Source organism: Heterodontus francisci, chromosome 35 (genome assembly GCF_036365525.1).
Source record: "Heterodontus francisci isolate sHetFra1 chromosome 35, sHetFra1.hap1, whole genome shotgun sequence".
NCBI lineage: Eukaryota > Metazoa > Chordata > Chondrichthyes > Heterodontiformes > Heterodontidae > Heterodontus > Heterodontus francisci.
Genome location: NC_090405.1, coordinates 23,385,849 through 23,457,937, shown reverse-complemented (window position 1 = coordinate 23,457,937; position 72,089 = coordinate 23,385,849). Strand labels below are relative to the sequence as shown.

The 72,089-nt window shown below is 44.8% G+C and overlaps 1 long non-coding RNA gene and 3 other non-coding genes across 4 annotated transcripts; 1 reads left to right on the top strand and 3 right to left on the bottom strand.

Moving 5' to 3' along the window:
• Nucleotides 1-2,671: 2,671 nt before the first annotated feature.
• trnaf-gaa (transfer RNA phenylalanine (anticodon GAA)) lies at nucleotides 2,672-2,744 on the bottom strand. The gene has a single exon. It is a non-coding gene; the product is annotated as a tRNA-Phe (tRNA).
• Nucleotides 2,745-8,130: 5,386 nt separating this feature from the next.
• On the bottom strand, nucleotides 8,131-8,203 carry trnaf-gaa (transfer RNA phenylalanine (anticodon GAA)). The gene has a single exon. It is a non-coding gene; the product is annotated as a tRNA-Phe (tRNA).
• A 6,388-nt stretch (nucleotides 8,204-14,591) lies between these two features.
• On the bottom strand, nucleotides 14,592-59,723 carry LOC137350449 (uncharacterized). Its single transcript, XR_010969424.1, has 3 exons — nucleotides 59,637-59,723; nucleotides 40,787-40,927; nucleotides 14,592-15,467 (listed from the first exon to the last, which is right to left on the bottom strand). It is a non-coding gene; the product is annotated as an uncharacterized lncRNA (long non-coding RNA).
• On the top strand, nucleotides 39,999-40,087 carry trnap-ugg (transfer RNA proline (anticodon UGG)). The gene is given in 2 exon segments: nucleotides 39,999-40,034; nucleotides 40,052-40,087. It is a non-coding gene; the product is annotated as a tRNA-Pro (tRNA).
• Nucleotides 59,724-72,089: the final 12,366 nt, after the last annotated feature.

Here is a 72,089-nt window from a genome sequence, read left to right as displayed (position 1 = left end):
AGAGGACACAGATTTAAAATAATTGGCCAAAAATGTCAAGGGGAGGTGAGGAGAGATCTTTTTACCCAGTAACTGATTCGGATTTGGAATGAATTGTCTGACAGGGTGGTGGAAACAGATTCAATTATAACTTTCATAAAGGAATTGGACAAATATTTCAAAGTGAAACTCTCCAGGATTATGGGGAAATAGGCAGGGGGTTGGACTAATTGCATCTTTTTGTCAGGGAGTCAGCAGAGGCACAATGGGGCCGAATGGCCTCCTTCTGTGCTGTATGATTCTATGAACATAAGAACGAGGAGCCGGAGTCGGCAAGTCAGCCACTCGAGCCTGCTCTGCCATTCAATACAATCATGGCTGATCTCATCACGGCAGTTCTTGTTTCTTGCCAGTAGATGTCACTTCACTCCAATACAGTGAAGTTTACAAATCTGACAGAGAAACAACAGGAAAGAATTGTCCCCATTATAGTGAATGTGTTGGATTTAGAAATACTAGGAGTGGAGACGAGTTATTACTTGTCTGCTCGATCCCCATAGCCCTGTAAAATTATTTCCTTCAAGTGCCCATTCAAATTCCTTTTGTAATCCTCGATTGTCTCCATTTCCACCGCCCTCGTGGGCAGCGAGTTACAGATCATCACCAATCAGTGTAAAAAAGTTCTTGCGCACATTCCCCCTGTACCTCCTGAACAAAACCTTCAATCTGTGTCCCCTAGTCCTTGTACTAATAGTTAACGGGAACAATGTTTCCTTGCCAACTTATTTAAAACTGTCAGAGCCGAAAACACATCTATCAATTCTCCCCTCACTCTCCTCTGATACAGGCAGAACAACCCTAGCTTTTCCAACCTAACCTTGTAACTAAAATCCTCCATCCCTGGATCCATTCTGGTGAATTTCCTCTGCATCCTCTCAAGGACGCTCACATTCTTTCTTCAGTGTGGTAAGCAAAACTGGAAGCAACACTCCAACTGGGGCCGAACCAGAGCTTTATAATGGTTCAGCATAACTTCCCTGCTTTGTCCTCAATGCCTCTATTTATAAAGCCCAAGATCCCATATGCTTTGCTAACCACTCTCGCAATATGTCTTGCCACCTTCAAAGGTTGATGCACATGAACCCCAAGTCCCTCTGTTCCAGCACACACTTTAGAACTGTGCCATTAAGTAAATATTGCCTCTCCCTATTCCTGATGCCAAAATACATCACCTCACACTTGTCACTATTAAAATCCATCTGCCACCTGTCTGCCCATTCTGCTAGCCTATCATTGTCCTGTTGCAGGCAGTTCATATCATCCTCACTGTTTGCCACTCCTCCAAGTTTGTTGTCATCGGGATATTTTGAAATTCTACTCAATATTCCAAGATCCAAGTCATTTATCTTTAGCAAAAAAAGCAGTGGTTCCAGCACTGACCCTTGGGAAACACCACTGTCGACTATCCTCCAGTCTGACAAAGAATAATTTCATAAGACTTGCTGTTTTCTATCCTTAAACCAATTTTCTATCCAATTGGACACTGACCCTCCTATACCACGAAACTCAATTTTGTAAACCCCCCTTTTATGTGGTACCTTGTCAAACGCTTCCTTAAAATCCATATAAACAACATCCACTGCATTCCCTTCATCAAGCTGCTCTGTTAGTTCATCAAAAAATGCAGTTAGATTAGTCAAGCATGAACTCCCATTTATAAATCCATGCTCACTCTACTTAATTAACTCAAACCTCTCCAAGTGACTGTTGATTTTTTACCCTGATTATTCTTTCTCAAACCTTACCCACCGCTGCTGTTCATCTAACTAGCCTGTAGTTACCCGGACTGTCCTTACACCCTTTCTTGAATAAGGGCGTCGCATTTGCCACTGTTTACTCCTGGCACCTCCCCCGTATCCAGGGAAGATTGGAAGATTATGGCAAACTCTTCCATTATCTGCATCCGCATTTCCTTTCGCAACCTGGGATGCCAGCCATCCAGACCAGGTGATTTATCTACCCTAAGCACAGCCAGCCTTTTCAGTACCTCCCTCTCTCAATTTGTACCCTCTCCATTGACACTACTCTCTTCACTTCGACTGATATTTTGTCAAATTCCACTTCCTTAGTGATCACTGATACAAAGTACTCATTAAGTAGATTAACATTGCCCTGCACCTCTAAGCTTATATTATCCTTTTTGTCCCTAATAGGCCCGACTCAACCTCTTACTACCCACTTATCATTTACATGCTGCTCGAAGATTTTTGGGTTTCCTTTCATGTTGATTGCCAGTCTATTCTCATAGAAATAGAGAATAAGCAAATATAGAAGATGTAAGTATTTCCCATCCTTGATGAGGTGGAACTTTCTTATGTTGTGGGTGGTAATGACTTGGCCCACGAGTGTGGTGGAAGCAGAGACAATCAATGATTTGAAAAGGAAATTAGATGGATACTTGAAGGAAAGAAACTTGCAGGAGGAAAGGGACTGAGCTGGTGAGTGGAACTGACTAGATTGCTCCGGGGAGAGCCAGCATGGACGTGATAGGCCAAACGACCACCTTCTATGCTGTAAATGACTCTGTGTTGTTTCTCAAATTCAATCCACTGGTGTTTGGTAAATAATTTCAAAGTAAATTGTGCAACTGGAAAATCAGAACCAAGACAAGGGACGCATAAGGAAGCGAAATTGCTGAAACCCGGGATTGAACCAGGGACCTTTAGATCTTCAGTCTAACGCTCTCCCAACTGAGCTATTTGAGCCCTACATCAACAGTGGCTTGGTGTCCTTGTTTTGGAAGAAAATACATACATTGAAGTTTTCCAAAAAATTAAAGAACACAACATGTGAGTAATATTCCCCATTGCTTTCTCAGTACTGATGGATTGTGAAGCGGGAGACAGCCAGAAGTGCCACTGAGCCGCACAGACCCTGAGCTGAGAATGAAATGAGATCAAATTCAATCTTTCATGGAGAGATGCTGCTGAGAGGTAAGAGTCCTGAATCAAAGCGAGACTTGCTCATTTCAAACACTCCCTGTACTCTCTGCTCATGAAGCCTTAAAAAAGGGAAAAACAGAATGGCACTCAAACTCACAACCCTGCCATTAAAAGTCTCATATTCGACTGACAGAACTGTCACTTCTACTCGGTCTCTTATTGGATGGATGCAACTCCAACGCAGGGGTGGCATTCCACTCCTCCCATGGGTCCACATGTCAGACTGAGTTCCATGTTGTCGACTCAAGCAAAGGAAATCTGCTCACTTCCAAAACTATCAGCGAATTGAAGCTGATTACGATCAACATCATCAGAGGTCAGAACTACCTGGTGAAAGAAGACACCCTGAAGAAGGATCCACAATTATTCAAAGGCATCGACAAAGTGAAAAACAAGAAAATCGATGAGTCAATGCAAGCCAAACAACAGAAACACTGAAGAATTCCATTCCATTCCAGTCCAGAACCCAGTCCTGTTGTTTTTGGAGTCAGGTCACAATTACAACAACAACTTTATATTCCCACTTGGCTCTCTGTACATTTAGTTAATTACAATTTTGTCAACAAGCTCTTTGAATCCAGTTGTCTGGTCCTCAAGCCAGCTCTCAATGGAAGTCAATTCCACCTTCTGCAAGGCTGAAACCAATAGATAACCTTAATCTAAAAATGCCAGCAGACCAGGGCTCGTCCAGGACTTGAATCCGGGATCTCTCGCATGTTAATTAACCATACTCTCTCAGCGAGAATCATACCCCTAGACCAACGAGCCACTGGCAGGTCAGGTTTTATTAGCTGCTGTGGAATTTCACTGGAACCCCCCAGCCAATCATCCATTTTTTTTCAGATCAACGCAATATCCTGCAAATGCTGAAATAAAAACAGAAAGTGCTGGAAATGTTCAGCAGCTCTGGCAGCATCTGTGCTGTGAGAAACACAGTTAACGTTTCAGGGCACTCACCTTTTGTTTCAGCCATCCTTTCAGACTGCTTCTGTCCATCCAATCTCACTTTCTATTCTATCCACATTCTAACCATTCACTACGTTACTACATTTTTCATGAATTCCTCATTTCTTTTATTAATGACAATTTTGTATTTCTGGCCTTTGCTTCAGACACCACCACAAGTGGAATCATGTCTCCATCTACCCAATCAAACCACTTCGCTGTATCCTCACATTGCAATGTTTCTTTAACCCTGACAGACTGTGGAGTTTCTGCTGCTTGATTGCAGTTCTTGGTTCTTTTTTTTTATTTCCAAAATATACTTTTTTCATAAACATCTGTAAAAATTACATTGCCAGACAGTTTCCAAACAGCACCAAAAAATACAAACATTGCAAGGGAGATCAGTTTCCTTCAATACTGTCATGAGTTTCTTCCCAACCCTTCCGTTTCACAATTGTCATGTCAATTACAGTTTTACATTTACAGCAATTGAGAATATTAACGATACAGTTCGAGGGGATTCCCATGGATCTAGCCCCTCAGTCCAGCTTGGTGGGGGAACCTTACACTGTGGTCTTTCCCCATTGAGCCTTTGCTGCGGCTGCCCCAAGCTTTAGTGCGTCCCTCAGCACGTAGTCCTGGACCTTGGAATGTGCCAGTCTGCAACATTCGGTGGTGGACAACTCTTTGCGCTGGAAGACTAGCAAGTTTCGGGCAGACCAAAGGGCGTCTTTCACCGAATTGATAGTCCTCCAGCAGCAGTTGATGTTTGTCTCGGTGTGCGTCCCTGGGAACAGCCCGGAGAGCACAGACTCCTGTGTTACAGAGCTGCTTGGGATGAACCTTGACAAAAACCACTGTATCTCTTTCCACACCTGCTTTGCAAAGGCACATTCCAGGAGGAGGTGGGCGACCGTCTCTTCCCCACCACAGCCAACGCGGGGGCACTGTGCGGAGGGGGCGAGACTTCGGGTGTGCATGAAGTATCTGACGGGGAGGGCCCTTCTCACCACCAGCCAAGCTACGTCTTGGTGCTTGTTTGAAAGTTCTGGTGATGAGGCATTCCGCCAAATGACTTTTACGGTCTGCTCGGGGAACCATCCGACAGGATCCACCGTTTCCTTTGCAGTTCTTGCTTCCCGCCAGTAGATGTCACCTCACTCCAATACAGTGAAGTTTACAAATCTGAGAGAGACACAACAGGAAATAATTGTTCACATTATAGTGAATGTGTGGGATTTAGAAATACTAGGAGTGGAGACGAGTTATTATTGCACTCTGCTATTACATCTTTTATAATGGACTCCAGCATTTTCCCCACGACTGATGTCAGGCTAACCGGTATATAATTCGCTGTTTTCTTTCTGCCTCTTTTTTTAAATAGCGGAGTTACATTAACTACCGTCCAATCCATTGGAACTGTTCCAGAGTCGATAGAATTTTGAAAAAAGACCAGAAATGCATCTGCTATTTCAAGGGCCACTTCCTTAAGTACTCTGGGATGTAGATTATCAGGCCCTGGGGATTTATCGGCCTTCAATCCCATCAATTTCCCAAACATTCCCTACTAATACTGATTTCATACAGTTCCTCCTTCTCACTAGACCCTATGTTCTCCAACATTTCTGGGAGATAATTTGTATCCTCCTTTGTGAAGACAGATCCAAAGTATGTATTTAATTGGTCTGTCATTTCTTTGTTCCCCATTATAAATTCCCCCGTTTCTGACTGTAAGGGGCCCACATTTGTCTTCACTAATCTTTTTCTCTACACATATCTATAGAAGCTTTTACAGTCAGTTTTTATGTTCTCTGCTAGCTTACTCTCATACTCTATTTCCCCCTTCTTAATCAATCCTTTTGTCCTCCTCTGCTAAATTCCAAACTGCTCACAATCTTCAGGTTTGCTGCTTGTTCTGGCCATTTTATATTTCTCCTCCTTGCATCTAATACTTTCCTTAATTTCTTTTGTATGCCACAGTTGAGACACGCTTCCTGTTTTACTTTTGCACAGACAGGAATGAACAATTGTTGTAATTCATCCATGCGCTCTTTAAATGCTAGCCATTGCCTATCCACTGTCAACCCTTTAAGTAACGTTCCCCAATCTATCATAGCCAACTCCCGCCTCATACCTTCATAGTTTCCTTTGTTTAGATTCAGGACCCGAGTCTCGGAATCAACTCTCTCACTCTCCATCTTAATGAAGAATTTTATCATTTTATGGGCGCATTTCCCCAAGGGACCCCACACAACAAGATTGTTAACTAATCCTTTCTCATTACACAATACCCAGTCCAGGATGGCCTGTTCTCTAGAGGTGTTATACACCTCTATCAATTCCCCACTCAATCTCCTTTGATATTGGCAGAATAATCCTAGCTTTTCCAACCTAACCTTGTAACTAAAATCCCCCATCCCTGGATCCATTCTGGTAAATCGCCTCTGCGTCCTCTCAAGGACCCTCACATTCTTTCTAAAGTCTGCTGAGCAGAACTGGAAGCAACACTCCAATTGGGGCCTAACCAGAGTTTTATAATGGTTCAGCATAACTTCCCTGCTTTTCTACTCAATGCCTCTATTTATAAAGCCCAAGATCCCATATGCTTTGCTAACCACTCTCGCAATATGTCTTGCCACCTTCAAAGATTGATGCACATGAACCCCAAGTCCCTCTATTCCAGCACACTCTTTAGAACTGTGCCATTAAGTATATATTGCCTCTCCCTATTCCTTTACATCACCTCACACCTGTCACTATTAAATTCCATCTGCCACCTGTCTGCCCATTCTGCTAGCCCATCACTGTCCTGTTGCAGGCAGTTCATATCATCCTCACTGTTTGCCACTCCTCCAAGTTTGGTGTCATCGGCATATTTTGAGATTCTACTCTGTATTCCAAGATCCAAGTCACTTACCTTTAGCAAAAAAAGCAGTGGTTCTAGCACTGACCCTTGGGGAACACCACTGTCGACTATCCTCCAGTCTGACAAAGAACCATTTAATAAGACTCGCTGTTTTCTGTCCTGAAAACAATTTTCTATCCAATTGGACACTGACCCTCCTATACCACGAACCTCAGTTTTGTTAACCGCCCTTTTATGTGGTACCTTGTCAAACGCTTCCTTAAAATCCATATAAACAACATCCACTGCATTCCCTGCATCAACCTGCTCTGTTAGTGCATCAAAAAATGCAGTTAGATTAGTCAAGCATGAACTCCCATTTATAAATCCATGCTCACTCTCCTTAATTAACTCAAACCTCTCCAAGTGACTGTTGATTTTTTACCCTGATTATTCTTTCTAAAACCTTACCCACCGCTGCTGTTAATCTAACTAGCCTGTAGTTACCCAGACAGTCCTTACACCCTTTCTTGAATAAAGGTGTTGCATTTGCCACTGTTTAATCCTCTGGCACCTCCCCCGTATCCAGGGAAGATTGGAAGATTATAGCAAGCCCTTCCGTTATCTGCATCCGCATTTCCTTTCGCAACCTGGGATGTGAGCCATCCGGACCAGGTGATTTATCTACCCTAAGCACAGCCAGCCTTTTTAGTACCTCCCTCTCCTAATTTGTACTCTCTCCATTGCCTCTACTCTCTTCACTTCGACTGATATTTTGTCAAATTCCACTTCCTTAGTGATCACTGATACAAAGTACTCATTAAGTAGATTAACATTGCCCTGCACCTCTAAGCTTATATTATCCTTTTTGTCCCGAATAGGCCCGACTCAACCTCTTACTACCCACTTATCATTTACATGCTGCTCGAAGAGTTTTGGGTTCCCTTTCATGTTGACTGCCAGTCTATTCTCATAGAAATAGAGAATAAGCAAATATAGAAGATATAAGTATTTCCCATCCTTGATGAGGTGGAATTTTTTATGTTGTGGGTGGTAATGTCTTGGCCCACGAGTGTGGTGGAAGCAGAGACAATCGATGATTTGAAAAGGAAATTGGATGGATACTTGAAGGAAAGAAACTTGCAGGAGGAAAGGGATCGAGCTGGTGAGTGGAACTGACTAGATTGCTCCGGGGAGAGCCAGCATGGACGTGATAGGCCAAATGACCACCTTCTGTGCTGTAAATGACTCTGTGTTGTTTTTCAAATCCAATCCACTGGTGCTTGGGAAATAATTTCAAAGTAAATTGTGCAACTGGAAAATCAGAACCAAGGCAAGGGACACATAAGGAAGTGAAATTGTTGAAACCCGGGATTGAACCAGGGACCTTTAAATCTTCAATCTAACGCTCTCCCAACTGAGCTATTTCAACCCTACATTAACAGTGGCTTGGTGTCCTTGTTTTGGAAGAAAATACATACATTCAAGTTTTCCAAAAAATTAAAGAACACAACATGTGAGTAATATTCCCCATTGCTTTCTCAGTACTGATGGATTGTGAAGCGGGAGACAGCCAGAAGTGCCACTGAGCCGCACAGACCCCGAGCTGAGAATGAAATGAGATCAAATTCAATCTTTCATAGTGAGATGCTGCAGAGAGGTCAGAGTCCTGAATCAAAGCGAGACTCGCTCATTTCAAACACTCCCTGTACTCTCTGCTCATGAAGCCTTAAAAAAGGGAAAAACAGAATGGCACTCAAACTCACAACCCTGCCATTAAAAGTCTCATATTCGACTGACAGAACTGTCACTTCTACTCGGTCTCTTATTGGATGGATGCAACTCCAACGCAGGGGTGGCATTCAAATCCTCCCATGGGTCCACATGTCAGACTGAGTTCCATGTTGTAGACTCAAGCAAAGGAAATCTGCTCAGTTCCAAAACTATCAGCGAATTGAAGCTGATTACGATCAACATCATCAGAGGTCAGAACTACCTGGTGAAAGAAGACACTCTGAAGAAGGATCCACAATTATTCAAAGGCATCGACAAAGTGAAAAACAAGAAAAACAAGAAAATCAATAAGCAAGATGCTGGAGAGAGTTAAGAATCACAGAATCATAGAATGTTGAGCGCACAGAAAGAGGCCACTTGGCCCATCATGTCTGTGGCGGCTGAAAAATGATCCACCTGTTCTAATCCCACCTTCCAGCATTTGGTCCGTAGCCCTGCAGATTACGGCACTTGAGGTGATTATCCAGACTCCTTTTGGATGAGTTGAGGGTTTCTGTCTCAACCACCCTTTCAGGCAGTGAGTTCCACACCCACACCATCCTCTGGGTGAAAAGGTTTTTCCTCGTCTCCCCTCTAATTTTTCTACCAATCACTTTAAATCTATGCCCCCTCGTCACTGACCTCTCTGCTAAGGTGAATAGACCTTGCACTTCCACTCTATTTAGACCGCTCAAAATTTTGTACATTTCAATCAGATCTCCTCTCAGCCTTCTCTGTTCCAAGGAGAACAGCCCCAGCCTATCCAGTCTTTCCTCATAGCTGCATTTTTCCAGTCCTGGCAACATCCTTGTAAATCTCCTCTGTATCTTCTCTGGTGCAATTGCATCCTTTCTGTAATGAGGTGTCCAGAACTGCACACAGAACTCAAGTTGTAGCCTAACCCATGAGTTATACAGTTGCAGCATAAGCTCGCTGCTCTTGTATTCTATACCTCGGCTAACAAAGGAAAGGATTCCATCTGCCTTCTTAACCACCTTATCGACCTGTCCTGCCATCTTCAGGGATCTGTGGACATTCAATCCAAGGTCTCTCACTTCCTCTATACTTCTCAGTATCGTGTATTCTGTTGCCTTGTTTGACCTCCCCAAATGCATCACCTCACACTTCTCCAGGTTGAATTCCATTTGCCACTTTTCTGCCCACTTGACCAAACCATCAATATCTTCCTGCAGCCTACAGCTATCCTCCTCATTATCTACCTCATGGCCAATCTTTGTGTCGTCTGCAAAGGTCTTGATCATGCCCCCTGCTTCCAAATCGCTAATATGTACCACAAAAAGCAGGGGACCTGGTACTGAGCCCTGCAGAACACCACTGGAAACAGCCCTTCGGTCGCTAAAACACCCGTCAACAATTACCCTTTGTTTCCTGCCACTGAGCTAATTTTGTATCCACCTTACTGCATTTCCCTGTATCCCATAGGTTTTTATTTTTTTAACCAGTCTGCCATGTGGGACCTTGTCAAATGCCTTGCTAACATCCATGTGGGACACGTCAGTTGCACTACCCTCATTTATCTTCCTTGTTACTTCTTCAAAAAATTCCATCAAGTTGGTCAAACAAGATCTTCGCTTAAAAATCCATGCTGACTATCCTTGATTAACCTGTGCTTTTCGAACTGACAGTTTATTCTGTCTCTCAGAATAGGTTCCAGTTATTGGGCCATGACTGAGGTTAGTCTGACTGGCCTGTAATTACTCGGTCTTTCCTTCGCTCCCTTTTTCAACAGAGGTTCAACCTCTTTTGTAGCAGACTACTGTAAATTTCACAATTCGCATGGGAAAAAGTATTAAATACTTCACTTACAAGTTCTAATGTTACTGGCGAAATGAGGGCTTATGTATGATTTGAACCCAGGACCTCACACAAATACACAGCAGGAATTCTGCTCCTTTACCAAAAAGCCATCTCCTTTATAGAGATGTAAATATGTAATATTGGAAGAGTGGAGGACTTGGGACCAGGACAGTGACTTTGACTTTTCTGCCTCTCTTCCAAATTCTGCAAGGTTCCATACAGACAATTAATGAACTGTCAGGGTGTTACTTTATTCCATTCTTCTTCTTCTTCTTCTTCTTCTTAGGCAGTCCCTCGGGAACGAGAATGATTTTCTTCCACTTCAGGGTTCTGGGTCCTGTGACTAGATGTCTACTTAAATCGCAGAGAAATTAAACACTTTTCAATTTGTCTCACGACATAAATAGCAACATTTGCAGATATTTCACAGCTGTATGATTGGATGCTGCTAACGTTGTTTCACTCAGTACACATGGTACCTTAATGTTGCAATAAATATTATAATATCTATTCAGGTAACTGTCATCCCACAGCTGCAAAATTTCACTGGTTCAACATTCTCATCAAATACTAAAGCATTCCACAAAGCAAGGCTCACAAATTCAACACCAGTTTCTCTTTTGGAGTCTCTCTGGTGTAATCTGATCTCTGATAGATTACTGGTGATCATCCTCCACATGAGCAGTCGTCCTAATCCCATGTACCTGTCCTGTTCCCACCTCCCTTTCCTGTATACACAACAGAATTCCATACTGCTGATATATGCTGGTAAACACTTTCCTTGTTGTATGAAACTGTGATTACAGTGGAAATCCGCAAGAGAGGAAGCTATTGTTGGCACCTTTAACTCTGCAGCCAGTGACCAGAAGAATTTTCACTCCTGAACGAGGACTGTTTCAATTTCCTTTTGGAAGATCACATCATCACATGAAGGAAGTGAAGTGTTTTTGTATCACAGTGACCACAGAGGAGTTTTAAAACAAACTATTAAATTATGAATTCATATTTTATTTTGAATGCTACATTGGAGGTTAATTTCACAGACAGTCCTGCAGTTTATGATTTGTGTGAAATCAGTGAGATTGTGAGTTGGGTCGACCCCTCCCTATCAGAGTCACCAGGACAAAGGGAGTGTTTAGTCATCGACATCTTGCTCAGTTCAGCATTTTGGTGGCTGGCTCTTGAACTCACACCGTCTCCTGACAGTGACAGGAGTAAACAAGTCATCGCTGAGGATTTCAAGTGCTATTTAAAGATTAATCACCTTTTACTGTTCACTTACTGCTGGAGGTTTGAAGAGGACATTTGAAACACGTTGGGAGACTTTCTGGGAAACTTTGTCAAGACTTCACCAACACTCTGTCAGCATTTACTCGGGAAATACTCTGAGGATTTCACCTATAAAGAGTAAGTGCTGTGTTACTCCACCTTATTGGAAACTTTATAGGAATCAGCAGGAGAAAGGGAGCGTTTGGTCATTGACATCTTGCTCGGTCTGCAGGAGGAATGGGAGGAGGACACGAGGCCAGGCTGAGCAGCACCAGCCGCGGCAGGAGAGAAGGACAGGAGAGACAGGAGAGGGAGGTGGACTCCTTCTCCTCTAAGTACAGGACATTCCTCCTCCTTTGGACCTCCTCCATCAAGACCTCCAGTACTGTATCTGTGAACCTGTGCCTTCGTTCCCTCAGTCCCTGAGTGATCCTGAAACATGCTGCTGTGTGTCAGACAGCACACTTCACACCTTCAGTGGAAATGTGTGTGTGGAACCCACTTATACTGCACCAAGAACATTGCTTCAAATCAGCACTCGAATGATGAACTGCAGCTTTCTGTTTTCATGCCTCCAGGCAATTTCAAATTATGGTCATCAGAATGTTGTGTGAAAACCAGATTTCAAACAGGCGAGTCTTATTATCACAGCACCCGTATCCCAAAATCACCAGCTGGAATTTCCTTCTGAAAACCACCCACTTCTGGGAGCTGGTCTGGCAAGTGAAGTGGGACACGGCCCCTCAGCAAAACTCCACATCAGAAGTGACCACTGGGATTTCTGCCATGATTTCCCTCTCTGAGCCTCTGTAACTCTGATCATTTTGTGACAGTGCACCCACCAGAATCAAATGACTGGAGCGACGGGAGAGAAATGGCTAAATGTGAACACACAGTGGGCTAATTCTGGATCAGGGATTTACCAGGAGTTATGGCAATGATGATGAAACTGCAGTTTCTGAGCAGTCAAGGCTACGTTGTCAGAATGCCAGCTATGGAAGCAGTAACTGTTGTCACTGTAGAAGTGACCAGAGCTCTTCTACCCTCCTCCTAATGTCTGGTTGGCAGCTACATTGATCTCCCGGACGGCCAGTGCCCAGGGTCTTCCTCACTTCATGTGTTGCCTCCCTCATTGTGTTGTCGGTGTGAGTTCTGGACTCCTCCAATTGTCCCGTCATCTGCACCAGGAGAGAAGAGACTGTCTCCACAGCCTGTGTGTGAGACCAATGCTCATCAATCATTGATCTTTACCAGCCGAGGCCTCGGAGATCTTGCTCTTGGAATCCTCAGCTGAGACCTCCTGCTTCTGTCACTCCCGGGGGAGAGACAGATTTCTCCTCAATGTTATCCCCAGTTCCTCCTGCTCACTGCTGCTCTGTGTCAGGAATACTGCCTCCCTGAATGGGTTTGAAGATTCACCAATAGTTACAATAACACAACAGAATATTTATTTAATTACAATCCATACATTTACAAATGTGTAGGTCATGTTGAAAGAATGATCAGTTTGTTGTTCTGAAGAGGAGGAGGTGGAGGAGGATCGAGGTCTGTGTCTTTAGGTTTCATTCTGGTGGGGGACAGCAGCAGTTCATTACACAGCTCGTCCACCAGGTAACCCACCGGGCGGGTCAGACACGTTCCAGCTGCTGCAGGAGTAAAGTTGAAAAGGTCACGCGTGTTCTCGGAGCTGCTCCTGCTCATTATTGAAGAATAACTCACAATCCATGGTATAGGAATTGATCTTTCTCTGATCAATGGTTTTGTTTCTGAGAGTGAATCACAGCAGAGAGAATTCACAGCTAAATTTCAAACATCTATAAGTAGGGATTTGTGTGTCAATAGTGTGGAGACACTAAAGATCCCTTTGAATCAGACAATTATAGAGACGGAGCTGAATACATGGAAAGAAATGGAGGATGGGAACAGATGATGAACCTCTGCAAATTCAACAAGGGGGTTGTTCTGCTGCCAGAGCAATGGTGGAATATGCTGGTCCCAGTCTGCCTGGTATTGTGGAGCAGCTGGCTTCTCACATCCTTAAGATCCAACACTGTCAGGCAGTCACTGTGACTGTCTTCCTTGGAGAAGTGATAAAAGCTCCACAGGTTTCGAAGCATCTTAAACTAACTGCTGTGATAGGTATCTGAGGAAGTCCATGTAACTCCCATTGGGCTCCTCTAGATATCTATGAGGAAGCCTCGGCAGATCCAGTAAGTGGCAAGATCATCCACAGTGTTGACCTACAAGATCTGATGATCTCCTCACTCTTTCCATCCAAGTGCAACAATAAGTGAACCAGTTTGGAATGGACCTGTTGGTAGAAGAAAGATCTTCACCCTCAGATTCCACTTGGTCAAGTTTCCCAACACATTGGAACATTTCCACCTGTACTTTCTCACACCTTCCCTCAAAGAGTGACTGAATTCTGCTGCGGAATGTATCGACAAAGGGTGGATTAGTATTTTCTCTCAACTGAATCATGTATGACAGCACCTCAAGCATTAGCATCTCTTTGTTCTGCTTATTCCTCAACAGGTTAATGATTGAGTCCAGCACCCTCCAAAACCATCCAACATCTCCAAAGGTCATGTTCTCCAGGCCCCTGACACACTGCAATGAGAGAAGCAAACAGCAAATACCTCAACAATCTGCTCACCAGAGTGATTGTGAGTGGTTGCGAAGAGGATGGAAGGACAGCAAGTGACAATATTAGCTTGCCCAGCGGAGACAGAAATTGATGAAACCTGGTGGTGTTTGGTGGATCTCCCAGCTCCAAAACTTGAACAGAGACAGGGAATGAGGCCACCGTTCCCTTCTGCACCCCCTTTATCTTCTCCGACTTCGGAGCACCAAACCTACATGGTTCAAGTGGTGACTGAGGTAACTGCAGCAGCCCCGACAGTGTCTCTAGTTGAAATTAGCTAACTCAATCAAGAGTGGGAATCAAGCCTGAGATCCTCTGGTTCATATGGTTGAATGTCAGGTGAACGGCAGTGCCTTTACCACTAGACCATTGGGAGAACTTGACAAAATGCATTTCTAAATTAAAACGTGCAATTTGTTTTCAGCAGCTTAAAAAACACAGATTTAGTTTATTTTCACAATTCCCTGTCTGGTTTTTACACAAATGCACTGAGTTCCCATTGAGCCTTGAGGATAGAGTGTAATTAGTCTACAAAAGCAGACAGGTCAAATGGCTACTGATTGGGACAATCCGATTAATGTCATTTGAGAATTATAATAACTTAAATCTCTGGGAAGGAGAGGAACTTATTACACTGGGTTTTTAAAAATCCACAATATAAGTGATTATGTTTGTAAACAGTTTCAAAGCAGCTGTTTACAGAAGTTAAAGGAACTCGGTTATGAATTATAGTCATCTTTTTGATGAGGCATTATTAGAGGTCATGCTAGATTAACGCTGGTGTTTTGTAGAACCAATGCTTCTCTGGTCTCAAAATTCCTCGCGTTCGACCACAATGTTGCTCATCAACACATTTAGCCTTTAGATCCTTAACTATTTACAAACATCTCCCACTCCCCAAAAAATCTTATTCCCCGTGCTTGAATGGATCAGATTGTCGGACGGCTCTAATCTTGATTATCTCATGTTTTTTCATGCTTGTAGAGAAAGTGAATACATTTACAAAAGGTCAGGGATGAGTTCTGTTTGACTTGTGGGTTCTGGATTTCTTCGGTAAGTTGTATGGTCTGTTTAGTAGTGCAGTCTTCGGAAGGCAAGCCTGCTCTTGCTGCAGAGCCTCTGCTGGAAGCACAGCAGCTCAGTGAAGTGCTTGAAGACTCAATATCATCTGTCAAGCTGCTGTCTTCTAGATCTGGGGAGTAAAAAACACAATCACATGAATAAAAAGTTACTGTGCTGAGAATGTTTCAGGTTATTGAAGTGTTCTGGCTCAGTCTGGGTTCAACAAAATCCATAAGACAAACAAGCAGTTTCTCAATTGTATAAAATCCGTCATTCTTCAACTCAACCTAAATCGAAACAAATGTTACATTCTGTAGAAAAAAATTATTCCCTTATTGCTCAGGCTGTCAACACAGGCCAAACCCATGCATACGAGGTAGTCAATGTGACTGCATGGTGTCACAAGTGTTTCTGCCCCGACCTTTGAGGCCAGACTCCTTTTCTTAAAGATGGCCTTTTTGCACCTTCCCCATGCCCCGCACCATAATTCACTCCTCGCCAAGTGCACAAGTGACCTTACACACTACAAATTAGCAGCACTAGAACAGAACCGTGTGGGGCACTGCTCCCCACTTCCATCCCCACGGAGAAACTGCCCTTAACTCCTACTCTCCCCTCCCTCAGAACCAGTTTTTAATCCCATTTCATCCCCTTCCCCTAATTCCAAAAGTGTTAATCTTCTCCAATGGTCTCCTCTCTACTAACTTTTCCAAGGCATTCCGAATGTCCCTGTACACACGGCCACCATTATCTGTCACTTCAAAAGAACTCTATTGGGTTTTGTCGAGCACGATTTTCCTTTATGAAACCAGTGTTTCTGCTTCTAATTATTTTCTCACTTGGATATTTAGTAATTTTATCTTTAAAGATTCTAAACATTGACCTAGAAAATAAGAAATAGGAGCGGGTGTAGATTGTACGGCCCCTCGAGCCTCTCCACCATCCAATAAGATCATGGTTGATCTTCTACCTCAATCCATTTCCCACCCTATCCCCATTTCCCTTGTTTCCATTCGTGTCCAACACTCTACCAATCTCAGTCTTGAACATACTCACTCAACTAACATAGATGTTAAATTAACTGGGCTGCAATTATTCGGCTTAGTTCTGTCACCCTTTTCGAAGATGGATCTTACATTACCTCTGAATGAACACAATAAAAGTGTCAGTGCAAAGCTGAAACCACTTCACACTGATCGAAAATGCAGTCTAAATACACCCAAAATGGAAGAGGGAACTTCAGGATTTTGACCACAAGGACTTCATAATGGCTCCAGTTGATGTGAGGATTAGTGAAATAGATTCAGCAACACATTTGTGAATAAGATCTAGGGTTTTACAAAGAGGTGATGTAAAATACATACAGGTTTGACAAATCTATTTTGGAGATCTGTTAGCTGTACCTTGAGCTCACAGTTCTGTGTCCTCACCGTGCTTATCGTAACCTTGTCACTCTGCATGAGAGGGAGTCTCATGTAGGTGAGTTATCTCTTTTCCATTGGTTGTTTTGCCAATGCAAGCCACTTCACTCAGACTACAAAGCAAACAGATAACATATCCCCAGACATGTAGCTATTCAGCCTTACAGGTTATAAACATTGGGATTCTGAGGAATGCCATCTGGCCTATTCACAGGAACAAAGAACAAAGAACAGTACAGCACAGGAACAGGCCATTCGGCCCTCCAAGCCTGCGCCGATCTTGATGCCTGGCTAAACTAAAACCTTCTGCACTTCCGGGGCCCATATCCCTCTATTCCCATCCTATTCATGTATTTGTCAAGATGCCTCTTAAACGTCTCGATGGTACCTGCTTCCACCACCTCCCCTGGCAGCAAGTTCCAGGCACTCACCACCCTCGCACATCCCCTCTAAACTTTGCCCCTCTCATCTTAAACCTATGTCCCCTAGTAACTGACTCTTCCACCCTGGGAAAAAGCTTCTGACTATCCACTCTGTCCATGCCGTTTATAACTTTGTAAACCTCTATCATGTCGCCCCTCCACCTCCGTCGTTCCAGTGAAAACAATCCGAGTTTATCCAACCTCTCCTCATAGCTAATGCCCTCCAGACCAGGCAACATCCTGATAAACCTCTTCTGTACCCTCTCCAAAGCCTCCACATCCTTCTGGTAGTGTGGTGACCAGAATTGCATGCAATATTCTGTGGCCTAACTAAAGTTCTGTACAGCTGCAGCATGACTTGCCTATTTTTGTACTCTATGCCCCAACCGATGAAGGCAAGCATGCCATATGCCTTCTTGACTACCTTATCCACTTGCGTTGCCACTTTCAGTGACCTGTTGACCTGTACGCCCAGATCTCTCTGCCTGTCAATACTCCTAAGGGTTCTGCCATTTACTGTATACTTCCCACCTGCATTAGACCTTCCAAAATGCATTACCTCACATTTGTCTGAATTAAACTCCATCTGCATTTTCTCCGCCCAAGTCTCCAACCGATCTATATCCTGCTGTATCCTCTGACAATCCTCATCACTGTCCGCAGCTCCACCAATCTTTGTGTCGTCCGCAAACTTACTAATCAGACCAGCTACATTTTCCTCCAAATCATTTATATATACTGCAAACAGCAAAGGTCCCAGCACTGATCCCTGCGGAACACCACTAGTCACAGCCCTTCATTCAGAAAAGCACCCTTCCACTGCTACCGTCTGTCTTCTATGACCGAGCCAGTTCTGTATCCATCTTGCCAGCTCCCCTCTGATCCCGTGTGACTTCACCTGTTGTATCTGTCTGCCATGAGGGACCTTGTCAAAGGCTTTACTGAAGTCCATATAAATAACATCCACTGCCCTTCCTTCATCAATCATCTTTGTCACTTCCTCAAAAAACTCAATCAAATTAGTGAGACACGGCCGCCCCTTCACAAAACCATGCTGCCTCTCGCTAATAAGTTCGTTTGTTTCAAAATGGGAATAAATCTGTCCCGAAGAATCCTCTCTAATAATTTCCCTACCACTGACATAAGGCTCACCGGCCTATAATTTCCTGGATTATCCTTGCTACCCTTCTTAAACAAAGGAACAACATTGGCTATTCTCCAGTCCTCTGGGACCTCACCTGTAGCCAATGAGGATGCAAAGATTTCTGTCAAGGCCCCAGCAATTTCTTCCCTTGCCTCCCTCAGTATTCTGGGATAGATCCCATCAGGCCCTGGGGATTTATCTACCTTAATGCTTTGCAAGACACCCAACACCTCCTCCTTTTTGATAATGAGATGACTGAGACTATCTACACTCCCTTTCCTAGGCTCATCATCCACCAAGTCCTTCTCCTTGGTGAATACTGATGCAAAGTACCCATTTAGTACCTCGCCCATTTCCTCTGGCTCCACACATAGATTCCCTTCTCTGTCCTTGAATGGGCCAACCCTTTCCCTGGTTACCCTCTTGCTCTTTATATACGTGTAAAAAGCCTTGGGATTTTCCTTAATCCTGTTTGCCAATGACTTCTCATAACCCCTTTTAGCCCTCCTGACTCCTTGCTTAAGTTCCTTCCTACTGCATTTATATTCCTCAAGGGATTCGTCTGTTCCTTGCCTTCCAGCCCTTACAAATGCTTCCTTTTTCTTTTTGACGAGGCTCACAATATCCCGTGTTATCCAAGGTTCCCGAAACTTGCCAAACTTATCCTTCTTCCTCACAGGAACATGCTGGTCCTGGATTCTAATCAACTGACGTTTGAAAGACTCCCACATGTCAGATGTTGATTTACCCTCAAACAGCCGCCCCCAATCTAAATTCTTCAGTTCTTGCCTAATATTGTTATAATTAGCCTTCCCTCAATTTAGCACCTTCACCCGAGGACTACTCTTATTCTTATCCATAAGTACCTTAAAACTTATGGAATTATGGTCACTGTTCCCGAAATGCGCCCCTACTGAAACTTTGATCACCTGGCCGGGCTCATTCCCCAATACCAGGTCCAGTACGGTCCCATCCCTAGTTGGACTATCTACATATTGTTTCAAGAAGCCCTCCTGGATGCTCCTTACAAATTCTGCCCCATCCAAACCCCTAGCACTAAGTGAGTCCCAGTCAATATAGGGGAAGTTAAAATCACCCACCACGACAACCCTGTTACCTTTACATCTTTCCAAAATCTGTCTACATATCTGCTGGCTGTTGGGAGGCCTGTCGTAAACCCCCAACATCGTGACTGCACCCTTCCTATTCCTGAGCTCCACCCATATTGCCTCGCTGCATGACCCCTCCGAGGTGTCCTCCCGCAGTACAGCTGTGATATTCTCCTTAATGTAATGCAACTCCCCCACCCCTTTTACATCCCCCTCTATCCCGCCTGAAGCTTCTAAATCCTGGAACATTTAGCTGCCAATCCTGTCCTTCCCTCAACCAAGTCTCTGTAAAAGCAACAACATCATCGTTCCAAGTACTAATCCAAGCTCTAAGTTCATCTGCCTTCTGTTATACTTCTGGCATTGAAACAAATGCACTTCAGACCACCAGTCCCGCTGTTCTCCGCAACATCTCCCTGCCTGCTCTTCCTCTTAGCCTTCCTGGCCTTATATACTAGTTCCTCTTCATTTATTTCACTTGCTGTCCTACTGCTCTGGTTCCCACCCCCATGCCACACTAGTGTAAACCCTCCCGAGTGACACTAGCAAACCTCGCAGCCAGCTCATTGATGCAGAAAGAACTGCATCCCTCACTCCCACACTCTCCAACTGTTTCTTCAATGTTGCCAAGCTTTTTTATCTTCACTGCCCTATCTGGAAGTCTTTTCCACATGGCGATCACTATTTGTGTACGGAACACCTGACATCAGTCCTAATTTTGCTTTCTACCAGTTGAACCTGTGTGTCTTGGTTTGCTAAAATAACTGGCACTAGCCTTCATGTCCTAGGCTGACACTCCAATTTCACTTTCACTGAGGAGCCTCCTAGTCTGTAGATGGAGAATATTACTGCTGGGCACTTACGGGTTCAAACCCACATCATGTTGTTTTGTTGCAGCATCAACTATTGCATTATATATAACTTTACAAATAGCATTTCAATTATTTTATCCAATCATTGTTTTTTTTAACTTTTTCTCCTCCTCTGGTTGTTGAGTCCTCACTGGGATTATGATCCATGGGTTCGGTCAGCCCTCTAGAACATTCTTCATGTGTGAGCTGAGAGAGCCATTGTTGACAGGCTGCTTGGAGCTTAATCACAAGTTGAGCTTAATCTCTCCCTTGCCTCAGGTCCATCCCTGTGTAATTGACATCAAGTCACTGAATTGCTATTAGGAGGAGGAATCCTGGCTACGTTTTCCCATTCTTAAACTAAGGACACTGAGACTAAATGTGGTACATCAGCTCAGCACAAATCTGGGCAAATCTACCTTGGGGTTTCCGAGTTTCCATCATTCCATTGCCACGCCACATACACCCATTAAACCTTTAGGGGAGGTGGAACAACAAACAGCGGCAAAGAATTTTGATCCAGTTTCTCCAGTTGAATGTGTCCAGTGCATTTCTTTCTTTGTTTTAAAGAACATTTTTTCCTCAAGCCCCAAGAGAGTGGGAAAAGGAACTGGATTGTTATCTCACAACATTCTGTGCAGTTCAGTTCAGTCAAAACTCCGAATGGATGTGTTCTTTGAGATTTATGTCTTCTGGGAAAGCCATTCCCCCTCCCTCCTACCCTAAATGAAGAGGGAGCCCCTCTTATCTGTGCAGGGATAGGCACTGACATGTTGATGTTGCACCATGGACATTTGACAAAATTATTGACTCAGCCACAGACATGGAGGCAATTAATCTGTATATAAATTGTATAGCCAATCTGATGCCTTCAAAACACAGTCTGATTTAAAACATATTTCTCCCTGTAAATAAAGTAGCATACAAACATCAATGGAGAGCAGCACAAATGCATTAGCTAGCAAGCAAGCAATATAGTATGTAATGCCAATGCGAATTACTTCCATTGACAGAATAGAGCCAGCTACACCATGTCACGAGGCAGTAGATGGACCTTATCGATGACTTCTGTGGATTCACACTGTGTCAGGACTGCAAATTCATTCAATAAACCATGAAACCCAAGGAGATGATTGTTATTGTTTTTATTGAGGTGAGGCAATAGAAATATCAGCAGGAAAATGGACCATTTCTCATACTACTGATGTTCTTGTGTTCTTGTGTCTGTACAGAGTAGATAGGGAGAAACTGTTCCCATTGCTGGAAGGATCGACAACCAGAGGACACTGATTTAAGATGATTGACTAAAGAATCAATGGCAACATGAGGAAAAACTATTTTAAGCAGCGAGTAGTTAGGATCTGGAAGGCACTGCCTGAGAGTGCGGTGGAGGCAGGTTCAATCGAGGCCTTCAAAAGAGAATTGGATAATTATCTGAGGAGAAAAATTTGCAGGGCAATGGAGAAAAGGCAGGGGATTGAGACTAGGTGAGTTGCTCTTGCAGAGAGCTGGCATTGACACGATGGGCTGAATGGCCTCCTTCTGTGCTGTAACCAGTCACTGATTCGATGAGTTTATCATCTTAAAGCCCTGTTACATTTGCTCTTCCTTTTATCCATGTTAAAGACGAACATTTTTGATTTCTTTTGTTAAATACTGCTTACATGCTTACTTGCATGAATTTGTATTATTTATTCAGGTTGAATTGTCTTATTCAAAAAAATTATCTGTTTATTTATTTCTGTCTTATTTATTAATAACACCTAAGTACATTTATACACAATGATACACACAAATATATTCCAAAACCACACATACAGACACACACATTTATTCATAATGAGCCCATTGATGCACCCCCGGCTACAGTAAAATAGTGGTAATATTTACTGTACTAGTAATCCAGAGGCCTGGACTAATAATCTGGTGACAGTGATTTCAAATCCCAGCAATAATCTGGTGACAGTGATTTCAAATCCCAGTAATAATTTGGTGACAGTGATTTCAAGTCCTATCACCACATTTGCAGAATTTAAGTTCAGTTAATGAAATAAATCAGCAATAAATAGCTTGTACCAGTAATGGTGACAATGAAACAACTGGATTATTGGTTCACTGATGTTGTCAGGACAGGAAATCTGCTGTCCTCACCTGGTCTGGCCCATGTGTGACTTCAAACTCACAGCAATGTAGTTAACTTTTTACTGCTCTCTGAAATGCCTGAGCATACCGTTCATCTGTTTCAAATGAACAACAACAAGAAAAACTGCAAATCCACATGGGCTGCAGCTGTTCAGGAAGCCGGTTCAGCAGCAGCAGCTCAAGGGCAAGTCGGGATGGGCAGTAAATGTTGGCCTTGTAAACGATGTCCATATCTAATGAATGATCAATAAAACTCATCATTTACAGGATCACAGTTTCAATCACAGACATGTATAACATGATGTAGATTAGAAACATAATGAAAATACATTTACAACTGATACCGTCATAACTTCAGCACTCATTTCGTATATAAATGTGATACCCACATACACACACTGACAGTTTATATTGTCACAAGGTACTATTTGCAGTTCTAGGAAAAGTCTACACACCAGAGCTTTCCAAAGCCAAATGCTGCAGTTGTAGAAAATGTGAAATTAGGAAGGGAAATGTTCATAGAATCATAGAATAGTGAACAAAGAGACCATTTGGCCCATCGTGCCAGTGCTGTATATTTGGCAGTGTTCTCCAATTAGTCTAAGTGCGCTGCTTTTTCCTAAAAACATCTCAAAATGATACTCCCCTGTCCTGGCAATATAGCCACATGACATTCATTTTATGGAAACTTTGCATGTAAGTCAGCCAATGACCAGAAGAGGGCAGCATGAACCGCCATTGCAGCTGAACATATTGGGCTGAATTTTACCAGCCTCTCGATGTCATGGGTCACGGCAGGAGGGGGCCATAAAATTCTGCGGGAAGAGGCCCGCCTCGACCCCCGACTTCGGGAAAGGCCCGCCGCATATTACCAGCAGTGGGGGGACCTCGGTGCAGCCTCCCCCCTCCCCCCCTCCACCCACCCCCAGCCGCTTGGCAATGGGACCAAGTGTGAGATTCTGAAACCAGTTTTCAGGCTTCAAAATATGTTCAATGGGGAAGAAGAACAGTCAGAAGTCGTGGTCTATTTTGGAACCAATGACATGGGTAAGAAAAGGGTTGAGATCCTAGAATTAGAGTTTTAGGAGCTGGGAAGGAAGTTAAAGAGCAAGACCACAAAGGTTATAATATTTGGATTACTCCCATGTGTATTAGTGAGTATAGGAATAGTAGGATAATACAGGTTAATGCATGGCTGGAGAAATGGTGGATGAGGCAGGGCTACAGCTTCCAGGAACATTGTCACCACGTCTGGTGTTGATGTGACCTGCACAAGATGGACAGGACAAATGTCCTCGCAGTCACTTTAATTAATGCTTTGTGAAAGGATTTATACTAATTTGGCTGGGGGAGAGGCACAAGGATGAAGCATTAAAGAATAGATACAAGGTGCACCGAGGACTGAGAGAAACAAACAGCATTAGAATAAAGAATAGTTCAGAAACACAAGCCTCAAACAAGAGACAAATGCAAGTCAGACTGAGATAGGTTTAGAGTGCATGTTTGTAAATACTTGCAGCATGGTAAATAGGATTGGTGAGCTGCAGGTACAAGCAGTCACATGGGATTGTGATCCAGTGGCAATAACGGAGACATGGATCAAACAAGGGGAGGAATGGGAACTTAATATTCCTCACTGCGATGTATTCAAGAAAGATAGAGAAGAAAAATAGGCAGAGGATTGTGTGGGTGCAGCTGTATTGATCAAAGATACTGTTACAGCACTAGGAAGAGAAAATGTACTTGAGGGTTGAAAGGTAGAATCTATTTGTTTAGAATAATGCATCAACAGAGGAGTTATTCCACTGCTCAGTGTATATCCAGGCCACTAAATAGTAGGAAGTGGATAGAGGAGCAAATTTGTAGGCAAATTGTCGAAAGATGCAAGAACCTCTGAGTAATGCTAATGGGGATTTCAATTATCCGAATACAGGCTGGGAAAATAACTGTGTGAAGGGCAAAGAGGGAGAAGAATTCCTGGAATGTGTGTAAGAGAACTTTCTGAATCAGTATATTTCCATCCAATGGGGAAGGAGATGGTACTGGATCTAGATTTGGAGAATGAAGTCAGGTGAATGAAGTATGTTTCAGTCGGAGAGGATTGTGTGCAAGAATCATTAAAATATCATTCGTTTTAGAGTAGCTGTGAAAAAGGACTGTCTGTGTGGGTATAAGAACATAAGAAGTAGGAACAGCAGTAGGCCATTCAGCCCCTTGATCCTACTCCGCCATTCAATAAAATCATGGCTGATCTGATCGTGGTCTTAACTTCACTTTCCTGCCCCCTCATAACCCTTGGCTCCCTTGCAATCAAAAATCTGTCGAACTCAGCCTTGAATATATTTATTGACCCAGCCTCCACTGCTCGCTGGGAAAGAGAATTCCAAACGCTAATGACCTACTGAGAGAAGAAATTCCTCCTCATCACCATCTTCAATTGGAATCACCTTAATTTGAAACTGTGTGCCCTATTTCTACATTCCCCCATGAGAGGAAACATCCTCTCAGCATCTAGCCTGTCGAGCCCCCTCCGGATCTGATATGTTTCAATAAGATCACCTCTCATTCTTCTAAACTCCAATGAGTACAGGCCCAACCTGCTCAACCTTTCCTCATAAGACAAACCCCTCATCCGAGGAATCAGCCTAGTGAACCTTTTCTGAACTTTTTCTCCCCCCAAAAATATGCTTTATTCATAAAAATCTGTAAAAAAAAATGCATGACAAAACAGTTCAAAACAGCACCAAGTTGACATTCCAGAGATGTAGAGGAAAGGATAGCGAAGATGATTCTCGACAGGGGCGAGAGTAACAGGGTAGTTGTTATGGGGGACTTTAACTTTCCAAATATTGACTGGAAATACTATAGTTCGAGTACTTTAGATGGGTCTGTTTTTGTCCAGTGTGTGCAGGAGGGTTTTCTGACACAGTATGTAGACAGGCCAACCAGGGGCGATGCCACATTGGATTTGGTACTGGGTAATGAACCCGGCCAGGTGTTAGATTTAAATGTAGGTGAGCACTTTGGTGATAGTGATCACAATTCGGTTAGGTTTACCTTAGCGATGGGCAGGGACAGGTATATACCGCAGGGCAAGAATTATAGCTGGGGGAAAGGAAATTATGATGCGATTAGGCAAGATTTAGGATGCGTAGGATGGGGAAGGAAACTGCAGGGGATGGGAACAATCGAAATGTGGAGCTTATTCAAGGAGCAGCTACTGAGTGTCCTTGATAAGTATGTACCTGTCAGGGAAGGAGGAAGTTGTCGAGCGAGGGAGCCATGGTTTACTAAAGAAGTTGAAGCGCTTGTCAAAAGGAAGAAGAAGGCTTATGTTAGGATGAGACGTGAAGGCTCAGTTAGGGCGCTTGAGAGTTACAAGCTAGCCAGGAAGGATCTAAAGGGAGAGCTAAGAAGAACAAGGAGAGGACACGAGAAGTCATTGGCGGATAGGATCAAGGAAAACCCTAAGGCTTTCTATAGGTATATCAGGAATAAAAGAATGACTAGAGTTAGATTAGTTTAGAGATACAGCACTGAAACAGGCCCTTCAGCCCACCGAGTCTGTGCCGACCATCAACCGCCCATTTATACTAATCCTACACTAATCCCATATTCCCACCTGTCCCTATATTTTCCCTACCACCTACCTATACTAGGGGCAATTTCTAATGGCCAATTTACCTATCAACCTGCAAGTCTTTGGCATGTGGGAGGAAACCGGAGCACCCGGAGGAAACCCACGCAGACACAGGGAGAACTTGCAAACTCCACACAGGCAGTACCCGGAATTGAACCCAGGTCGCTGGAGTTGTGAGACTGCGGTGCTAACCACTGCGCCACTATTCCGCCCCAGATGAGGGACAATCAAGGATAGTAGTGGGAAGTTGTGTGTGGAATCAGAGGAGATAGGGGAAGCGTTAAATGAATATTTTTCGTCAGTATTTACAGTAGAGAAAGAAAATGTTGTCGAGGAGAATACTGAGATTCAGACGACTAGGCTAGATGGGATTGAGGTTCACAAGGAGGAGGTGTTATTTTGGAATTTTGGAAAGTGTGAAGATAGATAAGTCCCCTGGGCCAGATGGGATTTATCCTAGGATTCTCTGGGAAGCTAGGGAGGAGATTGCAGAGCCTTTGTCCTTGATCTTTATGTCATCATTGTCGACAGGAATAGTGCTGGAAGACTGGAGGATAGCAAATGTTGTCCCCTTGTTCAAGAAGGGGAGTAGAGACAGCCCTGGTAATTATAGACCTGTGAGCCTTACTTCGGTTGTGGGTAAAATGTTGGAAAAGGTTATAAGAGACAGGATTTATAATCATCTTGAAAAGAATAAGTTCATTAGCGATAGTCAGCACGGTTTTGTGAAGGTTAGGTCGTGCCTCACAAACCGTATTGAGTTTTTCGAGAAGGTGACCAAACAGGTAGATAAGGGTAAAGCAGTGGATGTGGTGTATATGGATTTCAGTAAGGCGTTTGATAAGGTTCCCCACGGTAGGCGATTGCAGAAAATACGGAAGTATGGGGTTGAAGGTGATTTAGAGCTTTGGATCAGAAATTGGCTAGCTGAAAGAAGACAGAGGGTGGTGGTTGATGGCAAATGTTCATCCTGGAGTTCAGTTACTAGTGGTGTACCGCAAGGATCTGTTTTGGGGCCACTGCTGTTTGTCATTTTTATAAATGACCTGGAAGAGGGTGTAGAAGGGTGGGTTAGTAAATTTGCGAGTGACACGAAGGTCGGTGGAGTTGTGGATAGTGCCGAAGGATGTTGTAGGGTACAGAGGGACATAGATAGGCTGCAGAGCTGGGCTGAGAGATGGCAAATGGAGTTTAATGTGGAAAAGTGTGAGGTGATTCACTTTGGAAGGAGTAACAGGAATGCAGAGTACTGGGCTAATGGGAAGATTCTTGGTAGTGTAGATGAACAGAGAGATCTTGGTGTCCAGGTACATAAATCCCTGAAAATTGCTACCCAGGTTAATAGGGCTGTTAAGAAGGCATATGATGTGTTAGCTTTTATTAGTCGGGGGATCGGGTTTCGGAGCCACGAGGTCATGCTGCAGCTGTACAAAACTCTGGTGAGACTGCACCTGGAGTATTGCGTGCAGTTCTGGTCACCGCATTAGTTTAGTTTAGTTTAGAGATACAGCACTGAAACAGGCCCTTCGGCCCACCGAGTCTGTGCCGACCATCAACCACCCATTTATACTAATCCTACACTAATCCCATATTCCTACCACATCCCCACCTGTCCCTATATTTCCCTACCACCTACCTATACTAGGGGAAATTTATAATGGCCAATTAACCTATCAACCTGCAAGTCTTTGGCATGTGGGAGGAAACCGGAGCACCCAGAGGAAACCCACGCAGACACAGGGAGAACTTGCAAACTCCACACAGGCAGTACCCGGAATCGAACCCGGGTCACTGGAGCTGTGAGGCTGCGGTGCTAACCACTGCGCCACTGTACCGCATTATAGGAAGGATGTGGAAGCTTTGGAAAGGGTGCAGAGGAGATTTACTAGGATGTTGCCTGGTATGGAGGGAAGGTCTTACGAGGAAAGGCTGAGGGACTTGAGGTTGTTTTCGTTGGAGAGAAGGAGGAGGAGAGGTGACTTAATAGAGACATATAAGATAATCAGAGGGTTAGATAGGGTGGATAGTGAGAGTCCTTTTCCTCGGATGGTGATGGCAAACACGAGGGGACATAGCTTTAAGTTGAGGGGTGATAGATATAGGACAGATGTTAGAGGTAGTTTCTTTACTCAGAGAGTAGTAGGGGCGTGGAACGCCCTGCCTGCAACAGTAGTAGACTCGCCAACTTTAAGGGCATTTAAGTGGTCATTGGATAGACATATGGATGAAAATGGAATAGTGTAGGTCAGATGGTTTCACAGGTCGGCGCAACATCGAGGGCCGAAGGGCCTGTACTGCGCTGTAATGTTCTAATTCTAATTCTAAAAAAAAGGTGCAAAAGAAATCAGTTTTCTTCAAAGCAGGAGTGAGTTGTCACACAACCCTTCCATTCCTTTTTTCATGTCGTGTACATTTTACAGCAAACCCACATTTGGTGTATACAGCCTGAGGGGTTTCCCATGGGTCCAGCCCCTCAGTTCACTATGGTGGGAGGACTTTACACTGTGGTCTTTCCCCATTGAGCCTTTGTGACGGCAGCCCCAAGCTTGAGTGCATCCCTCAGCCTGTAGTCCTGGACCTTGGAATGTGCCAGTTTGCAACACTCGGTGGTGGACAACTCTTTGCGCTGGAAGACCAGCAAGTTTCGTACAGACCAAAGAGCGTCTTTCACCAAATTGATAGTCCTCCAGCAGCAGTTGATGTTTATCTCAGTGTGTGTCCCTGGGATCAGCCCACAGAGCACAGACTCCTGTGTTACAGAGCTGCTTGGGATGAACCTCGACAAATGCTTTTCCACACATGCTTTGCAAATACACATTCCAGAAGGAGTCTCTTCCCCACTGCAGCCACCTCAAGGGCAGCGTGTGGAGGGGGATAGACTCCGGGTGTGCAAGAGGGATCTGACGGGGAGGGCCCTTCTCACCAGCAGCCAAGCTACATCCTGGTGCTTGTTTGATAGTTCTGGTGATGAGGCATTCCGTCAAAGGACTTTGACGGTCTGCTTGGGGAACCATCCGACCGGAACCACCATCTCCTTTTCCCAAAGGGCCTTGAGGACATTCTGTGCAGACCACTGCCTGATGGATTGGTGGTCAAAGGTGTTTTCCCGCAGAAACATTCCCACATAGGATAGTTGGTACGACATGGTCCAACTGGATGGAGCGTTCCGCGGCAATGTGACCAGGCCCATCCTTCACAACAACGGGGACAGATAGAACCTCAGCACGTAGTGACACTTGGAGTTTGCATACTGGGGGTCTACACACAGCTTGATGCAGCCGCACAAGAAGGTGGTCATCAGGATGAGGGCGATGTTGGATACATTCTTCCCGCCCTTATCCAGAGGTTAGAACATCGTGTCCCTCCGGACCTGGTCCATTTTAGACCTCCAGATAAAGCGGAAAATGGCTCGGGTGACCACCACAGCGCAGGAGTGGAGAATGGGCGACTTGCGCCACGTACAGCAACAACGTGAGCACCTCGCACCTGATGACCAGGTTCTTACCCACAATGGAGAGATTGTTGCTCCCACATGCTCAGTTTATGGTGGACCCTGGCTTCCCTGAACTTTTTTTTAATTTCCAAAATATACTTTATTCATAAAAATCTGTAAAAAATTACATGACAAAACAGTTCTAAACAGCACCAAGTCAAAAATTACAAATAGTGCAAAGGAGGTCAGTTTCCTTCAATACAGGAGTGAGTTGTCTCACAACCCTTCCATTTCATTTTTCATGCCATGTACATTTTACAGCAAACGGAAATTTCCCAAAACAGTTCGAGGGGTTTTCCATGGAGCCAGCCCCTCAGTTCAGCTTGGTGGGGGGACCTTACACTGTGGTCTTTCCCCATTGAGCCTTTGCTGCAGCTGCCCCAAGCTTTAATGCGTCCCTCAGCACGTAGTGCTGGACCTTGGAATGTACCAGTCTGCAACATTCGGTCGTGGACAACTCTTTGCGCTGCAAGACCAGCAGGTTTCGGGCAGACCAAAGGGCGTCTTTCACCGAATTGATAGTCCTCCAGCAGCAGTTGATGTTTGTCTCGGTGTGCGTCCCTGGGAACAGCCCGCAGAGCACAGACTCCTGTGTTACGGAGCTGCTAGGGATGAACCTCAACAAAAACCACTTCATCTCTTCCACACCTGCTTTGCAAAGACACATTCCAGGAGGAGGTGGGCAATCATCTCTTCCCCACCACAGCCACCGCGGGGGGAATTGCGCGGAGGGGACGAGACTTCAGGCGTGCAGGAAGGATCTGACGGGGAGGGCCCTTCTCACCACCAGCCAAGCTACATCTTGGTGCTTGCTTGAAAGTTCTGGTGATGAGGCCTTCCACCAAATGACTTTGACGGTCTGCTCAGGGAACCATCCGACAGGATCCCCCGTCTCCTTTTCCCGTAGGGCCTTGGGGACATTCCGTGCAGACCACTGCCTGATGGATCGGCGGTCAAAGGTGTTTTCCCGCAGAAACTGCTCCACGAAGGATAGGCAGTACGGCACGGTCCAACTGCATGGAGCGTTCCGCGGCAATGTGACCAGGCCCATCCTTTGCAACACCGGGGACAGATAGAACCTCAGCACGTAGTGACACTTGGAGTTTGCGTACTGGAGATCTACACACAGCTTGATGCAGCCGCACACGAAGGTGGTCATCAGGATGAGGGCCACGTTGGGTACATTTTTCCCACCGTTGTCCAGAGATTTGAACATCGTGTCCCTCCGGATCCGGTCCATTTTAGATCTCCAGATGAAGCGGAAAATGGCTCGGGTGACCGCCACAGCGCAGGAGTGGGGTATGGGCCAGACCTGCACCACATACAGCAACAAAGTGAGCGCCTCGCACCTGATGACCAGGTTCTTACCCACAATGGAGAGAGATCGCTGCCCCTCCCTTCCGAACCATATCCCCAGCACCTTCAGGTAGTCTGACCTGACGGTGAAGGGGACAAAGGATCGGTCAGCCCAGTTCCCAAAGAACATGGCCTTGCTCTTGCCATGGTTAACTTTGGCTCCCGAGGCCAGTTCAAACTGGTCGCAGATACTCATCAGTCTGCGCACGGACAGTGGATCCGAGCAGAAGACGGCGACGTCATCCATGTACAGGGAGGTTTTCACCTGAGTGCCTCCACTGCCTGGGATTGTCACCCCTCTTACGCTCGCATCCTTCCTAATAGACTCAGCAAAGGGTGCAATACAGCAAACAAACAAGACCGGGGAGAGAGGACAGCCCTGTCTGACTCCAGATTTGATCGGGAAACTTTCCGATTCCCACCCGTTGATTGAGACTGCGCTACTGATGTTTGTGTAGAGCAGTTGGATCCAATTGCAGATTCCCTCCCCAAACCCCATTTTGGAAAGCACGTCCATCATGTCGGTGTGCGATATCCTGTCAAAAGCCTTCTCCTGGTCCAGGCTGATGAGGCAGGTGTCCACCCTCCTGTCCATACATAGGCGATCGTATCCCTGGGTAGTGCGAGACTATCAGAGATCTTCCTGTCGGGTACAGTACAGGTCTGATCAGGGTGAATCACCAACTCCAGAGCAGACTTGACTCGACTGGTGATGACTTTGGACAGAATCTTGTAATCAACATTAAGCAGTGAGATGGGCCGCCAATTTCTGATTTTTGCCCTCTCCCCCTTCCGCTTGTAAATGAGGGTGATGATGCCTTTCCTCATGGATTCTGACATGCTGCCGGCCAGGAGCATACTCTCGTATACTTCCAGCAGGTCCGGGCCGACCCAGTTCCACAGGGCCGAGTACAACTCAACCGGTAAGCCGTCGCTCCCGGGAGTTTTACTCGTCTCGAAGGACTCAACGGCCTTTGTCAGCGTGTCCAGAGTTAGTGGCTTGTCGAGTCTCTCCCTCCTGCTGTTATCTAAGACCTTTGTGATAGATGACAGGAAGGACTGGGAGGCTCTGCTGTCTGTGGGCTTCGCGTCATACAGCCCAGCATTAAAGTATTTGCTAATCCTTAGTATGTCGGACTGTGAAGACGTGACTGAGCCATCCTCTTCCTTCAGGCTGCTGATAACAGAGCTCTCTGTGTGTACCTTTTGGAAGAAGTAATGCGAGCACATCTCATCCTGCTCAATGGAGCGAAATCTGGACCGGAAGATGATCTTGGAGGCCTCCGCGGCAAAGAACGAGGCCTGCTGGCTCTTCACCTCTTGGAGGTCCTCCTTGACCTCGACCCCCATTGATTGCAGCCGGAGCAGATTTTGCATACTTTTCTGGAGTCGGGACATTTCCCTCTGTCTCTCTCTCGCCCTCTGAACACCTTTGTGGATGAAGAACCTCTTGATGTTCTCCTTGATCGCTTCCCACCACTGAACTGGAGACTCAAAGAGAGGTTTCACGGTCCTCCAACCTTTGTTATCCCTTTTGAGTTCCTCAACGTTCTCTGGGGTCAGCAGTGTAGCATTGAGCTTCTACCTCCCTCTGCCAACCCGCTGGACGTCCTGTAAGTGACAGTCGGCCAGTAAGAGGCAGTGGTCGGAGAAGAACACCGGCTTGACATCGGTGGATCTGACCGTGACAGCACGGGACACAAACAGGAAGTCAATCCTGGAACGGGCAGACCCGTTCGATCTTGACCATGTGTATCTGCGCTGCGCTCCGTCTGCAGGTTTGCTGAAGACGTCGTGCAGTTTGGCATCTTTAACTGTTTCTATTAGGAATCTGGACGTAGCGTCCAGTTTGCTGTCGTCACTGCTGGATCGTCCAGCCGCATTGATGATGCAGTTGAAGTCACCGCCTAGGATGACTGGCCTGGACGTCGCCAGCAGCAGTGGGAGCTGCTGGAAGACGGTCAGCCGCTCGCTGCGTTGTACCGGGGCGTACACGTTGATCAACCGGAGCGGAGCGTTGTTGTCCATTACTTCTGCTACGAGGAGGCGACCGCCCACCACCTCCTTAACTTCGGAGATGGTGAAGTTACCTCCCCGCAGCAGAATACCCAGGCCGGAGGAACGGCAGTCATTACCCCCCGACCAGATCGATGGCCCATGGGACCACCATCGTGACCACTGCCTGTGGGTGCTGAGATGTGGTATTCCACACTCCTGCAGAAACAGGAGGTCGGCTTTGACCTTGGCAAGGTAATCCAAGGTTGAAACACATCGCGTAGTCGATTTAATGCTACGCACATTTATGGAAGCAATCCTTATACCCATTTTTTAAAAGTTGGTTGTTGCTTCCCATACCATTTGTCCTCGCTAGTCCCAGTCCTTCGGGATGTTCCTGCATACCCATAGTGTACGCAAGCTGTTTCACATTCGTTGGGCTCAGAAACCCCTCCTGGTTTTTCATGCAGGGTTTGTTCCGCTGGGTTGACATCGGGGGGGTCTTGTAGGCAGTAAGGATAGGGTTGTCCTCTGCTGTTCCCCTCTGTTCCTCCTCGAAAACATCACTGCTCCCTGCTTCCCGGAGCTGAGGTGCGCCAGACGTGTCTTTGCTCTCAGTGTCCCGGAGCTGGGATGCGCTGGCCATTTCGTTAGGTGTGGCACTTTGGGGTTGGGGCTCGCCAGGCCCATCACATCTTCCTGTGTCCGGGGGCTGGGGGGCGTTATCTTCCAGCTCCTTGGAGTTCTGCCGCTTCTTTTGAAGGGGCCGTCGTTCCAGCACTTCCTCATCCAGTGAAGAGGAGCTGTTGTAGTCTGTCTCAGAAGGTAGTCTCCTCTTGCCACTGGTTTGGGTGGTGACCTGTTCTGCTTTTGGAGGTCTTTTCTTTGTGTTTTTCCTTTGTACCACTTTCCACTGACCGGTTTGTCCATCTGCTGCCTCCTCCTCCATTGATTCTGTCTGTGGAGGAGGGGTTTCCGGGTGCAGGGGAGGTGCTGGGTCGCTGGTTTCAGCTGCCTCCCCTTTGTTCTCCTTCTCAGGTAGAAGTTCCTCACTGCGGAGAAGGTTGCTTGTCTTCTTTCCAGCACCTGACGCCTTCGTCGAACCTTCTCCCGGCCTTTCCTTGGACCTTGCTGCCTGAGCATAACTGAGGCAGCGTTTGGGGCAGGTTTTGTAGAGATGGCCTGCTGCACCGCACAAGTTGCAACACTTAGTCTGCTTACAGTCCTTGGTCTGATGGCCTTCCTCCTTGCAGTTCTTGCAAACAACCATGCTGCAGCTAGCTGCCGCGTGACCAGATTTGCCACAGGTGCAGCAAAATCTGGGCTGCCCAGCGTAGACCAAGAAGCCTCGACTTCCCCCGATAGCGAAGCTGGAGGGAGGGTGGATAATGGTTCCACTGGCATCGACCTTCAAGGTCACCTTGACCTGCCGCTTGCTGGTCCAAATCTCAAAGGGGTTCTTGACATCAGTGCTGCTGCCGGCCACCTCGACGTACTTGGCGAGAAAGGTGAGTACATCCACCACCGGAACATGGGGGTTGTAGAGGTGAATCGTCACCACCTGGTCACGTTGTGAAGAGTGCCTTCACTGTGAGGATCGACAACGGCGCCTGGTCCCCTTTCTCCTTGAACGCCTTCAGGAACTTGATGCATCCTGCCACATTCTTGAACATCATGTCGAAATACCCACTGTTGGGGAAATCCTGCAGGCAGAAGATGTCCGAAGCTCGAAATCCACAGCAATTGATGAGGATTTTCTTGATGAAGAAGGTGCGATCGACCAGTGCATCTCCTTCCTTGTCCTTCACCACCACCCGAACGGTGTTCCGCACTCCCTGGCCTGAAGCGCGAAGATTGGTTATAGCCATTTTACTCAAAGCCTACCCAGGATCAAAAGCCAATGATCATGCTTTCTTCTCTTCCAAATAAGCACCGATAAGAACAGATACTACACTTGATCTTAGCCAAAAGGCCCTTATTTATGTTTAAAATACTAGTCTGGGACCCACTCTTCTCTCCCTCAAACTGAATGTAAAATTCAATCATATTATGATTGCTACTACCTAGGGGCACCTGAACTATGAGGTAATTAATTAATCCTATCTCGTTGCACAATGCCAGGTCCAGTATAGCCTGCTCTCTGGTTGGCTCCAGAATGTATTGTTCCAAGAAGTTATCCCAAAAACATTCTATGTATTCCTCATCTAGGCAACCTCTGCCCATCTGAATTTTCCAGTCTATATGTAGATTAAAACCCCCCATAATTATCGCTGTACCTTTCTGACAAGCTGCCATTATTTCTTCCTTTATACCCCATCCTACAGTGTGGTTAATGTTAGGTGGCCTATACACTGCTCCCACAAGTGACTTCTTGCCTTCATGATTTCTCATCTCTACCCAAACTGCTTCTACATCCTGATCTCCTAAACTTAGGTCATCCCTCTCTATTGTGCTAATACCATCATTAATTAACAGAGCTACCCCATCACCTTTTCCAAGCTTCCTGTCCTTCCTAAATGCCATGTCACCTCCAATATTCACATTCCAATCTATGTCGCCCTGCAGCCATGTCTCTGTAATGACTATCAGATCGAGATCGTACTTATTTATGCTATTTGTGCTCTCAGTTCATTTGTTTTGTTTCGAATGCTCCATGCATTCAGATACAGAGCATTTAGTTTTGTCCTTTTATTATTTTTGTCACCTCTAGCCTTATCTGTTGATTTACTCTTTGATTTGTATGCTTTGTCTCTTCCTGTCTCGGTCTCTTTATCATTTCCCCTATTTATACCTTTCTCTCTTGCCTTGTCTCTCCTCCTTGATTCACCATATCTTCCCAAATTTGATCCCTTGCCCCCACTATTCAGTTTAAAACCGTCTCTACTTCCCTAGTTATGTGGCTCGCTAGAACACCGGCCCCAGCATGGTTCAGGTGCAGACTGTCCCAACGGTACAGCCACCTCTTTCCCCAGTACTGGTGCCAATGCCCCACGAACCAGAACCCACTACTACCACACCAGACTTTGAGCTGTGCATATGTTTCTCTAATCTTATTTGTCCTATGCCAATTTGCACGTGGCTCAGGTAATAATCCAGAGATGATTACCTTTGAGGTTCTGCTTCTTAATTTGCTGCCTAGTTCCTCATTCTGACGATGCAGAACCTCTATCCTTGTCCTGCCTATGTCGTTGGTACCGACATGTACCACGACAACTGGATCCTCCCCCTCCCATTGTATGTTTCACTCCAGCCCTGAGCAGATGTCCTTAATCCGAACACCGGCAGGCAACACAGCCGTCTGGACTCTTGCTCTTTGCTGCAGAGAACAGAGTCAATCCACCTTACTATACTGTCTCCTACTACCACTACATTCCTTTTTTCTCACTCTTTGAGCCGCAAACACTTACTACAGATGTGTTTGCCCTGGATCACACTGGCATCCAGGAGCTCCCACATGCTGCAGCTGTGACACATCACCTGTCCTGTCATCCTTAAAGTGTTCTAATTAACTACTTAATTATTTTATTCAATTATTTATTTTATTGTATATTTTATTAAGCTTACCACTAGTTTGTTTACTATTTTAAACGTTAGGACTAAAATGGACCTTAATCACTTACCAGATAGTCATCAAACATGCAGCTTCTTCCAAATCAATGAACTACCTGCTTGCCTGTGATGTCACAGCTTACCAGATCCTCACCAAACAGCTCCTTCCACTGCACCGAAGCAAGAACCAAATCCTGTGCACTCACCCCAGCGGCTCTCTGTTTCCCTGCTCTCACTCTCCATTGTGATGTCACTCCTGCCTTGCTCTGTCTCCAAGTCTGTGCTTTTGACGCACTTCTTATCTCTCTGTTCCGTCGTGCTCCTGTGTCTCAGGTCCAAAATTAGACTTTGATGAGACTCGAACCCACACCTTTGAACATTTTCTCTATCATTATTTATCAGGTCCAACACGCTATCCATTGCACCACAGAGCCACATATGGTTTAAGAAACATCACCAGGGCCTTTGATCTTGTCAGCAGAGATGGTCTCTTCTTCTTTCCACAAGAACATGCACAGTTCCATCAGTTACAATGGAGCAACATCAGACACTTTCAAGATCAGCAGTGGGGTAAAGCAGGGCTGCGCGCTGGCGCCAACTCTCTTAGGAACAGAGGAACATAGGACTAGGCCATTCAGCCCGTCGAGCCTGCTCGACCATTCAATTTGATCATGGCTGATTATCTACCTCTATGCCCCTTTCCCCTGCTATCCCCATATCCCTTGATATCATGAGTATCAAGATTTCTATCAATTTCTGTCTTGAACATGCTCAATGATTGAGCTGCCACAGCCCTCTGGGGTACAGAATTCCAATGATTCACCACCATCTGAGTGAAGAAATTCAACCTTTTCTCAGTTTTAAATGGCCTACTCCTTATTCTGAGACTATGTCCCCTGGTTTTAGACTCACCAACCAGGGCAAACATCCTGTCGACACCCACACTATCACGCCCTGTAAGAATTTTGTCAGTTTCAATGAGATCACCTCTCATTCTTCGAAACTTTAAGGAATACAGGCCCAGTTTCCTCATCAGACAATCCCACCATCCCAGGGATTAGTCTGGTGACCCTCTGTTTCACTCCCTCTATGGCAAGTATATCCATCCTTAGATGAGGAGACCAAACTGTACACAATACTCCAGTGCGGATTCACCAAGGCTCCATACAATTGCAGCAAGACATCTTTACTCCTGTACTCATGACCCCTCGTGTGAAGGCCAACATACCATTTGCCTTCCTAATTGATTGCTGCACCTGCACAAGAGCTTTTAGTGTCTCAGGAACAAGGACACCCAGGTCCCTTTGGACATCAACACTTCCCAGCCTCTCACCATTTAAGAAATACTCTGTCTTTCTGTTTATTCTACCAAAGTGGATAACTTCACACTTACTCACATTATATTCCATGTTCTTGCCCATTCACTTAGCCTCTCCAGGTCCCCTGGAAGCCTCTCTGCATCCTCCTCACAACTCACACTTCACCGAGCTTTGTGTCATCTGCAAACTTGGAAATATTACATTTAATCCCCACATCCAAATCATTTATATAGGTTGTTAACAGCTGTGGCTCCAACACTGATCCTTGCAGTACCCCAATAGTAACAGCCTGCCATCCTGAGGAGGACCCGTTATTCCTGCTCTCTGTTTTCGGTCTGTTAACCAATTCTCAATCCATATCAGTATATTATCCCCAATCCTATGTGCTCTAATATTGTTTACTCACCTCCTGTGTGGGATCTTACCAAAGGAAAATGCAAATACCACACATCCACTGGTTCTCCTTTATCTGTTCTATATGTAACAACCTCAAAAATCTCAACGGGTTTTTTCAAACCTGTTTTCCTTTTCATAAATCTATGTTGACTCTGCCCAATCATATCATTATTTTCTAACTGTCTAGTTATCACATCCTTTATAATTGGTGTATTCTTCTCCATGCTGCTATTGTACGCTTTCAGTGACTCAGATGGGGGTGTTCACCTGCACATCAGAACTGACGACAAGCTGTTCAACTTGGCAAGACTGTGCGCCAAGACCAAAGTGGGTAAATTCCTAGTCTGTGAGTTGCTGTTTGCTGATGATGCTGCGCTGACATCCCATAATGAAGTTCACTGACAGCAGCTTGTAGATCGGTTCTCCCTGGCCTGCAAGGAATTTGGACTGACGATCAGCCTCAGGAAGATCAAAGTTATGGGCCAGGACGTAGAGACTCCACCTTCCATCAACATCGACAACCTCACTTTGGAGGTTGTCAACAGCTTCACATACCTTGGATCAACAATCACCAGCAATCTGTCCCTTGATACTGAAATCAGCACCAGGATTGTCAATGCTGCAGCTGTCATGTCAAAGTTGAGAAGATGAGTGTGAACCGACAGCAAACTGAACGATACAAAGCTCCACGTGTAACAGGCTTGTGATCTCAGCACCCTCCTTTGTAGTAGAGAAGCATCAGCAACTTATATAAGCCAAGGAAAGCAGCTGAACAGCTTCCACCTCCGCTGTCTCAGATGGATATTGGACATCTCCTGGCAGGACAGAGTGCCGAATGCGGAAGTACACCAGCGTGCAGTGATCCGCAGCATGTTTGCCCTCTTGAGTCAGCGGTGACTCTGTTGACTGGGCCAAATGAATGACGGTCACATTGCCAAATACATGCTCTATGGTGAGCATGCTATCAGCATGAGACCAACAGGTCAGGAAGAAAATTGAAGTCATTTGGGTGGCACAGTGGTGCAGTGGTTAGCACTGTAGCCTCACAGCTCCAGGGACCCAGGTTCGATTCCGGGTACTGCTTGTGTGGAGTTTGCAAGTTCTCCCTGTGTCTATGTGGGTTTTCTCCCACAAGCCAAAAGACTTGCAGGTTGATAGGTAAATTGGCCATTATAAATTGTCACTAGTATAGGTAGGTGGTCGGGAAATATAGGGACAGGTGGGGATGTTTGGTCGGAATATGGGATTAGTGTAAATGGGTGGTTGATGTTCGGCACAGACTCGGTGGGTCGAAGGGCCTGTTTCAGTGCTGTATCTCTAATCTAATCAAATTTGGAGAGGTTTGAGTGAACGGAGGTGAGTGGGCATGGATTTATAAATGGGAGTTCATGCTTGACAAATCTAACTGCATTTTTTGATAAACTATCTGAGAAAGTTGATGAAGGGAATGCAGTGGGTGTTGTTTATTTGATAAAGTACCACTTGCAAATTCCACACAAGCAGTACTCAGAACTAAACCTGGGTCATTGGAGTTGTGAGATTGCAGTGCTCACCACTGCACCACCTTCAGAATGTGGATAGAATAAAAAGTGAGATTGGATGGACAGAAGCAGTCTGAAAAGATGGTTCAAACAAAAGGTGAAAACCCTGAAATGTTAATTCTGATTCTCTCTCCACAGATGCTGCCCGAGGTGCTGAGTATTTCCAGCACTTTCTGTTTTTATTTCAGCTTTGCAGGATGTTGCTTTGATCAGAAAAAAATGGATGATCGGCTGTGGGCGCCAGTGAAATTCCACAGGAGCAAATAAAAAGTTCACCAATAGTGGCTCGTTGGTCTAGGGGTATGATTCTCGCTTTGGGTATGTAAGTGATTAATATGTGAGAGGTCCTGGGTTCAAATCCCAGACGAGCCCTTCTCTGTTGCTATTTTTAGTTTCAGGTCATCGATTGGTTTCAGCCTTCCAGAAAGCGGAATCGATTTCCAAACTGAGCCTGCTTGAGGACCGGGGAACTGGATTCAAAGAGCTTGTCGACAAAATTGAAATGAACAAAATATACAGATTGTCAAGTGGGAATATAAGGTTGCAACAGTAACTAAAGGCCTGCTCGGGTCAGCAAATGTAACCCGACCCAAGCCTGACAGCACCACATCCGACCTGGTCCGAGTCCTTTCATTTTTTCCCGTGCCCGAACTGACCACCAGAATGTTCAGTTAAACTTGCTTCCGTTTTTCACTTTTTAAGCTTGTGCAGGTAAGCAACAAAAACTGTAACTGGACTTGAAAGGTTGTTTAAATGTACATTAAGATTAGAGCTACGTACCGGAGGTGATGAGCTGAAGATTGTTATCATAGAAGTTAGTGATTGTTAGGTCACTAGTTAAAGAGAAAGTCATGGAGTTGTGCCCAGACAGGTTGTCCCACACTGTATTGATTAAAATATTGCCCGAAGGCTAGAAAATATCATTATACATTCCCTAGACTCCTGCTTTACAGGTTGAAATACTTGCTGCAAGTTTATCAAGAGAGCAGCTGAGATGCAGAGACCAGGAAGGTCTTGAGTGATTAATTATTATAAAATATACATTCTTATATTAAAGAGATTGTGCTCTACCTTCGATGGAATCGCTCACTGCAGACTAGTGCAGAGTGTTTCCCGCCTTAACGTCCTGGCTGTCACTGGATCTTGAGTCTAGGCCTCTGGATTACTGGTTCAGTAATCTTTGAAATGTCTCCCGTGATTTAATATTTTAATCTGGTAATCAGATTTTACAAAAAAAAAAATTAACTTATTTAAGACTGCTTCGTATTTAGCCGTGTCAAATGAATAAAGAAATTAAAATATATTCAAAATTATATATCAACTATTAAATACTAATGCCCAGCTTTGTATATAAAAAATGCCTCTTAATTTCATTAATTATCCATAAACACTGAGGCTACATTAAACTAAAAGCAGCGATTTATCAAGTCTGACACTTAATTAATTAAATATATTCCAAATTTAGAGCATAATTCATTGTCTTTCCCCTTTCAATCTCTTAATTTGCATTACAAGCCTCCTTTACTTTACAATCTTTATTCAATACAATATGTTTTGAGGCAGGCACAAGAAGTCTTGCCAACCCCTAACGGGATGCAGTCAATTCATTTGCAAACTGTGCAATTAAAGAAAAGGGTGAAGTTGCTATTAATGCAGATTGTAGCTGTTCAACTGCTTTTGTCACCAAGAATACAAAGCACGAAGGAAAACCAAGAGAGAAACCAAAACACAAAAAGGTTAAATTTGTGTCAATGAAAAATAGAACTCATTAAAAACATCATATTACACAACAGTGCAGCAACTGATTACATTGTAAATATTTCATTAAGATTAAAATGGCAAAGACCTTCAACACCCCTAGAATCAGGAAAGGGCAAGAAAGAGCTAACCGGATAATTATGTGCCTGGGGCTGAGTTCTGCTACAATGTACACAAAAACTGTTTATTGATTAGTACACAGCAAGTTGAAATACCAAGCAGAGTAGGCAGTACACTTCAAAAGATCTGCGGTTTCCAGTGTTTCACTAACACAATTATAACACAAGGTATTTAGAGTATTCGAGTGTGTCTGACCCAGCCCGCCCTGACCTGAGCCCGAATGCTGAACCCAAATGCTGAACCCGGAGGAGCGACCCAAACCCGACACATGTCATCGGGACCCGTCGGGTTAGGGTCAGGCAGGTAGCCATGTTCTAGCATTAACTGAGACCTGGCTCCAAAAGCAACAAAATTGTGTTCTGGTCTGGAATGGAATTCTTCAATTGTTTCTGTTTGGCTTGGATTGACTCATCGATTTTCTTGTTTTTCACTTTGTCAATGCCTTTGAATAATTGTGGCTCCTTCTTCAGGGTGTCTTCTTTCACCAGGTAGTTCTGACCTCTGATGATGTTGATCGTAATCAGCTTCAATTTGCTGATAATTTTGGAAGTGAGCAGATTTCCTTTGCTTGAGTCTACAACATGGAACTCAGTCTGACATGTGGACCCATGGGAGGATTTGAAAGCTGCCCTTGCATTGGAGCATACAGTTGCATCCATCCAAACAGAGGTAGAGTAGAAGTGACAGTTCAGTCTGTCAATCATGGGACGTTTAATCTCAGGGTTGTGAGTTTGAGCGCCATTTAGATTTTCCCTATTTTTCGGCTTCAGTAGCAGAGATGACAAGGAGTGTTTGAAATGAAATTCAACAACAGTATGAGAAAGTCTCACTTTCATTCGGGAATCTTAACTCTCTGCAGCATCTCGCTGTGAAAGATTGAACTTTATCTCATTTCTTTTTCAGCTGGGAGTCAGTGCAGCTCAGTGGGACTTCTGGCTGTCTCCCACCTCACAATCCATCAGTACTGAGAAAGCAATGGGAAATATTACGCATGGCTGAGTAAGCAGAGGACACCGATTTAAGGTGAATGGGAAAAGAACCAAAGGCAACATGAGGAAAAACCTTTTTTTACGCAGCGAGTGGTTAAGATCTGATATGTACTGCCTGAGAGTGTGACGGAGGAAGGTTCAACCATAGCTTTCAAAAGGATATATGATAATTATCTGAAGAGAAAAAAAAAATCAGGTTTTCATGGAATACATGAGGATGTGGCATGAGCTGAGTTGCTTGTGCAGAGAGGCAGCACAAGCACGATGAGCTGAAACCTCCTTTTGTGCTGTAAGTATTCTGTGATCTATGATTCTATACAAAGTGAAACCAACACTCACATCTGAGAAACTGACAGGTACAGTGTAAACCCCACACTAACAAACCAGCAAATGCCAGGGACAGATTAAAACAACAGGCCTAGACAAGAAACTGACAGATACTGTGTGAAACCCAAAAATCATTTCGCAGGATTTGGCAGGTAATGTGTAAAAACCTCTCTTCCATATCCATACTGCAAGGTACAAAGAAAATTAGGTACAAAACCAGGCTCATACTTGGAAGACTGAGAGATAAAAAGCAAAACACAGACTCACCTACAAGAGACTGACCATTACAGAGAATAAAACACACTCACCTAGAGGAGGTGCAGATTAAAAACACATGCATGTAACAGAAATTGATCGGGACAGAATCAAATCCTTTCTCACACATGACACAAAAATTGGTGGTGTCGTAAATATTAGATTACAGGACGATATAGATCATCTGAGGCATAGAATATAAGAGCAGGGTGTTATGATGGAGCTGTATAAAATGCTAGTTAGGCCACAGATGGAGTACTGTGTACTGTTCTGGGCACCACATGATAGGAAGGATGTGATTGCCCTGGAGAGGGTGCAGAGGAGATTCACCAGGATGTTGCCTGGACTGGGGAATTTCAGCCATGAAGAGAGACTGAAAAGGCGAGGGTTGTTTTCCTTAGAGCAGAGAAGGCTGAGGGGAGAGCTATACAGAATTATGAAGGGCATTGATAGTTTAGATAGGAAGAAAGTATTTCCATTAGCAAAGGGGTTAATAACCAGGGGGCGTAGATTTAAGGTAAGGGGCAGGAGGTTTAGAGGGGATTTGAGGAAAAAATTTTACCCAGAGGGTGGTTGGAATCTGGAACGCACTGCCTGAAGGGGTGGTAGAGGCAGGAACCCTCACAACATTTCAGAAGTATTTAGATGAGCACTTGAAATGCCATAGCATACAAGGCTACAGGCCAAGTACTGGAAAATGGGAAATGGAATAGTTAGGTGCTTGATGGCCGGCACAGACACGATGGGCCGAAGGGCCTGTTTCTGTGCTGTATAACTCTATGACTCTATATCAGAAACTGATAGATCTGGACAAAAGCTGATGCTCACATACAAGTTGTTGAAAGATATGTGGTGAAACTCACATCGCAATAGCAGAAACAAACAGTCACAGACCAAAAATTGAAACATACAGAGTAAAAACCCACATTCTCACACCCGAAATTCACGGTTACGAAGTGAAGCTGACTCTCTCCTCCCAGGCACTGACGGGTACAAAAGAAAACACGCACGAACATACCAGGAAATGAAAGGCTGCATTTGCTGACAACGCCACCACTAGGTGGCGCTGCATCAGCACATGTGCAAAAGCAGCCTGTTCAAATAAAACGTCCCAGTCAGCGACGTTCTGGCAGCTGCCAGGACTAAAGATGGCGCTGCTCAAATAATCACACAAAGGCAATGTAAAGCAAAACAAAGGCCATGTGTTTACATGGCAGCAGGGAATGGCCGGAGAGATCAGGCGGGGGAGAATGTCCGGAGAGAGCGGGGAGGAGGAGGAGAGCACACCCACCGCCACCAAGGTCTTCGGCCGCTCCCTCCCCACCTCCCCCACGCTCTCTACTTGCTTCCCCCACACTCTCTCCCCGCTTCCCCCATGCTCTCTACTCGCTTCCCACCCCTCTCCCCGCCCTCTCCCCTCACTTCCCCCGCTATGTCCCCCCACCCTCTCCATCCCCCACTTCCCCCGCCCTCTCCTTCTGTTAAGCTATTCCGTGACCTTGTCCTATCAATACCTTCTCCTTTGTTATCTCTTGCCCCACCCCCACTTTACTTGCTTAAAATCTTTTACATTTCTTATATCTGCCAGTTCTGAAGAAGGGTCACTGACCTGAAATGTTAACTCTGTTTCTCTCTCCACAGATGCTGCCAGATCCGCTCTGTTTTTCCAGCACTTTCTGTTTTTATCATCGATTTTCTTCTTTTTTACTTTGCTGATGTCTTTGAATATATTGTGGATCCTTCTTCAGGGTGTCTTCTTTCACCAGGTCGTTCTGACCTCTGATGATGTTGATCGTAATCAGCTTCAATTTGCTGATAGTTTTGGAACTGAGCAGATTTCCTTTGCTTGAGTCTACAACATGGAACTCAGTCTGACATGTGGACCCATGGGAGGATTTAAAAGTAACTTGGATGATCCCTAGTGGATCCCTAGTGGAGGAGTATCTGATCCATGGGAACCCAGGTTCAATCCTGGGTTTCAGCAATTCTGCTTCCTTATGCGTCCCTTGCCTTGGTTCTGATTTTCCAGTTGCACAATTTACTTTGAAATTATTTACCAAGCACCAGTAGATTGAATTTGAGAAACAACACAGAGTCATTTACAGCATAGAAGGTGGTCGTTTGGCCCATCATGTCCATGCTGGCTCTCCCCGTAGCAGTAGAGTCAGTTCCACTCACCAGCTCGATCCCTTTCCTCCTGCAAGTTTCTTTCCTTCAAGTATCCATCCAATTTCCTTTTCAAATCATTGATTGTCTCTGCTTCCACCTCACTCGTGGGCCGAGACATTACCACCCACAACATAAAAAAGTTCCACCTCATCAAGGATGGGAAATACTTACATCTTCTATATTTGCTTATTCTATATTTCTATGAGAATAGACTGACAGTCAACATGAAAGGGAACCCAAAAATCTTTGAGCAGCATGTAAATGATAAGTGGGTAGTAAGAGGTAGAGTGCGGCCTATTAGGGACAAAGAGGGTAATATATGCTTGGAAGTGCAGGGCAATGTTAATCTACTTAATGAGTACTTTGTATCAGTGATCACTAAGGAAGTGGAATTGGACAAAATATCAGTAGAAGTGCAGAGAGTAGAGGCAATGGAGAGAGTACAAATTGAGAGAGGGAGGTACGAAAAAGGCGGAGCAAAGCGGCACCGTAAAGTGCTTCGTGATAATATCCAGGGCATCACTAAACCAGCAATCCGCCGACAGGCTCGCCATGGCGGGGTCAAGCGGTTCTCGGATTTGATCTATGAGGGGACTCGCGGGGTGTTGAAGGTTTTCCTGGAGAATGTGATCAGGGATGCGGTCACCTACACTGAGCACGCCAAGCGCAAGACGGTCATTGCCATGGATGTGGTGTACGTTCTGAAACGGCAGGGCCGCACTCCACGGATTTGGCGGCTGAACAACTCGACCCTTTCCAGCAAACACACAACAAAGGCTCTTCTAAGAGCCACCCACCGCCTCACACAGAGAGAGCAGTGACCTGGAAACGGGAGCTGGGATTGGCTGTTCAGAACTGACTGGAATAAATCTGTGCTGCATTCGGGAATAAAACTGGAATCCCCAAATTTGACATTTCACTTGCAGCAAGGATGTGCAGTGGATTTGATTTTCTAAACGGGCTGTGTAAACAGTGCCCAAGGTTCTACAGTTAGTTATTTCCCCAGTCGACACATGCCCTCAGTGAAAAGCCACACCTTCTTCTTTGGCCTCCTTGTCTCGAGAGACAATGGGTAAGCGCCTGGAGCTGGTCAGTGGTTTGTGGAGCTGTGCCTGGAGTGGCTATAAAGACCAATTCGAGAGTGACAGACTCTTCCACAGGTGCTGCAGATAAAATTGGTTGTCAGGGCTGTTACGCAGTTGGCTCTCCCCTTGCGCTTCTGTCTTTTTTCCTGCCAACTGCTAAGTCTCTTCGACTCGCCGCACTATAGCCCCGCCTTTATGGCTGCCCGCCAGCTCTGGCGATCACTGGCAACTGACTCCCATGACTTGTGATCAATGTCACAGAACTTCATGTCGCATTTGCAGACGTCTTTAAAGTGGAGACATGGATGGCCGGTGGGTCTGATACCAGTGGCGAGCTCACTGTACAATGTGTCCTTGGGGATCCTGCCATCTTCCATGCGGCTCACATGGCCAAGCCATCTCAGGCGCCGCTGGCTCAGTAGGGTCTATAAGCTGGGGATGTTGGTCACCTCGAGGACTTCTGTGTTAGAGATACGGTCCTGCCACCTGATGCCAAGGATTCTCCGGAAGCAGCGAAAATGGAATGAATTGAGGCGTCGCTCTTGGCTGACGTATGTTGTCCAGGCCTCGCTGCTGTAGAGCAAGATACTGAGGACACAGGCTTGATACACTCGGACCTTTGTGTTCTGTGTCAGTGTGCCATTTTCCCACACTCACTTGGCCAGTCTGGACATAGCAGTGGAAGTCTTTCCCATGCGCTTGTTGATTTCTGCATCGAGAGACAGGTTACTGGTGATAGTTGAGCCTAGGTAGGTGAACTCTTGAACCACTTCCAGAGTGTGGTTGCTGATATTGATGGATGGAGCATTTCTGACGTCCTGTCCCATGATGTTCGTTTTCTTGAGGCTGATGGTTAGGCCACATTCGTTGCAGGCAGTCGCAAACCTGTCGATGAGACTCTGCAGACACTCTTCAGTGTGAGATGTTAATGCAGCATTGTCAGCAAAGAGGAGTTCCCTGATGAGGACTTTCCGTACTTTGGTCTTCGCTCTTAGACAGGCAAGGTTGATCAACCTGCCACCTGATCATGTGTGGAGGAAAATTCCTTCTTCTGAAGACTTGAATGCATATGAGAGCAGCAGGGAAAAGATGATCCCAAACAGTGTGGGTGCGAACAGTTCCGGATCCAAAACGTTAACTCTGCTTCTCGTTCCACAGATGCTGCCAGACCTGCTGAGTGGTTCCAGCATTTCTTGTTTTTATTACATTGGTTTAAATTGTCGACCTGGCAGAAAGTTTGAATTTGCAAAAGGCGCCAACTTCAGTGTCGGAACGAAGCGATTACTGGAAAATCTATTTAAAGTTGTTCGTAAAATATTTTCCACCAACCTTTAAAAACCTTTGTTTATTCCGCTATTTTCGCCACAAATTCCTGGCGCTATTTTACGCACAATTTTAACCTGTCATTTTTTTCCCACTTCTTATCTGTAACTGGCGGTAAAAGACTCCATTCAGCAATCCTTAAGGGACCAATAACTCAAACTTGGTGTGGAAAGGAATAAATTAGACTATTGGTAATTCCCCTTCACACAGGGATCAGGGGGACAGTGAGAAGCCACTGAAATAGTTGCTTAAACATTTTAAATAGTTCCTATTCTGTCCTGTTACTGACATGCTGGAATTAGACAGTAATCAGCCCTTTCACAGAGACTGTGGGTGGCTCTGAAAAGAGCCTTTGGGTTATTAGATGACATTTTGGCCGCTTTCCTTTTTCTGGAAGCTCTGAGCGCTGGTTTTCTTGGGCAGCAGCACGGCCTGGATATTAGGCAGCACCCCGCCCTGTGTGATGATCACTCCTCCCAGCAGCTTGTTGAGCTCCTCGTCGTTGCGGACGGCCAGCTGCAGGTGTCTGGGGATGATGCGGGTCTTCTTGTTGTCCCGGGCCGCGTTACCGGCCAGCTCGAGGATTTCAGCGGTCAGATACTCGAGCACAGCAGCCAGATAGACCGGGGCTCCCGCACCCACACGCTCTTCATAGTTACCCTTTCTCAGGAGCCTGTGAACACGGCCCACCGGGAACTGCAGTCCAGCCCGGGAGGAGTGAGACTTGGCCTTGGACCGAGCTTTTCCGCTGGTCTTTCCTCTTCCAGACATTTCCACAATCTCACAAATATTTTCACAAAGAATGGATAACTACCTCAGCATTAAGCATCCACATGGGGTAGACAGGATGGTCAAGCAGTCTGAAATGGTGCATTCAGATCACAACGCTCTCTGGAGGGGTGGGTTTAAATCCCACTTCTGACAAGTTGTGCTTTGACATGACTACAGGCATTTGGGAGCAGTGGTGAAAAACACAGAGCATGAAAGAATTTTGACAAGCAAAATCAAAACGAATTCAAAGATATTTCTTCAATACATGGGAGTAAGAGGCAACAGAGGAAAAAGTAAGGCCCATCAAAGAACTAAAAAGTAACCTATGTGTCAGGGTTGAAGATGTTGGTATGTTTGTTAATGAATACTTTACTGTCTTCACAAATGAGGGGGTGATGCAGACATTATAATTAAGGAGAAGGAGTGTGAAGCATTGGACATGATAAACTGAGGGGGAGAAGAAGTATAAATGGGATGAGCATCCTTGAAAGTGGATAAATCATCAGGGCCGGATGAAATGTACCCCAGGCTGTTAAAAGAAGCCAGTGAGGAAATAGTGGAAGGTCTGACCATCAGTTTCCAATCCCTCACTGGATACAGGTGTGATGCCAGAGGATTGGAGGTCTCTGCAATAAAAGCAAAATTCTGCAGATGCTGGAAATCTGAAATAAAAACTATTAGTGCTGGAAATACACAGCAGGTCTGGCAGCATCTGTGGAGAGAGAAGCAAAGTTAACATATCTGTTCTGATGAAAAGTCACTGACCTGAAATGTTAACTTTGCTTCTCTCTCCACAGATGCTGCCAGATCTGCTGTGTATTTGCAGTACATTTTGTTTTTATTGCTAACATTGCACCATTGTTGAAAAAGGAAGCAAGACCGAATAATTAAAGACCAGTCAGCCTAACCTCAATAGTGGGTGAATTATTGGAATTAATTCTGAGAGACAGGATAAACTGTCACTTAGAAAGGCACAGATTAATCAAGTATCATCAGCATGGATTTGTTCAGGGAAGCTCCTGTCTGACTAACTTGATTGAATTTTTTGAAGAAGTAACAATGAGGATAGTGCAGTTGATCTGATCTACATGGATTTTAGCAAGGCTTTTGACAAGGTCCCACATGGCAAACTGGTTAAAAAAAATAAAAGCACATGGGATCCAGGGGAATGTAGCAAGCTGGACATAAAATAGACTCAGTGGCAGGAAGCAAAAAGGAATTGGGTACGGATGTTTGTGCAACTCGAGGTCTGTTTCAAGTGGTGTTCCACAGGGCTCAGAACTAGGTTCCCTGCTTTTTGTGGTATATATTAATGATTTGGACATGAATGTAGAGGGCACAATCAAGACGATTGCAGATGACATGAAAATTGTCCGTGTTGCTGATAGCGAGGAGGATAGCTGTACACTGCAGGAAGATATCAATAGACTGGTCAGGTGGGCAGAGTAGTGGTAAATGGAATTCAAATTGGACAAGGGTGAGGTGATGCATTTGGGAGGTCAAAAAAGTCAAAGGAATACACAATTAATGGGAGAACACTGAACGGTGTAGAGGAAGTGAGGGACGTTGGAGCGAATGTCCACAGATCCCTGAAGGTAGCAGGACAGGTCAATAAGGTGGTTCAGCAGGTATGTGGAATCCTTTCCTTTATTAGCTGAGGTATAGAATATAAGGGTGACCTGGGTGTCCATGTCAATAAGTCACTGACAGCTAACATGCAGGTGCAGCAAGCAATTAGGAAAGCTAATAGTATGTTAGCCTTTATCACAAGAGGATTTGAGTACGAGAGTCGTGAATTCTTGCTTCAATTGTATAGAAACTTGGTTAGACCGCACTTGGAATGCAGTTTTGGTCTCCTTACCTTAGGAAGGATATTATTGCCACAGAGGGAGTTCAACGAAGGTTCATCAGACTTGTTCCAGGGATGGTGGGACTGTTCTATGAAGAAAGGTTGGAGAAACTGGGGCAGTATTCTCTAGAGTTTCGAAGAATGGGAGGTGATCTCATTGAAACCTACAAAATACTTAAATGACAGTCAGGGTAGATGCAGCTAAGATGTTTCCCCTGATTGGGGAGTCAAGAACCAAGGGAAGGAATTTCAAAATAAGGGAGTAGCCGCTTAGGACAGAGATGAGGAGAAATGCTGTTCCTCAGAGGGTTGTGAATCTTTGGAATTCTCTACCCCAGAGGGCTGTGGAAGCTCAGTCATTGAGTATGTTTAAAGCAGAGATTGACAGATTTCTAAATACAAATGACAGAAGGGAATATGAGGAAAGTGTGGGGAAAAGGGCATTGAAGTGGATGATCAGCCATGATCATATTGAATGACGGGGCAGGCTCGATGGGCTGAATGGTCGACTCCTGTTCTTATGTTCCTAACTCCACATGATCGGCGAGGCACAGCCTCAGGCCGACTTGATGGGTGGTGCAAAAAGATATCACTGCTTCTGATCTTCACCAGAAAAGAGAGTGAGATGTAACATTGATCATCAAACAGAATGTGAGCAAATAGAACAGAATAAAACACATGGAGAGACACTGTGGAATAACAAATAGATTTGATTGGAATGTTGAATTTTAATTGGAATGGATAAAACACCAGAAACAGCAGATTAAATTGGGATTCTCCTCATTATATTGATCTAGGACAGAAAAGAGAACCTGATGGAAAGAAGGGAAGAAGAAAGAAAAGAAAGGATGGAACTGTTCACTTTTTTCAGTTTTTTCACTCACCCATCAAAGCTGGATAAAAAAGTTTCAAATAACAGAGAATTTCACCAAAAAGGGAGATTAAATGCTGTCGAACCCTTGGATTGAAGGATGCCTCAACAGATCACCTGTTTAACTGTCTCCTCACTGGGGGATTTCAAGCAGTGAGTAATATTATTCTCTACTTTTGTTAAATGAACCCAGAACTGTCACTTGGAATTAATATCTGTGTTCCGACTCCTGAATTATAAAATTGTGACTTTATCAATATTTTCTGGACACATTTCCTGCTGAAAGAACTAAGACCTCTTTTCTAATTTACACAATACTATATACACACTCATCAAGCCTCCGAAACTAGCATCCTTGGTGCTGCTCTCTCTTCTCCCAAACCTCATCTCATGTGACTGTTTCATCATTACTCTGACAGTGGGAGGGGTTGATCCCACTGTTTTCAGCATTAACCCTTCACATCCTTATCCTACACTGTTAGAAAAAAATGGTTGGAGGGAACTTCCTTCATTTATCGAAAAACCAGCTGCTCCCAGTTGAAAATCAACTCAAACCCATCGGCAAGAGAGACTGTCAGAGAACTTCCTGCATCCAGTCCTGACCCTGTCACACTCAGCATCTGCTCACCCAGACCCCACTCTCCTCAACACTGAACATTGTTACCGAGACACTTCAAATACTGTTGAGAAAAGGCAGGAAAGGTCAAAGTTCACACAGCTGTTTTGAATAGAACAAAGTTTAATATCTCCTCACCGTTTCTCGGTAACCACATGAGACATAGGTTTTCTTATTTGGTTCCTTTGATTTTTCTTGTTCCTGACTGAGAAATATTCCAAACCTCAGATCAACCCTCCCACTTGCGTCGTGTCTCAGTCTCAGTTACAAGCAACACATAATGACACACACACTTTGAAACATACAACACGGTCACACTTTCCTTCAGTGAGATTAAGGTCGAGCTTTTTTTCCAGGTTGAATGCAACTGTGAACAAATTTGTATCAAAGAGGTTGCCTTTGAAATATCAGCACTGAATTTCTGTGCAAGGAGGAACAGCCATTCCAAACTCACATCCTTCACAAAGGCTGTTTTCTCCTGTGAATGAAATTCATCATGAAATTTGAATTCTAAGTTAAAGTTCACAAGACACAGACATAAATGTTAACACCCAAACTTCTCAAGCATATTGCAAATATGAAATAAGGCTCCGCTGGGAATTGAACACAGAATTTCCTGTTCACAAGATAGGTGCTTTAACCAACTAAGCTACAGAGTCAGATCACAAGTGCTGTTGCAATTGAAATCTGAGGTGGTTACTATTTAGTCTCATCCCACTTCTCCACAGGTCACAACAAAAATTTTAAATTTTCCCACTTACTGATACAGTCAATCATATGCTCTATTTTTCCCAGAATAGAAGACACTTAATGAACAACAAACTTTAAATCTGTGCCCTCCCGTTCTCGATCCTTTCACAAGTGGGAACAGTTTCTCCCTATCCACTCTGTCCACACCCCTCATCATTTTGAATACCACTATGAAATCTCCTCTTAGCCTTCTTTTCTCCAAGGAAAACAGTCCTAACTTCTCCAATCTATCTTCATAACTGAAGTTCCTCATCCCTGGAACCATTCTCATGAATCTTTTCCATAATCTCTGCAATGCCTTCACATCTTTCCTAAAGTGTGGCACCCAGAACTGGACTCAGTACTTCAGCTGAGGCTAGTGTCTTATACAAGTTCAACATGACCTCCTTGTTCTTGTATTCTATGCCTCTATCACTAAAGCCGAGGATACTGTATGCTTTATTAACCACTCTCTCAACCAATGACTTATACCCCCAGGACCCTCTGCTCCTGCACCCCCTTTAGAATTGTACCCTTTATTCTATATTGTCACTCCATGTTCTTCCTACCAAAATGAATCAATTCACATTTCTCTGCATTGAACTTCACCTGTCATCTGTCCTCCCATTCCACCAACTTGTCTATGTCCTTTTGAAGTTCTACACGATCATCCTTACAGTTCACAATGCTTCCAATTTTCATATCATCCATAAACTTTGAAATTCTGCCCTGTACACCAAGGTCTAGGTCATTAATATATATCAGGAAAGGCAAGGGTCCCAACACTGACTTCTGGGGAACTCCACTACAAACCTTCCTCTAGCCCGAAGAACATCCATTGCTCACTACTCTTTGTTTCCTGTCACTCAGCCAATTCCATATCCATGTTACTACAGTCCCTTTTATTCCATGAGTTATAATTTTGCTCACAAGTCTGTTGTGTTGCATTGTATCAAACTCCTTTTGAAAGTCAATAAAAGCAAAATACTGCAGATGCTAGAAAGCTGAAATATAACTAAAAAGTGCTGGAAATACTCAGCAGGTCTGGCTGCATCTGTGGAGAGAGAAACAGAGTTAATGTTTCAGGTCAGTGACCATTCAGATGCTGCCAGACCTTTAAAAAGTCCATGTAGACCACATCAACAGCATTGCCCTCATCATCCCTCTCTGTTACCTCATCAAAAAACTCCAGCAGGACAGTTAAACATGAATTTCCCTTAAGAAATCCATGCTGTCTTTCCTGAATTAACCCACATTTGTCCATGGGACTATTAATTTTGTCCCGAATTATTCTTTCGAGAAGTTTTCCCACCACCGAAATTGAACTGACTGGGGAGTGAGACGTGGTGAGTTGCTTCAGCAGAGAGCCAGCATGGGTTCGTCAGGCCGAATGGCCTCCTTCTGTGCTTTAGCCATTCTATGATTGTATGATTCTAGCAGCAACTGTTGGTGGAGAGGCAGTGATGCAGGAATGGGTTGACAGAAAGGGAAAAGTCTGGGCTGGTGTGTGTTTGCAGCATTTGCAGCTTGTGTTCGGGTTTGTGAATAAAGGTGATTTGGAAGCTGTGTTCCAAATTGAAGTGTTTACTGGAAGGAAGAAGTTGATGTAAATAAAGAGTAAAACGTGTTAAGATGAAGCGTGGTGTGAATGTGGATAGCAGTAAATATTGTGCTGGTGAATTATTTGTGTTAATAAACTTCCACTGCACCCTCTGCTGCAGGCTGCTGTTTATATCCAGCTGTGTATTAGTGCTGTGTGTTAACTAGATAAATGTTTGTTTCAACGCTGTTTATAAAGCAATAGCATTGCACTCAAACAGTCCCAGACATAGCAACACACGTACAAAAGCAAAATACTGCGGATGCTGGAAATCTGAAACATAAACAGAAAATGCTTGAAATACTCAGCAGGTCTGGCAGCATCTGTGGAGAGAGAAACAAAGTTAATGTGAGCTGAGGAAACAGATCTGAACTGTTAACTGTTTCTCTCTGCACAGATGCTGCCAGACCTACTGAGCATTTCCAGCATTTTCTGTTTTTATTACAGCAACACCTTTGATCAGCAGTAGCAGTGATAGTGCGAGCCAGGGGGCAGCTGGGAAGGTACGTTTCACTATAAAGTACTTACCTGGCGATTCGGCGGACGCGGACACGGGGACTGCTGGGTAAGTGAACTTATATATTCGGGCAGTGGCTAAACCCGAAACACTACACGTGTAGTGTCTCCCACCCATCCTCCTCCTCCAACCAAAAAAAAGGACTCTTGTGTGGAGGGTTTGGTAAGGTAAGGTTTTCCTTTATATTTTTTTATTCTCTGTTGTCAATTTAGAGCAGAGGGGATGGAAGCTAGGGCAGTTGCATGCTCCTCTTGCAGGATGTGGGAGGTAAGGGTCACCACTTGTGTCCCTGCTGACTTCACCTGTGAGAAGTGCACCCAACTCCAGCTCCTCACAGACCGCGTTAGGGAACCGGAGCTGGAGCTGGATGAACTTCGGATCATGCGGGAGGCAGAGGGGATGATAGGGAGCAGTTATAGGGAAGTACTGACACCTCAGTCACAGGATAAAGGTAGCTGGGTGACCGTCAGGGGAGGGAAAGGGAATAGGCACACAGTGCAGGGATCCCCTGTGGCTGTTCCCCTCAATAATAAGTATACCGTTTTGGATACGGTTGTGGGGGGGGACCTACCAGGGGAAAGCCACAGCGGCCAGGTCTCTGGCACTGAGCCTGGCTCTGCGGCTCAGAAGGGAAGGGTGGAGAATAGGAGAGCGATAGTGATAGGAGATTCAATGGTTAGAGGAACAGACAGGAGATTCTGTGGTCGCGAATGAGACTCCCAGATGGTATGTTGCCTCCTGGGTGCCAGGGTCAGGGATGTCTCAGATCGAGTCTACAGGATTCTTAAGGGGGAGGGGGAGCAGCCAGAAGTCGTGGTACATATCGGTACCAATGACATAGCTAGGAAAAGGGATGAGGACCTGAAAAGCGAATATAGGGAGTTAGGTTGGAAGCTAAAAGGCAGGACGAGCAGAGTAGTAATCTCAGGATTGATACCGGTGCCACGTGCTAGTGAGGCTAGAAACAGAGAGCGAGTGCAGCTGAACACGTGGCTACAGAGCTGGTGTAGGAGGGAGGGCTTCAGTTATGTGGATCATTGGGATACCTTCTGGGGAAGGTGGGACCTGTACAAGAAGGACAGGTTGCATCTGAACTGGAGGGGCACCAATATCCTGGGCGGGAGGTTTGCTAGAGCTCTTCGGGAGGGTTTAAACTAGTTTGGCAGGGGGATGGGAACCGGAGCTATGGATCAGTGGATGGGGTAGCTGTTGAACAGGCAGATACCGAGTGCAGAGAGTCTGTGAGGAAGGTTAGACAGTTGACAGGGCAAAGTTTCAGCCAGTATGATGGGTTGAAGTGTGTCTATTTTAATGCAAGAAGTGTCAGGAATAAGGGTGATGAACTTAGAGCATGGATCAGTACTTCGAGCTACGATGTTGTGACCATTACGGACACTTGGAGATCACAGGGGCAGGAATGGATGTTGGATGTTCCGGGGTTTAGATGTTTCAAAAGGAATAGGGAGGGAGGTAAAAGAAGTGGGGGAGTGGCATTGTTAATCAGGGATAGTATCACAGCTGCAGAAAGGGAGGTCATCGAGGAGGGTTTGTCTACTGAGTCATTATGGGTGGAAGTCAGAAACAGGAAAGGAGCAGTCACTTTATTGGGAGTTTTCTATAGACCCCCCAATAGCAACAGAGACACGGAGGAACAGATTGGGAGGCAGATTTTGGAAAGGTGCAGAAGTAACAAGGTTGTTGTCATGGGTGACTTCAACTTCCCTAATATTGATTGGAACCTCCTTAGTGCAAATAGTTTGGATGGAGCAGTTTTTGTCAGGTGTGTCCAGGAAGGTTTCCTGACTCAATATGTAGATAGGCCGACTAGAGGGGAGGCGATGTTGGATTTGATGCTTGGCAACGAACCAGGCCAGGTGGCAGATCTCTCGGTGGGAGAGCATTTCGGTGATAGTGATCACAACTCCCTGACCTTTACTATCGTCATGGAGAGGGACAGGAGCGGACGGGATGGGAAAATATTTAATTGGGGGAGGGGGAATTACAATGCTATTAGGCAGGAACTGGGGTGCATAAATTAGGAACAGATGTTCTCAGGGAAATGCACGACAGAAATGTGGAGGTTGTTTAGGGAGCACTTGCTGCGACTGCTGGATAGGTTTGTCCCGATGAGGCAAGGAAGGGATGGTAGAGTGAAGGAACCTTGGATGACAAGAAATGTGGAACAGCTAGTCAAGAGGAAGAAGGAAGCTTACTTAAGGTTGAGGAAGCAAGGATCAGACAGGACTCTAGAGGGTTACAAGGTAGCCAGGAAGGAACTGAAGAATGGACTTAGGAGAGCTAGAAGGGGACATGAAAAAGTCTTGGCGGGTAGGATTAAGGAAAATCCCAATGCGTTCTACACTTATGTGAGGAACAAGAGGATGGCCAGAGTGAGGGTAGGGCCGATCAGGGATAGTGGAGGGAACTTGTGCCTGGAGTCGGAGGAGGTAGGGGGGGTCCTAAATGAATACTTTGCTTCAGTATTCACTAGTGAGAGGGACCTGGTCGTTTGTGAGGACAGTGTGAAACAGGCTGATATGCTCAAACAGGTTGATGTTAAGAGGGAGGATGTGCTGGAAATTTTGAAAGACATGAGGACAGATAAGTCCCTGGGGCCAGACGGGATATACCCAAGGATATTACGGGAAGCGAGGGAAGAGATTGCCGCGCCTTTGGCGATGATCTTTGCGTCCTCACTGTCCACTGGAGTAGTACCAGATGATTGGAGGGTGGCAAATGTTATTCCCTTGTTCAAGAAAGGGAATAGGGATAACCCTGGGAATTACAGACCAGTCAGTCTTACGTAGGTAGTGGGCAAATTATTGGAGAGGATTCTGAGAGACAGGATTTATGATTAGTTGGAAAAGCAGAGTTTGATTAGAGACAGTCAGCATGGCTTTGTGAGGGGCAGGTCATGCCGCACAAGGCTTATTGAATTCTTTGAAGATGTGACAAAACACATTGATGAAGGAAGAGCAGTGGATGTGGTGTATATGGATTTCAGCAAGGAGTTTGATAAGGTTCCCCATGGTAGGCTCATTCAGAAAGTAAGGAGGCATGGGATACAGGGAAAGTTGGCTGTCTGGATACAGAATTGGCTGGCCCATAGAAGACAGAGGGTGGTAGTAGATGGAAAGTATTCAGCCTGGAGCTCGGTGACCAGTGGTGTTCCGCAGGGATCTGTTCTGGGACCTCTGCTCTTTGTGATTTTTATAAATGACTTGGATGAGGAAGTGGAAGTCTGGGTTAGCAAGTTTGCCGATGACACGAAGGTTGCTGGAGTTGTGGATAGTGTGGAAGGCTGTTGTAGGTTGCAACAGGACATTGACAGGATGCAGAGCTGGGCTGAGCAGTGGCAGATGGAGTTCAACCTGGAAAAGTGTGAAGTGATTCATTTTGGAAGGTCGAATTTGAATGCAGAATACAGGCGCAAAGACAGGATTCTTGGTAGTGTGGAGGAACAGAGGGATCTTGGGGCCCATGTCCATAGATCGCTCAAAGTTGCCACCCAAGTTGATAGGGTTGTTAAGAAGGCGTATGGTGTGTTGGCTTTCATTAACAGGGGGATTGAGTTTAAGAGCCGCGAGGTTATGCTGCAGCTCTATAAAGCCCTGGTTAGACCACACTTGCAATATTGTGTTCAGTTCTGGTCGTCTCATTATAGGAAGGATGAGGTAGCTTTAGAGAGGGTGCAGAGGAGATTTACCAGGATGCTGCCTGGACTGGAGGGCATGTCTTACGAAGAAAGATTGAGGGAGCTGGGGCTTTTCTCATTGGAACGAAGAAGGATGAGAGGTGACTTGATAGAGGGGTACAAGATGATGAGAGGAATAGATAGAGTGGATAGCCAGAGACTTTTTCCCAGGGTGGAAAGAGCTATCACCAGGGGGCATAATTTTAAGGTGATGGAGGAAGGTTTCGGGGAGATGTCAGAGGTAGGTTCTTTACACAGAGAGTGGTGGGTGCGTGGAATGCACTGCCAGTGGTGGTAGTAGAAGCAGATACATTAGGGACATTTAAGCATCTCTTGGATAGGTACATGGATGATAGTAGAATGAAGGGTATGTAGGTAGTTTTGATCTTCGAGTAGATTAAAGGTTCGGCACAACATCGTGGTCCGAAGGGCCTGTACTGTGCTGTACTGTTCTATGTTCTATAACACAGGTGTTGGGAGGCTCAGCCTGGCTACGCAATGTTACAAGGACGCTGAGTGACACCATCGACAACGGGACAGAGAGAAAAACACACAGGAAACTAATAGACTGTGAGGAAGCAAAAGTGAGGAACGGAGAGAGAGAGACAGACAACGAAACTGAGATGGAGAAACAAGGCATTTGCATGATTGTGTTCTCCCTGTTGTGTAACGGTATTTCCTGTTGTGTAAATATGTTTTCTGTTGTGTAAAGATGTACCCTGTTGTTGTGTAAAGGTTTTCCCTGTTATTGTTTTATTTTCTGTTACTGACCGTCTCCTCACTGCGACCATTTGTCCTGGTTTTCTTGTGGCCAACATCACCATCTGGTGGTGGAGAGGAGACTCTGCAGGAAGGGGTTGACAAAGTGGGAGAGACTCGGCTGGTCCGTGTTTGCAGCTTGTGTTCGTGTGAGCAAAAGTGATTTGTTGCTGATTGATGTGTTCACTAGAAGGAAAAAGCTGATTGCAATCGAGCACATCTTGTTATGATGGGGAAACACTTGATATTTTGAAAGTGAACGGTTTGTGTTCCTACCAAACATAAATAGCAGAGAATGGTTTCTATCCATCGACCTCTGGGTTATGGGCCCAGCACGCTTCCGCTGCGCCACTCTGCTAACTGCTGGTTTAAATTTTAGCTGACCGTTAGTGAAATATGTTCATTTCCCCAATGTTTTTATAAAAATAGGATTGCGGTCGGATTTCTCAAGAATCCCGGACTCAGCAACACACGTGCTGACGGACTCACCCTCACTGCACAATGACACAAGGACACAGAGTAACAGCACCGACAATGAGGCAGGCAGAGAAAGACACACAGAAAACCAGGAAGATATTATCAGGACCCAGAAAGGAACAGACAGAGAAAGACACACAGAAAACCAGGAAGAGATTATAAGGACCCAGAAAGGAACAGACAGAGAAAGACACACAGAAAACCAGGAAGAGATTATCAGGACCCAGAAAAGGAACAGACAGAGAAAGACACACAGAAAACCAGGATGAGATTATCAGGACTCAGAAAGGAACAGACAGAGAAAGACACAGAAAACCAGGAAGATATTATCAGGACCCAGAAAGGAACAGACAGAGAAAGGTACTGAGCAAACCAGCAAGAGACAGCGAAAGACTGATGATTTATGTAATTGTGTTCTCTGTTGTGTAAAGATGTTCCCTGTGTTCTTTTAAAGATATTTCCTGCTGTGTAATATGTTCTCTGTTGTGTAACTATATTCGCTGTTGTGTAAAGATGTTCTCTGTTATTGTGTAAAATGGTTCCCTGTTGGGTAAAGATCTTCTCAGTTGTGTAAATATGATCCGTCTTGTGTAAAAGTGTTCCCGGTTGTTTAAATATGTTCCCTGCTCTGTAATGTAGAGCTGAGTCTGCACTAATGGAATTGCTACAGTATCTTCCAGTCTGATACTGGATGAGGGCTGGAATGTGATCCAACGCACAGTCTATACAAATTAAATTGCTATTGTATCTTTTAGTTTCACAATCCGGGGGAGTTTTAAACTGAATTCTCAGTTTGTATCTCAGGTTATACTATCTTTCAGATTCTCTCAATCTGATATCGCACTTGAGATTTAGACTTAAGAAAGGATGTACTGGCATTGGAGGAGTTCAAAAGAGATTCACTCAGCTGATTCTTGGGATGAAGGGGTTGACTTATCAAGAACGGCTAAACAGGTTATTCATTCGTGTTTAGAAGAATGAGGGGTGATCTTTTTGAAACTTACAAGATTCTGAGGGGGCTTAACAGGGTGAAGAAGGGTCTCTGACCTGAAACATTAACTCTGCTTCTCTCTTCACAGATGCTGCCAGACCTGCTGAGTATTTCCAGCATTTCTTGTTTTTATTAACAGGGTAGATGTTGAGAAAATGTTTCCACTAGTGGGGGAATCTCAAACTAGGCGACATAGTTACAGAATAAGGGGACACTCATTTAAACTGAGATGCAAAGGAATTTCTTCTCTCAGAGGATAGTGAATGTCTGGAATTCTCTACCCCAGACAGTATTGGAGGCTAAATCACTGAAAGTATTTAAAGAGGATGTAAATAGATTTTTGAAATATTGGAGAGTTGAGGGCTATGAAGAGCTGGCATGAAAGAGGAGTTGAGGTCTGGGGCAGATCAGCCATGATCTTACTGAATGGCGAGGCAGGCTTGAGGGGCCGAATGGCCTACTCCTGCTCCTATTTCTTCTGTTCTTATGTTATGTTATATCTAATGTATATGTCAGGATGCACTAATGGGAATTAATACTGAAACTTATAAACTCATAATGTGTGTAAATATTGGGATGATATTTAACTTGAATCTCAGAGTACATTATTGTGGTTAATTCTGTAAGTTTGAAAAGGGAACTCTGTGCCATAATGAAAACAAGAAATGCTGGAAATACTCAGCAGGTCAGGCAACATCTGTACAGAGAGAAGCAAAGTTAACGTTTCAGGTCAGTGACCTTTCAGATGCTGCCAGACCTTTTGAAAGTCCATGTACACCACATCAACAGCATTGCCCTCATCAACCCTCTCTGTTACCTCATCAAAAAACTACAGCAGGACAGTTAAACATGATTTTCCGTTAAGAAATCCATGCTGGCTTTCTTGAATTAACCCACATTTGTCCATGGGACTATTAATTTTGTCCCAAATTATTCTTTCGAGAAGTTTTCCCACCTCCAAAATTGAACTGACTGGGGAGTGAAATGAGGTGAGTTGCTCTAACAGAGAGCCAGCACGGGTTCGACAGGCCGAATGGCCTCCTTCTGTGCTGCAGCCATTCTATGATTGCATGATGCTCGCAACAACTGTTGGTGGAGAGGCAGTGATGCAGGAATGGGTTGACAGAAAGGGGAAAGTCTGGGCTGATGTGTGTTCGGGTTTGTGAATAAAGGTGATTTGGAAGCTGTGTTCCAAATTGAAGTGTTTACTGGAAGGAAGAAGTTGATGTAAATAAAGAGTAAAACGTGTTAAGATGAAGCGTGGTGTGATTGTGGATAGCAGTAAATATAATGTTGGTGAATTATTTGTGTTAATAAACTTCCACTGCGCCCTCTGCTGCAGGCTGCTGTTTATATCCAGCTGTGTATTAGTGCTGTGTGTTAGCGAGATAAATGTTTGTTTCAACGCTGTTTATAAAGCAATAGCATTGCACTCAAACAGTCCCAGACATAGCAACACACGTACAAAAGCAAAATACTGCGGATGCTGGAAATCTGAAACATAAACAGAAAATGCTTGAAATAGTCAGCAGGTCTGGCAGCATCTGTGGAGAGAGAACAAAGTTAATGTGAACTAACGAAACAGACATGAACTGTTAACTGTTTCTCTCTGCACAGATGCTGCCAGACCTACTGAGCATTTCCAGCATTTTCTGTTTTTATTACAGCAACACAGGTGTTGGGAGGCTCAGCCTGGCTACAGAATGTTACAAGGACGCTGAGTAACACCATCGACAACGGGACAGAGAGAAAAACACATAGAAAACGAAGAATAGACTGTGAGGAAGCAAAAGTGAGGGACAGAGAGAGAGACAACGAGACTGAGATGGAGAAACAAGGCATTTGTATGATTGTATTCTCCCTGTTGTCTAAAGGTATTTCGTGGTGTGTAAATATGTTTTCTGTTGTGTAAAGATGTACCCTGTTGTTGTGTAAAGGTTTTCCCTGTTATTGTTTTATTTTCTGTTACTGACCGTCTCCTCACTGTGACCATTTGTCCTGGTTTTATTGTGGCCAACATCACCATCTGGTGGTGGAAAGGAGGCTCTGCAGGAAGAGGTTGACAAAGTGGGAGAGACTCGGCTGGTCCGTGTTTGCAGCTTGTGTTCGTGTGAGCAAAAGTGATTTGTTACTGATTGATGTGTTCACGAGAAGGAAGAAGCTGATTGCAATCGAGTGCCTTCGGAAGCATCTTGTTATTATGGGTAAATACTTGATGTTTTGAAAGTGAACTGTTTGTGTTATTTCCCCAATGTTTTTATAAAAATAGGATTGCAGTCGGATTTCTCAAGAATCCCGGACTCAGCAACACACGTGCTGACGGACTCACCCTCACTGCGCAATGACACAAGGACACGGAGTAACAGCACTGACAATGAGGCAGGCAAAGACACACAGAAAACCAGGAAGAGATTATCAGGACTCAGAAATGAACAGACAGAGAAAGGTACTGAGCAAACCAGCAAGAGACAGCGAGAGACTGATGAACACCACTTGGAGGGAGCACTGAGGGTGGCAAGGGCACAGAATGTAGTCTGGCTGGGGATTTCAATGTCCATCACCATGAGTGGCTCGGTAGCACCACTACTGACCATGCTGGCCAAGTCCCAATGGACACAGCTGCTCGATTGGGTCTGCAGTAGGTGGTGAGGGAACTAACAAGAGGGAAAAACATACTTGACCTCATCCTCACCAATCTGCCTGCCGCAGATGCATCAGTCCATGACAGTATTGGTAGGAGTGACCACTGCACAGTCCTTGTGGAGATGATGTCCCGTCTTCACATTGAGGATACCCTCTATCGTGTTGTGTGCCACTACCACTGTGCTAAATGGGATAGATTTTGAACAGAACTAGCAATGTATAACTGGGCATCCATGAGGTGCTGTGGACCATTAGCAGCAGCAGAATTGCAGTCAACCATATTCTATAACCTCATGGCCCGGCATATTCCCCCACTCTAACATTACCAACAAGCTGGGGATCAACCCTAATTCAATGAAGAGTGCAGGAGGGCATGCCAGGAGCAGCACCAGGCATACCTTGAAATGAGGCGTCAGCCTGATGAAGCTACAGCCCAGGACTACTTTCATGCCAAACAGCAGAAGCAGCATGTAATAGACAGGGCTAAGTGATCCCACAACCAACGGATCAGATCTACACCCTGCCACATCCAATGATGAATGGTGGTGGACAATTAAACAACCAACAGGAGGAGGTGGCTCCACAAATATCCCCAACCTCAATGATGGGGGAGCCCAGCACATCAGTGCAAAAGACAAGGATGGAGAATTTGCGACAATCTTCAACCAGAAGTGCCGGGTTGATGATCCATCTCGGCCTCCTTCTCAAGTCCCCAGCATCACAGATGCCAGTCTTCAGCTAATTCGATTCACTCAACGTGATATCAAGAAACGACTGAAGGCACTGGATACAGCAAAGGCTACAGGCCCTGACAATATTCCAGCAATAGTACTGAAGACCTGTGCTCCAGAACTTTCCGCGCCCCTAGCCAAGCTGTTCCAGTACAGCTACAATACTGGCATCTACCCGGCAATGTGGAAAATTGCCCAGGTATGTCCTGTACACAAAAAGCAGGACAATTCCAACCCAGCCAATTACTGCCTCATCAGTCTACTCTCAATCATCAGTATAGTGATGGAAGATGTCATCGACGAGGCACTTGCTTTGCGATAACCTGTTCAGTGACGCTCAGTTGGGTTCCGCCAGGGCCATTCAGCTCCTGACCTCATTACAGCCTTGGTTCGAACAAGGACAAAAGAGCTGAACTCAAGAGGTGAGGTGAGAGTGTCTGCCCTTGACATCAAGGTAGCATTTGAATGAGTATGGCATCAAGGAGCCAGAGCAAAACTGGAGTCAATGGGAATCAAGAGGAAAACTCTCCACTGGTTGGAATCGTACCGAGCACAAAGGAAAATGGTTGTGATTGTTGGAGGTCAATCATCTCAGCTCCAGGACATTACTGCTGGAGTTCCTCAGGGTAGTATCCTCGGCCCAACCTTCTTCACTCCTTCATCAGTGAACTTCCTTCAATCATAAGGTCAGAAGTGGGGATGTTCACTGATGATTGCAAAATTTAGCACCATTCGCGACTCCTCAGATACTGAAGAGGTCCATGTAGAAATGCAGCAAGACCTGGACAATATCCAGGCTTGGGCTGATAAGTGGCAAGTAACATTCGCGCCACACAAGTGCCAGGCAATGACCATCTCGAACAAGAGAGAATCTAACGATCTCCCATTGACATTCAACGGCATTACGATCGCTGAATCCCCCACTATCAACTTCCTAGGGGTTCCCATTGACCAGAAACTGAACTGGAGTAGCCTTATAAATAGTGTGACTACATGAGCTGGTCAGAGGGTAGGAAGCATGCGGTGAGTAACTCACCTCCTGACTCCCCAAGCCTGTCCACCATTTACAAGGCACAAGTCTGGAGTGTGATGGAATACTATCCACTTGCCCGGATGGGTGCAGCTCCAACAACATTCAAGAAGCTCGACACCATCCAGGACAAAGCAACACGCTTGATTGGCACCCCGTCCACAACATTCACTCCCTTCACCACTGACGTACAGTGGCAGCAGTGTGTACCATCTACAAGATGCACTGCAACAATGCACCAAGGCTACTCAGGCAGCACCTTCCAAACCTACATCCTCTACTGCCTAGAAGGAGAAGGACAGCAGATGCATGGGAACACCACCACCTGAAAGTTCTCCTCCAAGCTACACATCATCCTGACTTGGAACTATATCGCCATTCCTTCACTGTCGCTGGGTAAAAATCCTGGAACTCCCTTCCTAATAGCACTGTGGGTGTACCTACCCCACATGGACTGCAGTGGTTCAAGAAGGAAGCTCACCACCACCTTCTCATGGGCAATTAGGGATGGACTATAAATGCTGGCCTGGCTGGCGACGTCCACATCCCATGAAACAAATAATTAAATACAATAACAGCTCATCTCAATTCCTAGTATTTCTAAATCCCACCAGCCAACATAAGCTGAACAATTATTGCATGTTGTGATTGACGGTCTGGTCTGTAAACTGCACTGTATCACAGATTGCTGACATTTGCTAACTGGAAGTGAGAACTGCAAAATCGGGACAGTAGTTCACATAGTCTGTCAGTGTGAAAGAATCAGGCAATGTGAGGTAATAGAATTTGTCTGTAAATGTTACACTCATATTGCTTTATATTTTTATATTGAAAATAAAAGTAATCATTTCGTGAAAATAGTGACATGTTGTCCAAACTTTGGTAGCCAGTTGTTTTCGTCTTGCACTCAGCAGGGCAATCCGCAAGAATACCAATTTAAGGGAAAACAACAACTTTCTTCTGTATGAGAAGAGAGTGCTGATTGGTTGGCAAGTGAACTCTGATTGGTAGAGGCATTGCCATTCAGAATGCACCAGTTTATGGTAACTGACAGATAACTGCCCAGCTTTGTTTGTAATTTAAACCAGGCAGCTTGACTCTGATTGGTCAAGGCATTGCCCTGTGGAATGAGCCAGTGAATGGCTGTCACTTATTTTGTTTAGCTGAAACTGGCACAACATGTGTGCATGTTCTTTCTGTCTGCAAAGAACAGGGCCCTGTGTATTAATATATGTAGCTTACAGTACACACCAATGCACCACACTGCGAGCCCTACTGACAGTCTTAAATCGGTTGTCAACGTAATTCTTAGCACACTGAGAATTATTTAGCAAATGTTGTCCGATTGTGGAATCACATCTCATGTTGGATACTGTGTTTTGAGTTTTGCAAGCACGGGTTGGTTGGGTAGGGCCCATTGCGAACAGCGGAAGGGACATGTTATTTGATACAATCCGCCAGTTTTGGGATGTACGGTCTAGAAACCTAGCATCACACTGGTATTGAAATTCATATATCACGTTACTTATTTGTGTGATAGGCAGGACGTCTCTTTTGCTTGACAGCAGCATCCTGTTAGTGGTGAACACCACACTTGTTGCTCCTGCATAGTAACAGCAGGAAACAGCTCGCTTCACCTGTTACTCAAATACTGGGGATATATTACCCTTCCATGGTAATTTGAGGGAGACTGGGCACTTTTCAGGGCTCAAAATGACGGCCTTCAGCCCGTTTATAAGTTTGTGTGATATACAGTGAGAAATGATCTGATCAGTGTAGCCATTGTAATGCAGGATGTCTTTGATTCGCCCTATTTCAGCATCAAGCTTGCATGGTGAGCAAATGGCTCAGCCCTATTTATGAGGTTGTCGATAAGACCAATCTTATAGCGCGTGGAACTGTAATAATCCCAACGCGTGTATTGACCAGTGAAGGTAGGTTTGTGGTAGACCGTGGTAGAAAACCACTTAGCAGATTTCTCAACTAGTACATCAAGGAAAGGTAACTCATTTGACAGCTCCATTCCAAAGGTGAATTTGAGTGTAGGATGGAGCCCATGAAGACGTGCAAGGAAATTATTTCATGCAGCTGCGGATTCAAATATAGCAAACGTTTCATCTACATATTGGAAATATGCAAGAGGTAGGAGGTTAGGTGTCATTCCCTTAAAAACAGGTTTGTCATGGAATCCAACAAAGATGTTTGTGAGAGCTGGGCCTAGAGGGGATCCCATGGCAACACCAGCGATACATGGTGTCAATAAAACTGAACTCAACTGTGCAAGTTGCCGAGTTCATAAGTTCAATGAATACTGATTCACACAATGGTGACGGGTCTAGATCGCCATGATATAGCACTGCAGTGCAAATATCTATGGCTTCCTGAAGTGGTACATTGGTGAATAGGCTAGCAATGTCAAATGAACACATGGACACGGCATTGCTATCGATATGCAAGTCCTGTATGGTCTTCACAAATGTGAAGGAATCCTTCACCGTGAATGTGGAGAACTTGCTCAAAAACTGGTTGTAACAATTTGCCCAACCATTTGGCAAATTCATTTCAGGATACTATTTACATTACTTCAAATAAAGGAAACACAACGACACAAAGAATTGAGCACAACGCTGAAAGTTTCACAGCAAATAGTCAAATGGGAAATGGATGAAATACAGAAAGAAAAAGCCTAAAATACTGAAAACACTCAGCCAGTCCGGAAACAACTGTGGAGAAGAGAAGCTCGGGTTAGTGGTCCAGTTCTGTGACCCTTCTATAGACCTGAAACATTGCTCCTACCTTCCTCTCTACACAGACACTGCTGGAACTGCTGAGTGTTTCCAGAATCTTCTGTTATTATTCAGGTTTCCAGTGTGTGCAGTATTTCTCTTTTTGAAAATAAAATATTCCCTGAGAGGAATGGAACTTTACATAAAAAATAGGAGTAGGCCATTCGGCCCATCGAAATAGCTCTGCCATTCAATAAGATCACAGCTGATCTCCTACATCAACTCCATCTTACCACACGAGCACAGATCCCTTGATTCCCTTCGTATCCAAAAACCTATCGATCTCTCTCTTGGATATACCCAATGATTGAGCATCCACATCTCTAGAGTCACAGAGAGATACAGCACTGAAAAAGGCCCTTCGGCCCACCGAGTCTGTGCCGACCAACAACCACCCATTTATACTAATCCTCCATTCATCCCATATTCCCTACCACATTCCCACCATTCTCCTACGACCTATCTCCACTAGGGGCAATTTACAATGGTCAATTTACCTATCAACCTGCAAGTCTTTGGCTGTGGGAGGAAACTGGAGCACCCGGCGGAAACCCACGCGGTCACACAGAAAACTTGCAAACTCCGCACAGGCAATACCCTGGACGGAACCGAGGTCACTGGAGCTGTGAGGCTGCGGTGCTAACCACTGCGCGTAGAGAATTCCAAAGATTCACAATACTTTGAGTGAAAAAAAATTCTCCTCTTCTCAGTCCTAAATGATGGAGCCATTTATACTGAGACTGTGATTCCTAGTTCTAGATTCCCCAGCCAGAGGAAACATCCTCCCAGCATTTACCCTGTTAAATCCCTTAAGATTTTTAGGTGCCAGTAAGATTACCTCTGACTCTTCTCAATTCTGAGGAATATCGGCCTCGTCTACTCAATCTCTTCTCATAGGACAATCCCCTCATCCCAGGAAGCAATCGAGTGACACTTTGATACACTTCCTTTAAGGCAAGTATATCCTTCCTTAGATAAGGGGAACCAAAACTGTACACAGTGCTCCAGGTGTGATCTCACCAAGGCTCTGCCTAATTGTAGTCAAACTTCTTTCTTCTTATAAAAACTCTTCACAATGTTGAACACAACTATTAACTGCCCCATTAACATCTCTGCTCTAAGAAGAAGGACCCCAGCTTCACACACCCCAGACCCCTATTCTTTCCACATTAGCTGAATTCCTGCATCTCTGATACATTCTAGTAAATCTCCTCTGCACCCTCTCTAAGGCCTTGCCATTCCTGCTAAAGTGTGGAGCATGGAATTAGACACAATGCTCTAACTGAGGCCTATAACCAGTGAGATTTATAAAGGTTCAGCCTCAATTCCTTGTCTGTGTCCCGTACTCCCATTTCTGGTTTCTGACTCAATGTCGGCTCTGAGCTGTTGAAACTGCCTGAAGAAACATTTCCACCCAACAAAGTGCTCGGAATGTGAGAAGGGACAAAGTGAGTGACCAAGTACATCAACTCCAAGTAAAACTCCACCATGTAGTGAAAACACTCGAAACACAACGGCTTTTTTAAGAGCCACCCACAATCTCTCTGAAAAAGCTGCACCAACATCTCTCTAGAATTGGTTTATTTCATTGGTTTTAATGCTCAGTAACTCTCTGGAACTTTCTCACTGTCTTTGTGTTTTCTGTTTCAATCTGGTATGGAGATTCTGGGAAGATGAGTTTCACTGCCTGGGAGGATCTTTGTGGTTTTCCTGCAGAAACACAAAACAAAGTCTCTTTTCAGAGTCACCCACCGCCTCATAGGGACAGCAGTGACATGGGAACGGGAGCTGGGGTGTGTTTTATGCCGGAAATAACAGTTAATGATTTATGTTGTGCTCTCGTTATAGTCCAATCTCTGAATTGAGCCTTTCCACCGCACCAGGGTTATGGGGAGAGTTTTCATCGTTTCTTTTCTAAACGTACAGACGATGTTATAAAGTTGCTGATTTACCCAGATGGTGGATTCTCCCCTCACAGTGAAAAGTAACATCACACCTTCACATCTGCCCATTGTTTTATAATTGAATAATTAGTCAAATGGAATTATTTGTGATGTTATTTCCCCCGAGACGGTGTTTCCTGCAGTGAAACTGATCAGTTTCAGCTCAGTCATTCAGGGACCTGGAATTCCTGCAGTTTGAGCCCGCTGTAACCCCAGCCCACTTCTGATTGGTCACCCTCTTCTCATGAAGTCAGTGACAGCACATGAGGAGGCCATTCGCCCCATCAAGTCCATGTCGGGTTTCCAATCTGTTCAGTCCCCGACTTGATCCCCAAAGCCCTGCATAATCCCTTTGGGTCAAAATGACCGTGGCAGGACTCGAACCTGCAATCTTCTAATAACATCATAGAATATACTGAAGTCAGACACCTTATCCATTAGGCCACACGGCCATTAACTCACATGAATGATCCAATCAGAGAACCTCGAAGCACAAAATACAAAAAATCATTGGTTGAACCTGTCAACCTGGCAGAATATTTGAATTTGTGAAAGCCGCCAATTTCACTTTGGAAAAGAAGTGATCGACTGGAAAAGTACATAAAAATCTATTTTCCCGTAGCGGTTTAAATAAACTTTTAAAACACAATTTTGCTTTTACCGACTCAAATTGCTGGTGCTATTTTATGAACAGCTTTATCTTGCCAATTTTTGTCAACTTCTCATCCGTAACTGACAGTAAAAGACTCCGTTCAGCAATCTTTCACACGACAAATAACTCAAACTTGGTGTGGAAGTAATAAATTACAGACTATTGGTAATTCCCCTTCACACAGGCTTCAGGGGGACAGTGAGAAGCCACTGAAATAGTTGTTTCATCCTTTTAAAAGGTTCCCATTCTGTCCTGTTACTGACATGTTGGAATCAGATTTGTATTTAACAAGTTATTTCTGTGAAAACAAAATCCTCAACAGACCAGCTGGGAATCTGGGAATCACTGAAGTAAAATAAAAGGCTTTTGATTGAGAAGACGGGACCTTCTCACCAGCAGCCGGGTTACATTCCCCTCACATCCTTACACAGTGAGCTGCTCTTTCCCTCGAGAAATAGACAGCAGCAGTTGGAAGTTCAGTAAAAGGATCGGTTCATTGAGACAAGTTTCTGACTGACAGGTGGTGCTGAATATTAATACAAGAAGGTCCTGGAATGGGAAACAAGTGTCCAGAGTGGGGTCTGAAATCAGGACAGGGAAATGGCCAGCACTGACACAGATCATTTCATTATTACATTGATATCTGACTGTCTATAAGGAGAAGCGAGTTAAACACATGATGGTGAAAGGAATGGAAGATGACGCTGGTTGTTCTAGATGAAGAGGGATAGACAGAGGTGTGGGTAGAGCAGACTTCAGACAGTAATCAGCCCTTTCAGATACTGTGGGTGGATCTGAAATGAGCCTTTGGGATAGGGAAAAAAGCTCTTTGTTTAAAAACCCTCAAATAGCTACCTTGTAATTGGTCAGGTTACTAATGTTTTAGTTAGTGTAATTTATGAATAATTACTTATTCGAAAGTGCTGTTTGGACAGAGTGTAAAGCTGTGAGTTGATGTGTGAGGGACTTCACTGACTAGGGGAAGGAGGTGCTCTTTGGTCTCTTCTCTTCTGCCTTTTCAGCCTCCATGATACAGGGGAAGAAGCTGATCGGTGAGTAACTGGTAAATTATTCTACTTATTACACTTATTACACGAGCAATAATGAGTTTGTAAAGCTAAGTAACGGCAGGGCAGCTCGAAAAGTAAAAGTTCGAAATTGGGGGAAGGCAAATTTTACAAAACTGAGAGGTGATTTGGTGGATGTGGACTGGATACAACTACTTGAAGGAAACCCAAAGATGTTTTATCAGTCCATTAAGAGCAAGAGGATAACTAAGGAAAGGGTATGGCCTATCAGAGATGTACAAGGGAACTTCTGTGTGGATCCAGAAGATGTGGGCGGGGTTCTTAATGAGTTTTTTGTCTCTGCCTTCACAAAGGAGAGGGATGATGCAGACATTGTAGTAAAAGAAGAGGAGTGTGAAATATTAGATACAATAAGCATAATGAGAGTGGAAGTACTAGAGAGTCTGACATCCTTGAAAATGAATAAATCACCAGGGCCAGATGGTTTGCATCTGAGGTTGTTAAAGGAAGCCAAGGAGTAAATAGTGGATGCGCTGAGGATCATCTTCAAATCCTCACTGGATATGGGGGAGGTGCCGGAGGATTGGAGGTCTGCGAACGTTGTACTATTATTTTAAAAGGATGTGGTAAGTCTGACCTCAGTGGTGGGTAAATTATTCGA